The sequence below is a fragment of the Cydia amplana genome, chromosome Z, assembly GCF_948474715.1.
Source record: "Cydia amplana chromosome Z, ilCydAmpl1.1, whole genome shotgun sequence".
NCBI lineage: Eukaryota > Metazoa > Arthropoda > Insecta > Lepidoptera > Tortricidae > Cydia > Cydia amplana.
In genome coordinates, this window is record NC_086096.1 from 7,940,180 (window position 1) to 8,012,268 (window position 72,089).

The following is a 72,089-nucleotide window of genomic DNA, read 5'->3' on the forward strand; positions in this document are numbered from 1 at the left end:
TAAGATTTGTCCATGAATAACAGGACAACTAACATCATCATCTAGATGATGTTAGCTAATGTTATCTGCGGAAAAATACAGGCGTAGAGTCTGTGCGGAAAGAGAAGAGTCGTGGCAGAAATGGGAACTAACATTTTCAATTTTATATGGCAATCAAACCTTTGACACCTGTCTTGTAAAAAGTAAACAAACTTCTGTCATTGTATATTTGTATTAACAAAAACCGCAAGCTTTGTGTATAAAATATTTTCAAAACACGATAAAACCGTACATAAAACCACAAGGAAAATTATATTTAACATTGTTCGGTTTTGTCAGCGGGAAGAAAACGGTCAAAAGCCGACTATCGACTTACAAAAAGTCGCGGATATTGATGTTGTATTTATATTTAATATTAAATAATTACCTATTTAATAAGCCCCCTAAGTAACTTTTCTCCGGTACATAATCGGTAAGTATATTCATTCAAAATATATTCATTTTCATAAATGTGCAGGTCATGGTATATCTTTAAAATAACTGACGAATAGTCTTGATACTTGCCATTTTATGCATTTTTATATGTATTTTTTTTAGGATTGAGTAAAAGTACCTACGGTAGTATCTCGTTAAAAGACCGCTATGTAGGTGATATGCAAGAATTTGTAATATACGTGCCGGATTCAAGCACAGCACAACCAATTCAGATGAAGATAGTTCTATGAGTGTCCCACATGTGACACTGAATATTTTAATTCAGACTTCGATTACAAAGAATAAAACTTTTTCTAATAAAATATTTTTTTATTTGTAAGTTCGTTTACTAGGTTCTGTTAGTTACGAAATTATATTTCATATTTAGCAGTGACTTTTCGGCGAAGTAAAATATCGTGAGATGAGAGAACCGGACATATCCCAATAAGGCATTGGTTCCTAACCTGGGGGTAATTACCCCCGTGGGGGTAAAACTGGTATTTTACGGGGGTAATAAGCTAACCTATTTTAACAATACAACAAACGTACACGTTTTATTTTTTATTACCATTGGGAGGAGGGGTAAAATCAGGTTCCCTAGTTAGTCATAGGGGTAACCGGACTGAAAAGGTTAGGAACAACTGCAATAAGGCCTACCTACTCATGCACTATTTTATATCCCAGATAGTAAAATTAAAGTTATATTGCCCAATTTCTACCCGATCTACCCGGTTTTGTATTAAAAGAACTGTTGGACTGCACAGATTAGGCAGTAAATAAATGAGACTATCTTGTTTGGTACTAAAATGACAGTTGTATTGGGCAGATTCTTAACTAGTTTTAGCAGTTTTGTCAATCGCACTGTCACTTTTTAGTATCCGAGACATAAAAACAAGTGTGTTTTAGAAAGAAAACTAGTGCCTGCGCTAAATTAGAGGATTGAGTTGACGAGTCGACACCACCACCATGCTCCGTTTAGTATAAGCCGTGGCAAAAAACCAGAACAAAAGGGATTCAAATATCATGACCTTTAGTGTCGTACTATAATCACGTGACCAGTGTTGTCAGCCTATCAAAAACTAGAAAATAGCACTGGCGCGCCCTCAAATCCCACGACTCTTCTCTTTCCGCACAGACTCTAACAATCGTTATTTGTACAACAAGAGATCAAAGTTTGATATTTCTTCGAGTGCTTATTTTGAGTCCCGTGCAAGCGAAAGATTCTATACTCGCTACGCTCGTGAATCTAATTTAGAATCTTGAGGTAAGGGACTCAAAAGCGCACGAGATGTAAATAACTTTAATCTCGTGTAGTTCACAAAACTTTTCACCTCAGCAGTGAGAACATATTAGAGAACCCGAAAAATGTATTCTTTCTTCATCACTTACCTCTATTCACTCATGTTTTCATAAGATACGAGGGGTGTTCAAAATATTCTCGGTATGAGAATGAAAACAAACAAGTACGAAAAGTATGATATTTTTATTTTTCAATATACTCCCCCCCTATGTTCATACACTTAAAAGATCGATCAACTATTTTTTTTAATCCCTCGTAAAAATATTTTTTATCTTTCGTGTAAAAATGCTCCTCCACTGCCGCCTTCAATGCTTCATCGTCAGAAAATTTATTTCCACGCAGATCCTTTTTAAGATTGGGGAGCAAAAAGAAGTCGCTGGGGGCTAAGTCCGGACTATACGGTGGGTGAGTAACAGTTTTAAACCCACATTCAACAATGGCTGCCTTGGCAATATGAGCAGTATGGACGGGGGCGTTGTCATGCAGAAGCAGAATACCTTTGGTTAACTTTCCTCGCCTCTTTTCTTTAATTACATCCTTTAATTGACGTAGAATGTTAGCGTAGTACTGTCCTGTGATATTTACACCTTTTTCTTTATAATCGATTAGTAATACTCCTTCACAATCCCAAAATATCGTGGCCATGACCTTGCCAGCTGAAGGGATGACCTTGAACTTCTTGGGATGAGCTGAACCCTTAATGTGCCACTGCATGGACTCTTGTTTACTCTCTGGGTCATAATGATGAACCCAGGTTTCATCTCCAGTAACTATTCTTTGCAGCACCTCATCAGGATTTTCACCGCACAGGTCAATAAAATCGGAACAACAAGCTACACGCATGTCTTTTTGAAGCCGAGTCAGCATTCGCGGAACCCATCTTGCACTTACTTTTGACATATTAAGATGGTCATGTATAATATCATGTACGGTACCAATAGAGAGATTGGTTACTTGTGCTATAGATTTTACCTTCACTCGACCATCTTCCAATATAAGTTTTTCCACTTTATCAATATTTTCTTGTGAAGTAGCTACTACAGGCCGGCCAGGTCTAGGGTCATCTTCAATACTCTCCCTTCCGCGTTTAAACTCGCTTGACCACTTTTGAATGGTAGATAAAGAAGGAGCAGACTCACGGTAAACACAATCCATTTCCTCTTTTATGGTTTTTTGATTTTTACCCTGTTTTGTCAAGAATTTTATCACGCATCGATGTTCTAATTTAGTTAACATTGTCAATTCGCACATGATGTTCATGTTTGTTCAGCAATTGCAGAAAAACAAAAGACTATCTCGGTTCGAATTATACTTTTTTTTAATGTCAATGAATAAACCTTAGCGGCCAGTAACGAAAGAAATTTTAGAAGAGGTCGTAAGATATCAATACCGAGAATATTTTGAACGCCCCTCGTATACTTAAGTTTTCACCTCAGCAGCTCGAACAAGGGTACTTTGCTGCTTAAAAACAGTGAGCAAAATCGCGTTTTGCTCACTGAGTGAGCAAAATCGCATTTTGCTCATTTTGTCTCACTCAGTGAGCAAAATGCGATTTTGGTCACTGTTTTTAAGTAGCAAAGTATCCTTGTTCGAGCTGCTGAGGTGAAAAAAAAATTATTCACGCAAAGTTACTGAAGGCATTTCTCATGATTATGAGTTTCGTTTGTGAATTTTGGCGAGTGATCGCCAACATTTTGTATGAACTATCATCATTATTATACCATCCATTGAACATTTACGGCGTGTAGGTAAATATGGCGCTTGTTTTTGGCGGCAGTTTCTGCCGCTGAGCCTGCCGATTTAGCGGTGTGTCCTACATGGGACGCAGCAAATGTACTCACACAAGTTGCGTCCCATATAAGACACCGCCCTCTCTGCCAGGGAAGCAACGTCAGCCCGTCGGGTCGGTTGCCGTCTGTTTGAGACAGCCCTGGTGGTTCAAGGAGGCACGGAACACCCACCTACAGCATGGCTCGAGTACGATTTCGTTTAGAGAATGGTGCCTGGGGAAACGACCGGCGCATCTCTGACAGCTGAGCCCATGGTGGCCGTTCTCCTCCACCATCACTCCGCAGATGCAGCGGTGCGGGTTGCACACCTTGCACCCCAACCTTAAGGCCACTGCCATAAATTACAATATATTTTATTATTATCAATACTAAATTTTTTATCTTTAGTGACCAGTTTCTCAAGAGTAGTATATATATCTTCGTGATTTGTGTGTTTTTGACGATAAATGCCGATTAACATTATATTTCTTGGGTGTTATAATAACTTTACATATTGAGCAATATATATGACCTTTCCGTGACGTAAGTTCGGACTGCTGTCATAGTATTCTATCCATTTCAATACGTAGGTGTGCAAAGTAACAAATAAAGCAAATCTTTTTTATTAAATAGACGCCACTGCACCAACAAATACAAGTATTAACGACAGTCATAATGACGCATGTCAGCTATGTATTTATTTGTTTTTTAGATGGCCACTTAAATGGGCTTATCAGATCAGTTGTCACTTCAAAGAGTATTACACAAACCTTTTAACCGCCAGCAATTTTTGATCGAGCGTGCTGTGTCGCCACCGACAGTAATTGTACCACGCAGAGTAAGGTTGGCATAGTTACGGGAGTTATAAATGTGCTGTAAAAACCAAATCAGATCTTTGTCTTATTTATCAGACTGTGGCGAAATGAGCTGGATATGTAATGTCTTATATATCAGACTCTGGCGGTTAAAGGGTTAAAGATTAATACATGAGAACAGGTAACTATGTTACAAATACTAAGTACTCAAATACTCGTAAGTTACGATGTTTATTGTAAACCTTACCAAATGCTTTGCCCGTAAAATGCCCGCTGTAGTGCGACGTATGGTTATAAATCAACCTTACTTAATAAATATGTCTTGTTCCAGGAAGCAATACAAAAACATAAAAATAATGCAGCTAAAAGTGGTGACGATTTTATTTATTCGTTCTTAAATGAAATGAAGGCGAAGAAAGGCACATTTACGGGTAATAGGATGTTTTTGAGCTTTATATAGTTGAATATTTTAAATAAGTAATAGTACATTATTACAGAGGCCGGGAAATGGCAATTCGTGGAAGAGTATCGATTTTGTCGGACGATGTGATGCAGACCCGACAAAGAAGACGAATCCACGAATTGCTATTCCTGCCGAGGCATATATAGTCCTTTTCTCCAAACATGCGAGGAAATAAGGTAAATTATTATTATTTATGCATCAAGCATTACAAATGGAACCTTCACATCAAAAACATTTTCCCTCTTTAATTATTAAAAAAAGTTAAAGGCACAACTCATACTGCCATTCAGTAACATTCAATATTCGTTCATTCAGTTGAATTGTGCATTATAAGCTGTATGTGCACGCCTGAGATCCTATTTCAATTCAATTTGTTTTTTTTTTCAGAACTACAGTTAAAAGTGGTATGCCTAGATATGCTCATCGCTGGGTCACAAACTACAAGTAACTTGATGGAATTCACTTTTCTGACGGTTCTAAGGAACCAGCATATACAGGACAAAATTTATGATGAAATACAACGTGTCATAGGAAATAATGTGCCTAGTTGGACTGATAGTCACAAGTAAATCAATAACCTTTGTTTTTAACATCCTTCTACCAGTCTTTCTATATTTCTACCAGTGATTCAGAACGGTTATAATGGCGGTCACATTTATTACTTAAACTTGACAATTTGACAACTATTAGAAGCTTGAAAAAACTAGATATATTTTGTATGTATTTAATTTGGCAGCAAAATTAATTTATTCAGGCTTCATTTTCATTTAAATTAAATATGATCAGTGTAATCAAATGTTTAAATGTTTTCAGGCTTGTTTACACATCGGCTTTCCTGCTGGAAGTTCAAAGGTGTTATGCAATAGTGCCTCTGATGGGTCCTAGAAGGGTCTTAAGTGACAGCATTGTAGATGGCTATATGATTCCAAAGGACACCACTGTATTGATATCAGTCGGCGACCTTTATTTGGACCCGAACATTTTCGAAGACCCTCATGAATTTAAGCCTGAGAGATTTATCGATCAGCACGGCGCGTTGAAAAATGCCGAGCACGTGTACACCTTCGGCTTAGGTAGGTCACGTAATGCCACCAATTCATGGTTCCTTTCGTTAAAACTGAAATGTTATCTCTTAGAAGGTATCCGCCATTTTTTTTATTATATACTAAAATCGCAATCCGTAACAGTTACTATCACCTTTTTATCAGGAGTTTCATGGTATAAATATATGCACTAAATGTCATACCTACCGGTTAAAGTTTCGCCTTATGGTTGGAAAGTCAAAGTCAAACTGGTTTTATCAAAGCGATTCTTTGATAAAACCAGTAGATTCGACAATTAGTGTACTACATTTTAATACGATTTCTATGCTGACGTAAGTAAATTTTTCGTTTCAATGTGACAGTAGATAATAACACAATCGTCATTCATTTGACGAGGAGCATTTTCTATGGCCATTATATTCCATGTACTCGGTTCTCTATGATGAAATAAAATATATTTGTTATTGATGAACAACGGGAGCCAATCGCCTGTGATTTTTTGCTAGCAATATCTATTAAGTAGGTATTTTTCGGTCAAATAAATGTGTTAAGTGGTACCTGCTAAAAGTGGTAAACTAATATAGTTATATAAATATATTGAGAGAGTAAATTAGTAACTACTTATTTGAATGTGCCATGACTGTCATTAACTGACTTCCCAGTTACAAGATTTGGTAGTTACTAGTTTTTATAAAAAAACAACTAACAACTGGCTTTCCAACCCGTTAAGAAGTGTTCGCTTTGTCAATTTCTACTTAGTACTTTTTAATAACATTAATACCTCATTAACCTCTTTGATTCGCTTACCTCCGCCTGCGAACGCAGGCCGGTAAGCCAATTTTGATCACGTCGGGGTCACCAGTTGTGGAACACTATTATTGAGAAATATAAATAATAAATCTTCGATAGTTAAAACGAAATACATTTTATTTGACAACACAAGAATAATATATAAGTCAGTCAGTTGACACCTAAAGTCTATTTTTTTATTCCGTAGACTGAAATGACAGTTAATAGTATGAACGTGAAATGTCATTTCATACTATTAACTGTCATTTCAGTCTACCGAATAAAAAAATAGACTTTAGTAATCAAAATAGGCTTACCGGCCTGCGTTCGCAGGCGAAGGTAAGCGAATCAAAGAGGTTCGTTACACCACTATCCAAATATCAATGGTATTAAAAAGTACTATAGTGCGTCAAGCAAATCTTGTCAGTAGCAATGTACTGCAAATTAAAGTAGGGTAACACCATGTAACACTCAAAGAGCAGAATTGCGCTAAGAAAAGCAGCAATGTACATCGAACCAAAACGTGTTTATTTTCCGCCCTTCATACGTCAGTTCGAGTGAATTATCATAACCTCAAATTTTAGTAATGTTTACCGTCAACGAGCATGATTGTACATTGTAGGCACCTTAGCTTTGCTTGAGGTCATGCATAATCTTGGTATTTAATGGTGACAGCAGAAATTTCTCTTGAAATAGAAACGATTCAGAATGTAAACAATAAGATGATGGCTGTCATTCACGATCCACATTCCACAGATAACACACAGATGACGCGCGATTTTGGAATTATTCGAACACAGTGTTGCTAACCCGCGATTTTTCAAATTTGCCGCCTTTTACTACTGACAAGATTTGGTTGATCCAGTATAGGTAAGTACATACTTTGAAAATACTGCTTTTCTCAAAATAGGTCGACGCAGCGAGTAAAATAATACTTTAATGTACAGGTCGAAGGAGGTGCCCCGGCGACGCTTTAGCTCGATCGTTCGTCTTCTTAACATTCGTGGGGATTATGCAGAAGTTTAAGATCCAGTGCCTCAACGGTGTCTATCCCAGCGACGAGCCAGTTATAGGCCTAATAGCTGCCCCTAGACCGTACTCCGCGATGTTTGTGCCACGGCAATGAGATGTTAAAGTTAAACAATAAAATTAATGACATAAGTGATCTTAATGACCTCAATATGATCAAATGATAAATATAACTACAACGCCTTATTAAACACGGCTATTCGGTCTTATGGCCACAGGCAGAAGGGTAGGATTCGAATTTAGGTACCTATATTATTATATAGGTATTAGTAGGTACATTTATTTGTGTTATGAGCATTTTTTTCTCAATATAAGTATGACATATTCTGCAAAGTGGTATCAGATCTCACTCTTGTCCTGCAGGATGTATTTGATTTAAAATTTAAATTGGATCTGAATTTGTTCCACCGTGTTTTATTGTATTTTTGTGCTACTTAGCTCGTAAAGGTTCTCTATACCAATTACTATTTTTGACAGTAAGGTCGCAATTAGACTATCATACAAATGATCATATATATGGGCATGGACCTAGAATATTACGGACGGACTGTCACCTAAGACAAACTGTGACACTGCAATGGCGGACGGTTTGAATGTGTGCGTGTAGACGAGTGTTCCCATGTAACACAAATTCTCCCCTAATGGTGAAACAATTATTTTTAATATCGTCCTTGTTTTCAAATAAAAAAATTAGGACAGTTTTACGTTAGACAATAAAAAAGGTGTGTACGTATCTGATTTTATAGGTCTTGAAAATGCGCAATATTTTTTTTTTTTTTTTTTTTTTTTCACTGTCAGTCATTTAATTAATACATGAAGGTACAAATGAAACAATATTTACATAAAACCTAAAAATAACAACTAAAACTAAATATAAAATATCTCTCCAAAGCTGCCCGCTTCTGGAATGGAACCTAGAATGCTGGCGGCGTTGCCCCTTTGAACCGCCAGACTTAAACTTTGAGCCAAGAAGGAGCCCGCCCTGTGGTCGCCCGAGACACCTATTAGTCTGACCGACACTTCCTTTATTAACTGTTTGGTGTCGGTCGACCATGGGCCCAGTGTTTCAATGGCGAGCGCCGCAAAATCGTATCGGTCCGTTATGAACGCATATTTGCGGCGCTTTAGTGTCTGGGCCTGGTCCGCGGCAGTCCCGGGCTTCCGAGCCGATCCCTCAACGTGGGACGGTGCTAGCGTATCGACGCAGGTAGCGTCCCACGCTAAAGGGCGGCCAAGGCTCCAGGGCACAAGAGTGCAGCCGTCAGGTCTCTTGCCGTCTGTGGCAGAGAGGCCTGACGGCTCCAGAGTTGCGGGTAGAGAGGCGGTGCAAAGGGCGCGGCGGATGAGGTCGTTTAATGTGGCGTGTCTATATAGTCGGCCTGCGCTCATTTGGCAATGTAAGCCGTGCCGTCCTAGAGCATCAACAGGTTGAGCGCATCGACTACAGGCGTGGGGCTCACATATTTTTAGGCCCAGGCGGAGGCAGACAGCGATGCGAAGGGCTGAAGGATCTAGAGTGGAGCCAAGGTTTCGCGATGGAAGCGCGTGCAGCCAATGTCCTGACTCCTTTTCGGAAACGGCTAATAGCCTCGCCCGTTCGTGGTTGTTATGGCAGTTTTGTAGTAGGAGTTGGTGTTGCGTTTTTATATTTATGACGTCCCATGTTGCTTGGCTAGATTTTTCCTCTGGTACCTGTTCGACGGGATGGTCTGCACTCCAAGCCGATTCAGCGTCCGCCAGGCACGACACCGACACATTAGTGGTTGAAGGGGTACGTAATATACCACCAATGAGGGTGAGCGTGCTATAGGCAGACGACAAAAAGGCCGGGAGAGCTAAACTGCCCGTCAAACGGATACCAAGACCGCCGTATTTGATCGGGAGGGTAGCTTGGATCCAACTGGGGGATGTGAAAGTTACGTTCAGAATTTTACTAACGGTGTCCTTTAAAATTTGGTCAATGTTTGCAGTAATTATGGGGAATTTCCAAAGTGGGGCGCAGCGAAGGATGTACAAAAATTTGGGCGAGAAAAGGCATAGTCGTAAGATGTAGAGGGCCATGTGTGGGTTGATTTCATAAAAAAGGTTCGAACACTTAAAGAATTTTTCTATTTTTGAATTTATGCATAACGGGATGGATTCGTCTAAAATGGGGGCTCCTAAAAGTGTGAGGGTTTCGCGGGATAATATGGAAATATTTGGTGTGAGCTGGTTAATCTCGTCGATAATAGAGGATCGGGCATTGGGCGGAATGGCTTCTGAAATGAACATTTCACACTTGTTAAAATTGATCGAAAGACCGATTTCTGAGAAGCGGTCAATTAAAGTTTTAAGGTCAGCCAACACAGAAGACTTACTGCCACCGATGGTGCCGTCGTCTAAATACCAGAAATTTAGGTCCGATGTGAGCTGAGTGATGACGGGGTGGATGGCTAGGCTGAAAATTGCGGGCCCTAGTGGGTCTCCTTGCTGGCATCCTACACAAGAAAGTATTTCATTATTTTTATACATGAGCTTTGAAGTGGTCCCATAACATTGCCAAAGGTAGCTATAAATTTCTGGTAAATCATTTTCAATTTGGGTCAATAAGATGCCTCGGTCTATGGAATTAAAGGCGTTTTTAACATCAACTTTCACAAGAATTTCGAAATTTTGGCTGTCTAAAAAAGAGCGAGTCGCATGTACTGCCGCTTCACATCCTCCTTTAAGTCCAAAGCCCAGCTGGGAAGGTTTAAATTTGCTTGTTAGACGGGAATGAAATTCACGGCAACAAATTTTTGATGTGAGGCGCCGAAATGTGTTTCCGACTGCAATTGGTCGTATTCCGCCATCTTTTTTCATGAGCGCAACAAGATTAGCCCCATATAGTACGGGGACGATGTCTTGGCAAACTTTACCAGTAAGCATAAGATTTGTGAGTGCGGTTAGCTCATCCAGTAAAGTCTCACCGGCATCTCCTGCAAGCGGGCTAGTTAAATCTTTTAGGTGTTGCGGAGAGATTCCGTCTAGTCCGCCTGCTGACCCAGTTGGAAAGGAGAGTATCGCATGTAAGATTGCAGTTTTCGATACTTGTAGCGGTTGGGAAGAGGTGACCGGTGGGTTAGGTTGCAATGAAGATGTTGAAACGGAGGGGTGTTTCTCTTGCAGATCATTGAGCACGGCAGGAGAGCAAGTCGCCAAGGTATCGCTGGAAAAAAGTAATCTAGTTGCTCCTTTTAAGTTACCATCGGATAATTTATTTTCTACCGATTTGCATTTGTACTTTGGGTTGGTTGATAATAAGCGAGGAGTTTGGTCTGTCGGGTTGTTAACGGAATGAGGTATGGGAAAGGAGGGGTGAGTTACGTTACTTTTGATAATTGATGTTAAACTTCGGTTTGATTTGATGTGTGGAATATGTAAATTTTGATAGGCGAATGTTAAAAGACGTTCCCAAGAAGCATTGCTGTTATCTGCTACCACTCTGGCTATGCACTCCGCCAGACTTCGTGCTACAGAAGAACGAGCACCTTTAGGTATACGTTTAGTCAATTTTGTTTCGTTCTTAAGGGTGGCTAGTAATTGAGCTAGGGATATAATTGGGCTAGTAGCAGTAGAGTCAGTATTAGCATTGCTGTTGGTTGCCACGTTGTTAGTCGTTGCTGTGGGCAGTTGCGGGTCGATTCGGGGGCTATGAGCGCGAACGCAGTGAATATTGAGGCCGCGTTGGCCTTTGTACCGTTTATGGTCGCAGCAGATGGGACATTCCAGGAGCGGGATCTCAGGTGGGGCATTTTGATTAAACATTGAAAATTTACATAAAAATACAAAGAAGTATGGATACAAAGATAAACACTAAATAGCAAATGAAAGGGAATTATTTACAACACATTTAAAAGTCTTAATTCGTTGGACCGTTTCCCAAAAGCGCAGTAGATTCCTCCAAAGGATCAGCCGTGACCCTTCGAAACTGGTATACACTTGAAGCACAACGTTCAAGGCTGACGCACTCACAAGACTCAGTGCCACGGGGGTCGGTAGTAATAAGTAACACGATAGAAATCACTTGTAAACAAGAAATTAAGTATTGCGCTGTTGTTGTTGATGTTTTTACACTGACATACTTGTCATGTCAACCGGGTCGGCGACGCTCCTTTTGGTTTAGGCCTGCGGACTCCGGCCTTCGCGGATAAATACTTTCCGCTGCACAGTGACTATAACTTTGTTTACATATTGTATCGAGAGATTGGAATAGCAGATTGAAAATATTGAAATATTTTATTTTCCAGAAAATTTATTTTAGGAAGTACGTGTTATTCCTTTGTTATTACTTTGTGCAAATATTATTTTCAATACCTAATGAAATTTAGCATCGTAATGAAATCAGTTCGTCATGTTTTTTTAATTTATACATTTAACTTGAAACATATCTGGTTTTCAACAAAAAAATTATAATATACATAACAAACAAACGTTAAGTATAGCTCCTTAGTATCGGGAAATTACCATACCGACCTAGTTTGAAATGCATAATCAATAATTTAACCATTTACCTAAATGATCTCTTAATACATAATGATTTAATAAGAAGGGTATCAATTACCCTACTTTCGGGAAATTACCCTATTCATGTTACTGGTCACACTCCTGTTTTGCAGTTTGATAATTTATAAACAATAAATTATCGTGATTTTACGTACTAATTGATAAACTTAAGTATGAAAAGTTATTCCGTGACTTTTTTTCTTTCGATCGGTACAATTCTAGCAGGATTTAGCTACGCATGCCGGCATATTTTATATTTTTCTTCGACATGTTTACTTCAATGACGTTTCGATTCGTCTGACGGCAAACTGGTGGATGTGGGCTGTCAATGTGTGTGTGTCACGCGTAAATACTTAGAAACTGGTGGATGTTGGAATCACAGTTGTGTTGTAAGCGAAACTCTGTCCGTAATATTATAGGTTCATGTATATGGGATCCTATTTGAAAGCAATCCTACAATTATGATCATATACTTACGCCAAATTTGTTAAATTTGTTGTTATTACACCATCATAGATTTGTAAGTTTCAATGACTCCTATATCTATGATCACATTTTCTGTGATAATGCAATTGCGACCTAACATCATACGTACGGCTCGGCCACAACATTGAGCGACTTGCGACGGCGGCAGCGACAACCATAGGTGGGAACGAAAAGTCCCATTGCTGTGTCTCACTCCAACCTAGGGTTATCGCTGCCGCCGTCGCAAGTCAGTCAATGTCGTGGCCGAGCCGGTAGAGTACCTAGAGCCGGGCCTCGCTAAGTTATTCAGCCAAGTGCTTAGACAAGTTTGGATCTTACGAGTATAGGGATATGTATGCGTTCTTACTGCCAGGTTTGTGCAAAGTTAGCGCGAACAGGGTTTAGGAGGCATATAATATTTAATAGGTATATGAAGAAAAACCCCGAATACCAAGTTTACAGACACATTTTTAAACTTACTACGTGTCGTTGATATATTTACAGCAAAACAAAGAAATCAAAGAATAGATTGTTATTCTATAAAATATTAGAAAATTCAGCTCGAATAACTGAGGTCTTTGCAACTATAATGCTAATAAAAAGTTGATGCCAATAATTTTCGCCTAATATTACCTACCCCCTTTAATCTTTTCGACGCCGTGTCAAACACAAAAGCTGTCACGCTGACGCCACGTCACCGAAGTGTCAAAACTGAAATTGAACTTTATGCGTGTGCACGTAGGTCTATGTTGCTCTGTGGTATGTGACCGATTAATCGGTCTTTGGCGTTGAACCTACGGTGCGGATATATCGGTCATTGGCGTCCAAAAGGTTAAGACCATAACTGAGAAATGATTGAGTATTATGACTTATGACAAACGTGAATATACATATTTAGCCAACTTAAGTAACCTATTATTGTTATAGTCATATTAGGTATACGAGTTATTAACTACGAGTTTGGTGAGGCGTGCAATAAAGAGTGTTGTATTATATAGTATTGTATTATAATAATATCATTAGTAAAAACTATGCAATTGATGTAATTGTTTCTTTTACCCTTTTAATATTTAAGTTAGTACCTAAACCTAAGTAAATAGGTACTAATTTATTGTGTAGGTATGTTTCAATTTGTGAAAATTTGAATCCAAAATGTATGTAGGTGTAAATCTCTGAAATCTGACAATTCATTGTCTTCTCGCGGCTTTAATTAAAGTCTGACTACATAATTATAATAATAGTACATTACAAAAATTTAAAAAATCGCAAGGAGTTGCGAATTACCCATACGCACGTGTATCGTACAACATTTTACAGGTGGGCGTTTTTTTTGTTGTCACAAACACTTTTTTTTCAAATTTGGGATTTTTTATATTTGTTCTACTCAGAATCACGAGCTCTTTCTATCCTAATAGGAGAAAAAAAGTGTCCCAAAATTTCCATTTTCGATCTTTCCATTACGCGACCACCATACAAAGTCTATGAAAGATGGTGACGGAATGGAAATAAAAACCTTAGGATACTTTGTTTCTCCTATTAGGATAGAAAGAGCTCGTGATTCTGAGTAGAAATAACATAAAAAAAACCCAAATTTGAAAAAAAAGTGTTTGGGACAACAAAAAAAAAACGCCCAGGTACTACACATGACAAAAGACATTCATTACCTACTAGAGTCTGTGCGGAAAGAGAAGAGTCGTGGAATGTATTGGATTATTACTCCGAGGACTCTACCAAACTCTATCTATGGATAGAGTACAAGAGTTACGCAGTTTATGTTTGGTATGTTTTCAGGAATCTTAAAACGTGTTGTTAATTTCGTATACTTTATCTATGACTTAAACTTAACATACTATACTTTGTCAAAGGACAGTCTCATTTCAAACATAGACAGATAATCATACTACCTTTGTCTTACACTAGTACTAGCACTCCAAAGAAAAGGATGAGTATAGTTTTTTGGTTCTTATTTACTGACAAATTGGTTTGACCTACTATACTATTTTTTTAATTAGTGACGTTACAAGTGATTGACAGATCTTATGAAAAATACAATCAAACGTCAATCACTTTCAAGTCATTATCAAATCAAAATAAATCATGAATCTAAAAATATTTTTGTTATGAGTTAATAATTTAAAACATTGTAAAATGCGCAGGTCAAGTAGTTGTCGGTCTGGGAGCAAGGTCTTCAGCGATGAAGTAAGTTAAAATATAGCAACTATTCCCTATTTATTAGTAACTAATGTAACTATTCCCTAATAAACATAGGTAAATATCGCAACGTGGCTGGTGTCCTAACGTGCCCTCAATGTGCGCGGAGGTTCACATCGAAATCGGAGGGAAGGATTATCATCATCATCAAATGTCGCAAATATCTTCAGCTACAAATTTATTTACGTGTGGTTATGTGGTATAAAAGTTAGTATAAATTGATAAAACAGCAAACCATGGTCACCCTCAGACTACCATCACGTTTACGTTGTCAGTGTTGACACTATTGAGCGCACTAACATATTTTCTTTTGACAATTTGCATAACGTTTCACGTTTGTAAAATAACGATGCCGTTTGTAAAATGACGAATCATACAATTTGACTGCAACAGTACTATTATTTATTCTGTGCTGCAACATAATATATTAGGTAGGTAACTTTACAAAAAAGTAGTTTATAAACATAGCTTAATTCTTAAATAACACTATAATTTATAATGTACTTTGTTTCAGGCATTAGATCGGACTTACCATTTCAAATGGAGAAGTATACGAAATCTGTTGTACTTAACTTTTACGTATTCCTCCCATCCGTCGTTTTATTACGTGTTTAGTATTCTAGACCCATATCAAGGTGAAATATAATATATTCAATGATTTACACTAATTACAGTAATTACCTATAAGAATTAAGAATATTTTTACGGTTTAAGTTATGAGTTTATATAGGTCTAAATAAGTTTTGCAATACTTGCACAAATATAAAACAAGAGGTCGCCTATCACATATACTTTTAAAAACTATATTTACATAGACAATGATTGGCGGGAAAACATTTACTTTCTTTTTCAATTTACTTATCTAAAAAACACGAATTAAAATTTGAAATTAATTTAATGTTAGTGTGTCTCACGACAATTTAAATTAAATTACCGACCTATAATTCGTAAAATATATTAGGTACCTATCTAATGAATATTTGATAAGTTGTTCATGTTGCAGTTAAAGGTTTTTGTTACGATGCAGCATAATTATAATTTTTGTTGTGTTTTTTTTTTCAGTGACGATATTCTATTTTACAGCCTTCGCACTAGTACTTGGCATGACATATATGTGTGCGGAGCTGTTTATAAAACAGTACACGCAACGTTTAGACTGGGATCAAAACTTATGTCCAGTTTTAAAAGGCATTACAGTATCCTTAATTTTGCAATATACCTTATTTTGTTTGCTGGTAAGCTTTTTTAAATGTTTCTTAATCATGTAAATTGCTTGACGCGTCTGTCATTTTTGGCGGACTTTTGCGCCGCGGTTTTTTGCGGACTACCCGTCCCTTTTTAACTAATACGGTTAGCAAAATTCTGGTACTCAGCGCCCCGGGGTGGCCCCAGGTGGCAAAAACAAGACGGAAACGGAGAAAATGTTTTTAGCCCATCATCATCATCAACCGTGGTAAATGAGTGTATTGCTCTATTTTTTGTTGATGGTGCGGAACCCTCCGTGCGCGAGTCCGACTCGCACTTGGCCGGTTTTTTTTAATATTATTACAGCCGTCTGCATTAAAAGTTCAGTGACCACATGCACTTCGTACAGGGAGGGTTGCAAAAATTCTAAAATGTTCCGTTTAGAAGAAATCTTTAAGAGACGCATTTACCCCGGTTGACCTTATTTATAATCGATGATTTGGTCCCCCTTTTAGTCATTTTTTCATTTAAAACCGCTGCTTAGTCAAATTTAATATCTGAGCTAATTTAAAATATATGAAAATAAATTATATACAAATAGGCCTTAAGATACGCAGGTGATGGTGCGCGATATTTGAGCAGCAGCTTCGCGAGCACACCAATATGGTCGGTCTGCAGTCACTTCGTCAATAACTCTCACTGCATGGGCTCCAGAAACATCCTGCAATATTGTGAAAAGCCACGCCCCAGAGAACTCCTTACATTAAACGTGACATCTGTGCACATATATTACACGTGAGTCTTTGCTAAACGGAGGGCCTACCGCGAACCACGTTCGACGTGTTGCCTCTCTGTCGCACGTGTAAATTCGTACGTAAGTGTGACAGGGAGGCAACACGTCGAACGTGGTTCGCGGTAGACCCTCAGATTACATACTTAGCAGCCACGGACCGAAAACCCCCTTAATTAGATTAATCTTTTCGATAGGGTTACCCAGATGATACGAGTATGGTTACCCTATTATTGTGTTAGCCTTTCAATATGAAAACACTTTTAATGTGTTTTTCGTACCCATAACACACTTACACTTTACCAGTCTCTTTCACGCAGGCAGGCGTTTCTACCTGTCTCACTCGAATCTGATTAGAAGCGAATAGGGTTTGTTTTAGGTTTGCTGTTGTTTATTTATAATCAAGGTGACGGCCATTTCTTGCAAGTAACGTAAAAACAATTCTATGAAATACCCGATCCAATCCCTCTTTATTTGTAACCAGTTCCGGTCCTTGGCTTAGCAGCGAAGTAAGAGAATAATTAGAAATCTGAGCCCGTACCATGAGTCACTGACAGTGTCAAAACTGATATATAGGTACGCTATCGAGAACGTAATTTACTTTCTATACAACTCGTTCGCACTAATATGCAAGTACGAGCGAGATGCATAGAAAGTAAATTACGTTCTCGATGGCGTTTATGTCAGTGCCAAACTGATGGTAGCCGTACTGAAATAGAACTCACGTCTAAATTAAATCAATCGACACACAAAACTTTTGAAAAACTAATCCGAATACAGTTTCTGTGTATAACATCCATCAAAGTAAGTTACCTTTATCACCTCAAAAAACCGAGTAGGTAGCCATATTAATCTAGAAATTTTCATTTCACAGGGAATACATGAAAAGTAACTTAAGAGGCGCATGGACGTGGAGATTTTTTGTCGTTGCTGTAATGTGGGTACTTAATTTTTGCCTCACGACAGTACCTGACAGCGTGATATTGAAGGTAGGGTATGGAGCGTAGAAATGCCACCATAAACGTCCATTTGACAGTTTTCTGTACTACATAGATACATAAATAGTAGCTACTAGACAGTACTTCATTAAAAAGCATGTATTAACTCATAATCCAGTAACTTTGTCGCGTTTTCTTCTATCGAGCGAAAGGCCTCAAAGTTAGTAATGATTGTAATGAAATTTTTGATAACCGTATTGTGATGATCTAAATATGGTTTTGACAAAATAATATTCTTGGTACCTACAAGCTTTTATCGCTGACTGTACTTTCCTTTCCAATTCATCGAGACAATTCTAAAAACTCCAAACACAATTAGGTTGCGTTGTTTTATCACAGAGTTCCTATGGCCACCTCGTGTCTCCATTATTAGATCAGCTCGATAGTACCATAATATTGCATTGTCACCCGACTTACATATGTACCTATGCAAATTTTCAACTTCATTGGAAGTTAAGAAGTGGATCAAAGGCCATGGCAGGATAAGCTAAGTGAATCTGCCCCCAGCGAGTTTCAGCTTGTAATTTTTTTCGATGATCGAAAAAAACTAGAAGCCAAAACTCGCTGGGGGCAGATTTACTTAGCTTATCCTGCCATGGCCTTTAACTTGCAGGATTTGACCCGTGCCTACTTACCTACATAGTTATATTTCCAGTTAATAAAAAGTTTGTAATAAAGGCTACGACTCTTCAAAAACTCCGTACTCTGAACCTACTGCACCTTAACATAACATCCTAGGAACATGCCTACTTTTGAGCTGACATTTGCAATGTATGTAGGTACTTACTCGTGCATGTATCACGTGATAGTTAAACTTGAATAATTATGTCATTTCAGTTTTACAAATATTTAGTGCTGCTGAAACATGTCTGCAGTATTTTAACCTATGCGTATCTAGCAATTTCTACCGGACGAGCAGAGCAGGCTTTTCTTCAATTGATGAATATAAATGTAAACATTACAATTGTGAGTCCACCATCCCCTTATTCATTAAACTTTACGGGCCTGATATAATTAAATTATGTTTGATCGTTTTCTTACAAATACATAAGTCAAATGACAGACAGACAAACGATTCATAGCTAAATCAGGCCAGTAACGCGTTTATGAATAACGCTGTTAGTCTTCGTTATAGTTACATTCAAGTAAAAGCAATGAAAACGGGTCGCTTTACGTAGAAATATCCTTTCACACTATTACAGTTATCCGCTTTCTTTGCTCGTAATTGTACCTGCACCTGCAATAGGGTATTTGACTATTAGTCAAATCAGTTTCTTTTTGCGAACTGTCAAAACGTTTTTGCTACTATATAATTTATATGAAACACTAGCATGTGACGTCACAATAAAATTACCTACTCTTTATAGAAATTGTGATTGAAACTGCTATCTTCGTTTGCCTATTAATATTATGGTGCTTTATTTCATGCATGGAGTAAAATAATATATTTTAAATACAGTTAAATACCCTATTTCGAATAGTCGCGTGACTTATTTAATTTAATTTCTTAGATCATCCGTGCAACACGTGCCTTGGACTTAATGATGTCAAATATTTTCAGGTTGACACAGTAACCAGGGTCGCACTGGTTTATGGTGTAGGCATGATCGGCGTCCATGATTTTGGTAGTACCTCGCCTTTTACAATGACTGACAACGCTGTTATTATATTTACATTATTGTTTATTCTACTTGCCTCACTAAGATCTATGTCTGTGAATATACTATTATTTCAACTAAGCGACTGCGTAAACATTCACAGTGACGAAGTTATATCTTGGCATTATATATTTTTTGTTTTATTGCCGTTATCGACAGAGTTCTTATTTGGCCAGAAACTAATTAATATATCAATATTCTTGCACGTGCTTCTGTCGTTACTTCCATGTCTAGTAAGTGTGTTATTTAATTTTCTTAAAAATTTATATTTAATTCAATCTGCATTAGTAGTATATTTTGTAAAATAAATAAATCATAAAAGTGAATGTCCCACTTTGTCGATAAGGAGTTATTAGTATTTCCTACAACATCATAATCAATTTCAACAACACGGATATCAATTGGTGAAAGAATGGAGTCTCTCTATGTTATAGTTTTTTTAAATATTTAATGTTTGGTATCTATGCTTAGCATCTAACACCGATTAGTGCATCCCTACTTTGTGACAAAACGTGAATGGAGAAAACGATAATTAAAGTTTGGGACGGCAAAAACTTACTTTCATTTAATTTGTACACTCGTAGGTACTTTGAAGTTATGGATTGCTCGTTATGAAACTACTATGTATACTTTCAGGATTCTAAATTGAGCAAACCCCTATCTCAAACCTTAATAGTTGGAGTGTCACGATGGCCATAATATAAAAAGTGAGGAAAGCATTCAATGTGAATATCGCCGTTTTTCTATAATTATTGCATGACACTCTGATTTTTCATTAGTTATATTTATAAATGTATTCTTAAGCAAAAATAGTAGAAATAAGCTAGATGTTCATAAAAAAATGGGTATAAAAATACAAGCTTCACGTGAAAGTATTATAAAAGAAAATCATACGATTTCTTAAAAGCCATATTTATCACGTATTTAAATTATGCAAATACCAAATATTAGTCGATTTTTTATAGTGATAAATATTAGTGATTTTCTTTATTAAACTTACTTTTTTTTGAGGATCCCACTTTTTGGATTTACGGACTGTGGCTCATTAGTAAAATTATCGTGTTTGGTGCGTTATACATTATTCTCTATTTACGCATGTTATAAATCTTTGGTAAAAACTAGGTTTTTTCTTTTTAAAGGACAGGGTCCCACTTTGTTACACGGTTCATACATTTAAAATTGGATACAGATATAGAAATCAGGTTTCAAAATGTAGCTGTACTATTTTCTGAGTTAGTGATGATACTGATGATACAAATGTATGTAAATATATATCCAACGGAAATAAACAGTAGGTAAACCCCGTTATCTTCTCGCCTATCTAAATCACTAAGACTCGACTATCTAAGTGACCAGCCCCACACAGTTTAAAAAAAAACCGGCCAAGTGCGAGTCGGACTCGCGCACGAAGGGTTCCGCACCATCAACAAAAAATAGAGCAAAACAAGCAAAAAAACGGTCACCCATCCAAGTACTGACCCCGCCCGACGTTGCTTAACTTTGGTCAAAAATCACGTTTGTTGTATGGGAGCCCCACTTAAATCTTTATTTTATTCTGTTTTTAGTATTTGTTGTTATAGCGGCAACAGAAATACATCATCTGTGAAAATTTCAACTGTCTAGCTATCACGGTTCGTGAGATACAGACGGACGGACGGACGGACGGACAGCGGAGTCTTAGTAATAGGGTCCCGTTTTTACCCTTTGGGTACGGAACCCTAAAAACAAATGCTTTTTAAAGGCTACTCTACTAAGACTACCTCCTTGGATTCCGCGAACTCTGACTACAAGCATTTAGGCCCAAATTAAGGTATTAAAACGATGTCCAGCTTGCTGGGAATAATTTCTCGAAACGCTTGTTTAGATCAAAAAGGGTCTGGCCGCAATCCTATAGTGAAACTGCTCCTGGCTGAAATGTATAACTTTCTTAGGTGCGTTTATTTGTCTTATTATAAGATATCGTTTTACCAAATTTCAAGGCTAGAATCCCCTTGGTTTGGTTATTTTTTTTTTAATCGTTTTAATTTTTTTGTAGCTAAACTAGTAGTTCGATTATTTTGAAATTTGGATGTTACATGCATCTAATATTAGTTCATTTAAAAAAAAAATCGAGCTTGTAACTTGTTTATAAAGGCTTAAAAAATATTTTTAATTTTTTAAACTTTTTTTTAATACTTGTGAGATAGCGACAACCTAAATATTTTGTTATTTCATGCAGAATATACTATTGCATAAAATATATTTTTTGTAAAAAAATCCTTTTGGAGCAACAAGGTAAAAATGTCTTACTAATGCATACAGGCCGTCCTTCTTACGTACTTTAGGGTGGTTCAAGTTTGTATGGGAAAATTCAAACTCTAGCTAGAAGAAGCGGCACCCCCTTATTTGGTTACACTTATTATGCTGATAATGTACACCAAGTTTTGTAACTTTATCTCAACTACAAGGGGGTGCTCAACCACTTTGAAAATTTTCAACGTTGTATGAAATCCAAAAATAAATAAATTATATTTTTTATTAACTTATAAATCACATTTACAAATAATGTGAAAACAACTATGTACAGATTGGTCTCGCAGCTTGAGTTCAACTACCAAGCGAGCATCGCCGAGCGAGTACCGCTGAGCTAGTTTTATCTCATCGCTCTTATCTCGGCGACAAACTAGTAGAGCGAGTGTTCTCGCCGGCAGTGTGAACTGTAGCATACTCTATAAACGCACCTATCATAACATCCTTTGTAAATACAACGTGCTGTCAAACCTTACCAAGTGTCACTGTGACAGCTCTCTTGCCATATTTCCTTGATACGCTACACAACTCGCTCTATTATAATCAGGCATCGGAGTTTTTATCGCATGGTAAGACTAATAGCAAGCTATGGAGTCGACATTTGCCATAAATGTAAACTCTTATTCATACTCATACTCATGATTAATTTTATTTAATATGAGAACAGATTACTAAATAGTTACTACGTATATAAGTTTAATTTATTAAACCTCATTTGTTGCAATAAATGTATGTTTCAATTGGGCGAGTTGTACTTCACAACTCAAGCACACTTTAGCAGATTTTTCATAGTCATATTGTAAATCGTTGTATGGCTCTATCCATGCCAAAATTGCAGCTATTTCTGGGTTAGGCATAATAATTAATTATGGAATATTCCTCAACGTATTTACCACATACAGATATAAATAACTACTACGTTTGCAATCACCAGTGTTTGACACATGACAAATACTAATCAATTTTATCAGCGGTCAGTACCTACATGACATTAGGTCTTTCGCAGCGATGTAGTTTGTATAGTTGTATGTTAAAATAGTTGAAGTTATGAATTCATAATGTAATAGAAAAATATTTTTTTATATAATTCGACTAAGATAATATACACGACCGACCGCTCTAAAGGCATTTTAAGATAAATTAAATAAATGAGTATGAGTATGAATAAGAGTTTACATTTATGGCAAATGTCGACTCCATAACTTGCTATTAGTCTTACCATGCGACAAAAACTCCGATGCCTAATTATAATATTAATAATATTGTGCATATCTCTAAGTAGATGTTAATAATAAATACCCGAAGACTTTCTACTTTCGTTTTATTGAAGATCATACATGGCGCAGCCGAAAAGGAGTCAAATTCAGGAAGATTAAACTGGATTAGATAAGGTAACCTACAAATCGCTACTGAGCACATTTTCTTCGAACAAAGAAATGGATACTTAACAGCTAAATGGCTGAAGACTTCTAATATTAATTATGAAATCTGAAAAAACCATTGAAGAAACAAGTGAAGATTTTAACAAAATGTCTGCCGTCGAATATAAAATGCCCGTGGGGCTCAATTTAGAAGATATTGAAAACTGCTGGCCGCAGTGGCAACGTTTCAAGCTATCTTTTCGCAACTTCGTGCTGGCGGCGGGGTTAGAAAGAATATCAGAAACACGAAAAGCAGCAATACTTATTAACTGCGTTGGCCACGAAGCGCAAGAATTATATTTTAATGTCCTTAAAGTGGAAGGTAAGGACAAGCTGGAGGAGGTGATTGAAGTTTTCGACGACTACTTCAAGCCGAAACAAAATGAAATTATAAACAGATACAATCTTAACAAGCGGAACCAAGAAGAGGGAGAAACATTCGATGCATTTTACACAGCAATAAGAAAAGTAGCGGAGAACTGCAACTTCGGGGACCAGAAAGAGAAGATGCTTCGGGACAAGATTGTTATTGGTGTTCGGGAGCAACGTATCCAACAGAAGCTACTGGAAATCAAGGATCTCACTTTGGAGAAGGCCATCGACATCTGCAGGTCTGCGGAGCTGTCCAGAGAATTTGTGAAGACCCTCAACAACCCGGAGGTGCATGCAGTTCACACTGGCCGGGCAACACAGCAGCAGCAGCAGTCCAATAAAGCTAAGTATTTCAGTAATCATAAAAAGACTATGTCTCAAAATGTTAATATGGAGGGTCGTTATAATAGATGGTTTTATAACTGCAGAAAGTGTAACACCGAGCATGGTCCTAAACAGTGTCCTGCTTATGGTAAGACTTGCTCGAGCTGTAACAAGTTAAATCATTTCAGTGTGGGTTGCACTTTCAATAAGAAACGGGTTGATAACATTAATAACAATGACAGCGAAGAGGCCTGTAACAATGTTCATGACTTATGACTGGCAAATAATATCACTTATGAGGTTTATTCCATAGATTTGGGTAAAAATGATTGGACTGAGACACTCAGAGTAGAAAATAAAAAAGTAAGTTTCAAATGTGACACCGGAGCCCAAATTAATGTGATTAGTATGAGGGATTTTAAGAAAATTGTCAATGATGATAACAATTTTAAAATATCTGAGACAAGAGTAATAATTAAAGTCTTCGGGGGGGGAAAATTGTTCCCTGTAGGTAAAGTCACACTGAAAGTTTTTTCTAATGCAGTTAAAATTGATGAAGTCATGACTGACTTTTTAATTGTTAAAGAAAGTGTCAGACCAATCTTAGGATTAGCCTCATTAGTAAAACTGAAGTTATTGAATAATACTAATATTGATACCATTGAGACTGATCACGCTGCCACTAATACTTCAAAGACTGATTTGGTAACTAATAATAATAGTAAAAACTGTATAATTAATAAAAACATCGAACTATTTCAGGGTGTTGGCGAGTTCAAAACGCCACTGCAACTGCGCATTCGACCGGACGCTGAGCCTGTGGTGAGACCTTCACGGCGGGTACCCAACTCCCTGAAGCCGCGCCTCGCGGACAAACTGGCGGCTCTGGTGAAGCATAAAGTCATAGCCAAGGTAGACCACCCTAAAAGTTTTGTTAGCAATTTAGTCATAGTTGAAAAGAAGAATGGTTCACTTAGAATTTGTTTAGACCCAAAGGACTTGAATCAAGTGCTAATAAGAGAGCACCATTTAATACCAACCTTAGACGAGATTGTGGCAAAATTAAATAATAAGAAGATATTTTCTGTGCTGGATCTATCAGATGGGTTTTATAATATTAAATTAACAGACAGTTCAAGTGACTTATGTACTTTTAATAGCCCGTTTGGCTGTTACAAATTTCTAAGGTGTCCCTTCGGGATCTCTGTAGCTCCTGAGGTATTCCAAAAATATAGCGAAACTGCCTTTGGAGACATCCCCGGAGTTATTGTTTATTGTGATGACCTCTTAATATGTGCTGACACCGAGCAGGAACATGATGCAATATTAGACAAGGTATTTAGTAGAGCCAGAGAAAACAATGTTCGCTTCAATAAAGAGAAATTTCAATATAAATTAAAGCAAGTAAAGTATTTTGGCCATATTTTTTCAGAACAAGGCATGCAAATTGATCCAGATAGAGTCAGTGCTATAGTTAATATGAAAAGTCCTAATAATAAAAAAGAACTTCAAATTTTTCTCGGAATGGTCAATTATTTAAGAAAATTTATTCCACACCTGGCTAATATTGCAGCACCATTACAATTGTTATTGAAAAAAGATGTTGAATGGCTTTGGACGGAAATTCATGAAGATGTATATACTAATATTAAAAATAAAATCAGTACAGCTCCGGTCCTTCAAAATTTTGATGATAATTTGCCCATAACTATACAGTGCGACGCATCCAAAGATGGCCTTGGATGTTGTATGCTTCAAAATGGCAAACCGGTTTGTTTCGCTTCACGAAGTTTAACATCGGCTGAGCGTAACTTTTCACAGATTGAAAAAGAACTCTTAAGTGTAACCTGGTCTACACGTAAGTTTCATTACTTCATATATGGACGTAAAGTGACAATACTTAATGATCACAAACCCCTAGAAAGTTTACTTAAGGTGACGGTAGAGGTGGGTAAATTTTCAGATTCTGTCAATTTACCCCATTTCACACACAAGCGCACTTCACGCACACTACCTCACTTTACTGGGACAGGTCACTGACCCATCAAGTTTTTTTTTAAGATAGCGTTTTGAGTTTAGTGGCCTCCTTTTAGGAAAAGCGTTCCATTGAAAGAAGAAAGAGAAACAATACATTTAATCTTGCTTTCCTTGTCTGTTCATGTCACACGTGACGTATTTAAATTCTAATAATTCATTTGGTTGTTGACAATTTTCTACATTATGGCTTTGTCGAGATACGCGTTTTCTAAAGTTAAACCGAATAAAACCAGATGTCATTAAGTCAGATGTAAAATTTTATTTACTACTCTATACGACTTTTCATAAGGCTCAAAATCAATTAAATGAGAATTTAAATAAATAAAGTTCCGGCAGGGTGCAAAATTTAATTAAGGCGGACAAAATAAAATTTGAAAATATATGGAAACAGTGTTGGCTAATGTACCCCTAATATCTTACACTACTTACTATTAAATTAATACAATTAAAATAAAAAATATTATACCGGTATTCCACCGGTATTATTTCAGTGCTGAAGCGATTATCTTCGATCGTAGCCTTGATAATGTAGGTGTTGATAGTTACTTACGGCGGTAGGAGCGGCAATGAACCCCGTGCAGAGTAGAACGTGAGGTGCGTTGGGATAAGTGCATATATCTACTTATAATTCTTTGGCTGGTTGGTAACCCTCTATATTTTATTTTTTGTTTTACTGTTATTAGGTTAAGGGAGTTTTAGGGAGTGAAAAAAAAATAATTTTCGTTTTATGCGCTCGCGTGATTGCCGATGGATTATAATTAGACAAAAGAACTTGTTTTCCACGCATCGAATGTAGATCCCTATGACACTTTCTCCAAGTCTTCTCCAATAATGTTTATACCGTATTTTAATTACCTACCTTAAATGTTACATTTCTAAATATTTTTTTTGTGCTATACATACTTCAAAAAAATCGCTGGAGGCCTAGCGGTAAGAGCGTGCGAATTGCAATTCCGGCTCGTACCAATGAGTTTTTCGGAACTTATGTACGAAATATCATTTGATATTTACCAGTTGCTTTTCGGTGAAGGAAAACATGGTGAGAAAACCGGACTAATCCCAATAAGAGCCTAGTTTACCCCCTATGGGTTGGAAGGTCAGATGGCAGTCGCTTTCATAAAAATTAGTGCCCACGCCAATTTATGGGATTAATTGCCAAGCGGACCTCAGGCTCCCATGAGCCGTGTCAAAATGCCGGGACAACGCGAGGAAGATGATGATGATGTGACACATACTTCCAAAAAAATCTACAAATATTTTACGTGACAACTGCTTATAAGTAAATATTATGTAGGTACACTTATAAAGTATAAAGTAGAAAATATCTTATAGGTACATAATATAAAAACCGATCATGTACGAGTAGGATTCACTATGGGTTCCACAGTTACACATTTTTATTGCATATTTTTTGTTTAAGACCAACTCACCTATTATAGGACATAGGTCTTCCATTAATCTTTTGGCTTTGAACTATTTTTTTGTATATGTATTTATGTAATACAATTCTGAGTTAGGTTATGGTACATTTTTGCTCACCTACTTATAGTTATGTATTATATCTGATATGTGAGATACCAAACCTGATACCAAAAATCGCCGCAAAGTTAAAAGTTCATTTATTTACGTTACTCATCTTCAGATCACCGACTTACTACTTCCTTACTTGACATATGTGTACTAAATTTCAATTGAACTAGTCCAGTAGTTACGGTGAAAATTGGCTTTAACAAAATGGCAGACACACGAGTGATCTTATAAGGGAGATTATTTTCCTTGAGTGAATGGTATGCATTTACCCCAATGCACCTCACGTTCCACGCGGCGCGGCGTAATCTGGCCCCTATTTCACCACGGTGACAGGTACGACAAAAACATCACTGTTATTGACGCCATAGGCATCCATGGACTACAGTTACCGCTAACACTGATTTAAACTTTCACGATTTTTACACATTATTAAATTGTACAACGGAACCGCAAAACGTTCAAGCGGATAAACAAGACCAAGTGCGGGTAGTTCGAAAAACTCGCGCGGTTAGAAGATGCTGATATCAACTTAAGCCAGTCTTCTCCGAGACCACGGGGACAACGCCGTCCTCGAAACGTCGGAGGTAAATCTTAAAACTTAGATACGCGATTAAGTCCCGTTGTACAATTTAATAATACAGTTACCGCTTACCATCGGGCGGGCCGTATTCGTGTTTGCCACCGTCATTGTACCTATTATTAAAAAAAAACTTTATTATATCGGATAAAACAGACATTTCTCTCGCGAAAAAATCTTGTGACAATTGTCACAAGATTTTTCAAAGAATTTTCGGTAAGTCTTGACAGGAAATGAGTTCTGTGTCGCAATTTCGATACAGTTGCCGTGTTTCTTGTGACAATTGTCATTAGCTTCGCAAAATAAGAATTTTTAGTGGCAATATAATGGAGTTTATTTATTTATTAAAATGTTGGTGGCAAACAAGCACATCGCCCGTCCGATGGTAAGCGGTTACCGTTGCCTATGGAGGCCTGTGACGTCAGCAACAGTGATGTCGACAACTGTCGCACCTGTCACCGTGGTCGTAGTGAAATAGGGGCCAGTAAGTACCTAATAATCGCAGTGGTCTTAAGTGTCACAGACCCTACTGGCGCTTAAGTCCTTTATGACAATTTCTGCCTATTTTAAATTGTTCAAAAAAAAAACCGAATAATTATATCGGACTACCGAATTTTCACGAGAATCAGTTGAGAAATGTGATATGCAAAGGAGAAGAATTCGGACATACGAAAGCATTTTTGCCCAAGTTGAAACGGAGACCTTCGCCAACGCTCGGTCAATGATGGTTTAGGTACAGCTAGCTGCAGAGAAAAGGTACCACCCCTGCATACAATTATCTATCTGGTCGTACCTTTTCTCTGCAGCTGACTGTACACCTATAAAAATGGTTGTCCCTGCTGTAATTTTATACCGGTACCGTACTTTGTATTTCAACCGGTATAGTTTTACCTTCAAAACGAACCGGTATTGATTAATAATAACGGTACCATACCGCTTCTACCGTAAAGAAAGCATGATGCAGTCTCTGCTTTGCACAATTATTGTGTGGACAAAATTCTTATAATCACCGAAACATACATACCTACGCACATAATGTCATTGAAATAAAACATTGTTATTTTATAGTAAATTTATATAATACTCGATATATACACATAACAATAACCAGACCGCAGCGGTATTAGCCTGTAAGCTTCATCTCTTGTCTCCAAATCCGCAAAAACTAGTTAGTACTAAATGCTGGTCTTGCTGTTATTTTATTCTTGAAGATTATGGCTTGTTTCTTGATTATTGAGAACAGCACGTAATCGCACACATATAGACGGAACGAACGGCAACAAAGTAGGTGTAGACACTAAGACTTTCAGGTATTAAACGAATTACGCTTCGTATTAATAGGTAAGTAATATTTAAATGAATATAAAGTCCGTCAACCAAATCTTGTCAGTAGTAAAAGGCGGCAAATTTGAAAAATCGCGGGTTAGCAACACTGTGTTCAAATAATTCCAAAACGCGTGTCATCTGTGTTTTATCTGTGGAATGTGGATCGTGAATGACAGCCGTCACCTTATTTGTTTTCATTTGGTTTTCATTATGAATCGTTTCTGTTTCAAGAGATATTTCTGCAGTCACCATTAAATACCAATACATTAAATAAGAATAAGCAAAGCTAAGGGGCCTACAATGTACAATCATGTTCGTTGATGGTAAACATTACTAAAAATTGAGGTTATGATAAGTATTGGAAGAACTCTTTCGAACTTTTAAGATTATGTTCAGTTTTTTTGTTTTAGGGTTAAAAGGCATAAATAAAATTATAACGTATGCCTAAATCTATCCAACAAGACCATAAATTGTGTCCTGGAAACCGTCCATAGGCCCACATGTTCTAATATTTTCAGCAATCAGTTGTGACTATTTACAAAGGTAAACCTTTTAAACAGTATTAAGAGCCTTGATTATATCGCCGTTCTTTCGCAATATCTACCTAATCCATACATGTTTGTTGCAGGATTAAATCTTGCCCAATATAAGGCGTTCGTAGTAGGTAGTATCTTTTCAGACAATACTTACCTATGGCGGTTTATGTACGTGTACAACGCAACCAAGTCGAAAAGTGACCCTTATCTTATTTACCTTTTTCTACTCCAGCACTTAAATGTGTCAATTAAATGACTGACAGTGATATCTAAAGCAATGTCATTTGAATGCTTTGTCTATAGGCTCATAAGATGACTGCTAGCAGTCATCTTATGAGTATAATACAACTGCTTTATTTTTTTTAAAGATACAAGTTCCGATCATCTTGATTGAAAGAGGTATGTTTTCATTTACAATAATAACTCTTTTTTTTTTTAAATAATAACTCAATTTTTTTTTAAATAATAACTCTTGTTTTTTAATAATAACTCTTTTTTTTTTAATATAACTCTTTTTTTTTTTTTTTTTTGCTGCAGCTGTCATAGAAAAAGTAATGTATGCAACAGCTCATAATTGGTTCTTAAAATTCTCGGGTCTTTTTTTACAAAACTCGACTACGTCTCGTTTTGTAACTTCGACCCTTGAATTTTAAGAACCCTTATTATATCACTGTTGCATAAACTACTATTAAATTAAATAAACACCCAAATATCAGTTGTTTTATTTTTAATATGTATATTGTACAATATATACCAATCAAAAAAATTACACAGGTATGTCATATTCATCCAGAACAGTACACTAATTTACATTAACAAGTGGCATATTATATTGTAAATAACAAATATATGCACTATCTAATTATCTGCATTTTGATATGATTTTATTTTAGTAAACTTAGAAGACATAGATAGGGAACAAAGAGAATATAAGCAGTTGTTTTTGATATCTTCAAATTTGTTCATCATTTTGATTAACATTGTTTTAACATCGCTTTTAAATTGTCCGTCCATGTTTCAATTTTTTTCAATAAACCGCGAGAGACAATTTGAATTGACGTACGCAGGGCGCGCTCAGCGGAAAAAGAAACTGGTGGTTCGATGTACATTGCTGCTTTTCTTAGCGCAATACTGCTCTTTGAGTGTTGCCCTACTTTAGTTTGCTTTACATTGCTACTGACAAGATTTGGTTGACGGACTATATATTCTCTAACGTCATAAGTCAGTGTCTAACGTAAATACAAGATTACAATTGACATCAAATGTCATTGACGTACAGAAGTCATATACTTTTTTTTAATGACGCAAAATTGATACCAGCATAATGAAAATCAATCCCAATCAGTAAAACGAGTCTTTAAACTTTTTTCATTTTAAGCGGGTTTTGAAGGAACAAGTTACTTAAATTCAATTGTAATCGTATTGTTTTAGGATAGTTTACTGCTGTTTTCGATCGTTACGACCTGTAAATAACAACAAATCAAATTTTAAATAAATTTATTTACCCTGTTTTTTGAAATACAATTTATCTACTGGTATACATTTTCGTATGCGTATATGATGAAATGTCTAAATAATGTCAAAAACGAGCTACGACGACGTACACGTCTGCTTCGATCCAAGGCCAGTGGCCATCTGACTCGAAGAAGAATTTTGAGTGATGTCGTCAATGTATGGAAATTGTACGAAAGTTTACATTTGGGATTGAATTTCTGTGTTGTATTTGTGAGTAAAAATATAAGTAGATAATAATTTGCTAGTTTAGTTATCTAGCTTTCAAAATCACACAACAACTCAATTACTGTTAAAGGCAAAACTGTAATGCGTGTTGCTCAAACGGAACTCCATATTTTGATTTTTGGATACTTTTAGTGTCGATTTGTAGAGAATTACAGCAAATAAAAAATATTATTCCGTGAAGAGCCGGTACACGGCTTCTTCGTGAACAAATTTACGTATAATTTAATGCAGTTATTAAACATTTCTTGAACAAATTGATTGCACAAAGTGAGCTCTAAATCGAAAACGTCATATACCGTCCCCTTAAGAAACATCTTCATGAAATACCGTCGCCAAGGTTACAAAGATTGAAACTCTATTAAGATATGACATAGAATTTAAATATTTACAAGGTAAATTTATGTACATTGCGGACTTACTATCACGCTCTTATCAATTGTCACCAGACACCGATGAGTCTTACATGTATGAGGTGATACATTGCATGGGCTTAGCGCACAATTTAGAATGCTCTGAGGAACAAAAAACAGTGTTAATAAATGAAAGTTCCAACGATAACGAATTACAGATATTAAGAAATTTCATAAATAATGGCTGGCCCACTCATAACAAGGATATTCCTGATGGTCTACATAGTTACCATAAATTAAGAGGTGAACTGACTATAGATAAGAATTTAATATTCTTTAATAATCGATTAATTGTTCCTAAAACTTTGAGACAGTCATTCATTAAAACCTTACATGAAGGACACATCGGTGTGACAAAAATGAAGCAACTGGCGAGGAATTTATATTTTTGGCCACATATTGACTCGCATATTGAAGAATATGTTAAGCGTTGCTTTCCTTGTCAAACTTTTCAAAACAACAATGTTAAAGAGCCACTACTGTCGCACAACATACCTTGCTTACCATTTAATAAAATAGCTATTGATATTATGGATTTTAAAACAAAGAATTATTTACTAATTTACGACTACTATTCAAAATGGTTAGACATCAAAAACTTCAACTTCAACTTCAACATTTATTCAGCAAATAGGCCACAAGGGCACTTTTACACGTCAACATTGAATTTACATACAAGCAAAATAATAATAATAATACATCAACAATTATTAAATACAACTACAACTACCAAATCAAACTAACGTAATACAATTACTTAGAGATGTATAAGGTCTCTTAATGTCGAATTACATAAAAAAACTATAATAATAATTTTAAAATAAAAACAAAACAGATACATGGAAAAAAAAATTTAAACTTATTTAGAGGTGTAAATGTCTCTAAGTGTCAGAACTAAAAAATAACATAGTTTATCATATTATCCTTAGAGATGTATAGGGTCTCCAAGATTCAGAATCCTGTATGATTAACACATTACGAGAAAAGAAAAAAAAAACATACGAGAACCGAATGAGGCGTCTCACTGCAATTAAATTAAAAAATAAAGTTACTAAATATATTCGTGTTAGCTTAAACAGACCCGTCTCCACAAACAGCACCCGTTCACGAGTACGACGCGTATCTCAGCCATCGCCTCCCTCAACCTTCATTCGGGAAAGTGGCACCCTTCGGAAAAGATAACAAATAAAAGCTCCAAGTCCATAATTGATGCGCTGATGGATATTTTTTCTAATTTTGGAATTCCAGCTGAAGTAGTATCTGACCATGTTCCATTTGACTCGAAGGAGTGTAGGGACTTTGCACAGGAGTGGGGATTTAAGTTCACATATACAAGTCCCAGGTATCCCCAATCGAACGGTATGGCGGAAAAGGGTGTTCAGATTGCGAAAAAATGCTTTACAAATGTTTAGAAGATAAAAGTGATTACAGATTAGCTTTACTAAAATATAGGGCTTCACCCACATCTGGCACCAATGTCACTCCTAGTGAACTATTAATGAATAGAAATTTAAAAACAAAGTTACTAGTTACTTCACAGTATTTACAACCAAAGACTATCACAAATGTAGAAAATATATTTAGTAAAACTAGAAATAGTAATGTAATAAATTATAATAAGAGATCTAGAAATAAGCAACCATTTGTTGTGGGTCAAGATGTTTGGTGGAAGAAAGATATTAATAAAAATGTATGGTTACAGGGTAACATAACCAATTGTAATGGCATGAGGTCGTATGATCTCATAGATAAAAATAATGTTAAATATACGAGAACATCGTATCATATAAGGCCGGCATGATTACTTGATGTTTCACCAGATCAGCCAAACAGTCACAGGGTTGGTCGAATGCGCAGTTCTAAGTTGCGGTTAATTAGTATAGTCTGTAAGGATAATCTTAAGTCTCACTAGCTTAATAGATAGCAAATGTCTTCGTTTTAAGGGGAGGAGAAAAACCAATGTATAATATTCTAAAACTTAAGTAATTGGAAATTGTAAACTTATTTTCGTTGAAAAGGGAAAGATGTAGCATACTCTATAAACGCACCTATCATAACATCCTTTGTAAATACAACGTGCTGTCAAACCTTACCAAGTGTCACTGTGACAGCTCTCTTGCCATATTTCCTTGATACGCTACACAACTCGCTCTATTATAATATTAATAATATTGTGCATATCTCTAAGTAGATGTTAATAATAAATACCCGAAGACTTTCTACTTTCGTTTTATTGAAGATCATACCCCATAGCCATAGCCAGCGATGAACTATAAATATATGTATCTCTTTTACTAACACAGGATCCCTATCTTTTGTTCGTTTCTTGGGCGAGAAAATCGCCGATAGCTAATCGCTTAATCGCTCTTGGTGGGACAACTGCCTGAATCACCCTAAAGTACGTAAGAAGGACGGCATGTATGCATTAGTAAGACATTTTTACCTTGTTGCTCCAAATGGATTTTTTTACAAAAAATATAATTTATGCAATAGTATATTCTGCATTAAATAACAAAAGCGGCCAAGTGCGAGTCGGACTCGCCCATGAAGGGTTCCGTATTTAGGCGATTTATGACGTATAAAAAAAAAACTACTTACTACATCTCGTTCAAACCAATTTTCGGTGGAAGTTTACATGGTAATGTACATCATATATTTTTTTTAGTTTTATCATTCTCTTATTTTAGAAGTTACAGGGGGGGGGGACACACATTTTACCACTTTGGAAGTGTCTCTCGCGCAAACTATTCAGTTTAGAAAAAAATTATATTAGAAACCTCAATATCATTTTTGAAGACCTATCCATAGATACCCCACACGTATGGGTTTGATGAAAAAAATTTTTTTGAGTTTCAGTTCGAAGTATGGGGAACCCCAAAAATTTATTGTTTTTTTTCTATTTTTGTGTGAAAATCTTAATGCGGTTCACAGAATACATCTACTTACCAAGTTTCAACAGTATAGTTCTTATAGTTTCGGAGAAAAGTGGCTGTGACATACGGACGGACAGACAGACGGACAGACAGATAGACAGACAGACAGACAGACAGACATGACGAATCTATAAGGGTTCCGTTTTTTGCCATTTGGCTACGGAACCCTAAAAAATTGAGATTGTCGCTATCTCACAAGTATTAAAAAAAAAGTTTAAAAAATTAAAAATATTTTTTTAAGCCTTTATAAACAAGTTACAAGCTCGATATTTTTTTTAATGAACTAATATTAGGTGCATGTAACATCCAAATTTCAAAATAATCGAACTACTATAGATGGTCAACCAAATATTGTCAATAAAAAAAGGCGCGAAATTCAAATTTTCTATGGGACGACATCCCTTCGTGCCTACATTTTTCAAATTTGCCGCCTTTTTCTACTGGCAAGATTTGGTTGACCCAGTATAGTTTAGCTACAAAAAAATAAAAACAATTAAAAAAAAATATTAACCAAACCAAGGGGATTCTAGGCTTGAAATTTGGTAAAACGATATCTTATAATAAGACAAATAAACGCACCTAAGAAAGGTATACATTTCAGCCAGGGGTAATTTCACTATAGGATTGCGGCCAGACCCTTTGGCCTAATATGACAATTCACAACAGACAGACTAGAATTGCTTTGGGATCTATACTCTATAGTTAAAATTAGGGCTCCTGATATCCGTGATACACGCCGATCCGTAGCTACGGGTTCTTAAGCCCGGCGGTACTAAGATCACGAATTTCACGAACACGGCAAGGTACGTACCTCGTACCTGCGTTCGCGTCCGGATTCACGTGACACGCCGTGACACGCCATGATACGTAGCACGTACCTGCGTTCGTGTGCGGAGCTTCGGGCTCGGTTCCGTTGGATACTTACTTATCGCACGTCTAGTAGGTTCGACACGCCCGGGAGAAAAATAAATAAGGACTAAGTATTATTGAATTGAGTTACCACTTAGTATATTGAATACGGGACGTTCGTCGGACAAACATTTACGTGTGAATTAAACTTAAATTGTATTTTTTGCATCGATTTGAATATAATGGTTATATCTAAATAATTTATGGGGTTGTTCTGTTTTCTGTATAATCAGCTATTGATTTTAGTCAAAACTAGCGACCTGCCCCCTGCCCGTTGCATTGCACTAATATAAATATAAGGTGTAAAACTCCCTAGTAAGTATCATTATAATTATGAACTTAAGCAACGCTATGCTACTGGTTGTTATTATTAAATCAAGAGAAGACATTTTTTCTGTTAAGTATTAATTAAATGAATGAATCATACTTGTAAAAGCTTGCTACTATCAAAAAATATAATGTAGCCTAAATATAAACAAGGCAATCCTAATTCAAAGAAACAAAAGGGTAAATTTCTGCAAATCTTCGGTAGGTATGATAAAGGTAATACAGGTAAACAAATTCAACAAAAACACGTGTACGGGGCCACGGAAAAAAAAGTACGCAGCTGCAGTTCTTATCAGTTTCGAACTTTCGGCACATTAAAGAGTACTGTTTATTTCTAGATTGAAGGTAATAATGACATATTATTGTTAGAGTGTTTTATTGTATGACTAACAAGCTAAGCCAACCTACCGGGTTTTTTAATTTTAGTTAATTTATTACTGATTAATATTTAAAAGGCCGTACTATTGGAAATACATTTTAATTCAAAAGTAAAGAAACGGAATTAGAGCTATGAATAAAAAACTCACGATACATTTTTATTCGTAGCTCTTAGAGACCGCATCGTATCATCACTCAACGTCACGGGACTCGCGGGCGGACCGAACCGGCGTGTTCTTAAGATACGTGAAGCCGTGATCACGCCTACACGGATCTACACGGATTCACGTACCCTAATTTCACGTAACCGAATGTCACGTGCGGAACGGACCAGAAAACCGTTGCCGTGATTCACGAAACCGGGCGCACGGCTACGGGTTCACGAATCACGGACACGACCGCGAGCCCTAGTTAAAATATGATATCGCCGTTTTTTTAGGTACCTACTTATCGACAAAGTGGGTCCCTACACAGAGTTTAGAGTAGAATCGACAAAGTGGGACCGTTTGCAATTTATTTACCAAATTTAATATTGACTACTCAACTTTTTATTTCAGGTGTTGTATTCGTTAACGGTAACCAGATTACTACATAGTGAATTTCCTTCAATAAAGTTTATTTACATACAAGGACTAATTTGCCTTTTTGGGTTTTCCATGTCTGTTCCAATTTTATTGGTAAGTTGTGATTACACTTATGTTACTTACTTTATTTAATTCTTATCTTCACCCCCGTTTTAATGATCGAGTTTTAAATACTTAATGACCATTGTCAGTATCTATTTACGTAGGGTTCCTCAAACAGAACCTAATGTAAAAAAATCGAAACAAAATGTTTTTTGCGATTGGGGAGTGATAGGGTTGGGTTTGAAAACACAATAAAGATGTATTCATATATTTATTCATATGAGTTTATCTTTCTAATAAAAAATGGACATTACATATAAACAAAGTGAATAATTGATTTATCATAATCGCCAACTCGTTAGATTTTTATGTTAATAAAACATATGCCACGGTTTTGCCAGCTCCGTTGCGGGGCCTACCCTGCATATAATCAAAGATAATAGATAGTATAGAGGGGTCCTGTTATAGTAAATTTTGTAGTCACAGTAAATTTACTGCCATCTATCGACACACGACTAAAACTCACAATGAAAATGTATAAAATTATCAAAGAAATGTAATATGGATTTATGTATATATGGATTTTATTCTTTTTATAACATTTCGACCCATGTTCTTTCACTGATACATGTTTACATGTGTTAAAATGGTTAAATATGAATAATGAAACGATTAGCGATGTGACGAGTCCACTTTTTTTTTCAATTCGAATCATTCGAATTGATTCGGCCGCTGATTCGAATTCAAAATCGAGTTGACTCGACTCGACGATTCGCGCGGTTCGCGACAAGGTCGCAGGCACAGGCGCGGAGCGAGTTGAGACGGCGAGTTACGCGGCAGTTATTGTAAAAAGAACCTTCAGGGCACGGAATTAAGGTTTATTTTTGAATGGTCATAGTACCAACTCGAGTTGAGACGGCGAATCGAGCGGCAGTTGTTGTAAAAAGAGCCTTCGGGCTACGGTATTAAGGTTTATTTTTGAATGGCCTTAGTAGCAGTGTGATAGCGTTGACTCGGCTCGGCGAGTTGGCGAATTGGCGATTCATTCGCCGAGTTAGGTAGTGGTCGAGTTGATTCGAAATGCCAATAGTCTTGATTCGAATTAACTCATCTGTAGGCTGATTCGAATTATTCGAATCAGATAACTCGACTCGCCCATCGCTAGAAACGATGTCGTCAACGCCATCTAGCCGAGCATAGGCCAAATGTGTGTGCGCCATCTATCCGAGAGTGACTTTATCGATTTCCGAGACACGTTTTTATGTTAGTCTTTATCTAATTTAATCTTTAAACGAGGAATCCTTGTTTATTTATATATAAAGCTTAGAATAAATTTAAAAGTGGAAAATTACTGTCTTGGTTGAGACTTGAACTCACTGCCTCTGGATCGATACTCCAGCGCTTTGCCATCTGAGTTACCAAGACCTCATCCATAGCCAACAAATCTTTCCACCATATGGGTCAAGGGGACCCGAGCGACATCTACCGTAAGAGCGTTACACTTCTTGAACGGCTACCGGGGTTCCAAGTCATATTGGAAATTCACCAGTTAGGATTCGCTACCCATTACCCATACTATTTTTAATTTTTAACAAGCAGAAACGTCTGCGATCGATGCTATTAAGCTTAGAATAAATTTAAAAGTGGAAATATTACTGTCTTGGGTGAGACTTGAACTCACGGCCTCTGGATCGATACTCCAGCGCTCTGCCATCTGAGCCACCAAGACCTCATCCATAGCCAACAAATCTTTCCACCATATGGGTCAAGGGAACCCGAGCGACATCTACCGTAAGAGCGTTATACTTACTTCTTGAACGGCTACCGGAGTTCCAGGTTATATTGGAAATTCACCAGTTACGATAACAAAACAGTAATTTTTCCACTTTTAAATTTATTCTAAGCTTAATAGCATACGAGGGCTGTTTGATAAGTACCCGTTTTCCAAATGTATTAATATCACGGGCCGAAAATATGTATACAATCGTTTTAAGCCATTTTTCAGAGGTGGGAAAATTAAAAAAAAAAACAGCATTCTTTTGTTTTTTTCTCATTTGACAGCGATTCAGTGAAAGCGTGAACTTAAAATTGTGAAAATGGAGAAAGAGCAGTATCGGTCTGTAATTAGATTCTTGTTTTTGGAAGGAAAAACATGTGATGAAATAAAAGTAAGAATGCAAGCGGTTTACCATGAATGTGCTCCTTCTATGACAACCGTCAGATACTGGTTTAACGAGTTTAAGCGGGGGAGAACAACCGTCTTTGATGAGGATCGCCCAGGCCGCCCAATTGAGGTGACTACAGACGATATGGTTAAGAAAATTGAAAATATCGTTTTAGCCGACCGCCGAATTGAACTTCGAGAAATCGTTGATGCTGTAAATGTTCCAATCGAGCGGGTACAAAACATATTAGAAGAAAAATTGGGTATGAAGACAGTATCGGCGAGGTGGGTGCCGCGTTTACTCACGGAGGAGCAAAAACGGAACCGACTGACTACTTCGGAGCAGTGTTTGGCCGTGTTCAAACGTAACCCGAAGGAGTTTCTGCGTCGTTTCGTGAACGTAGACGAAACGTGGGTCACCACTACCCCCCGGAAATGAAAGGGCAGTCGAACCAGTGGATTTTACCGGGTGAACCTGCGCGAAAGATAGCAAAAATCGTTCCATCGGCTGGAAAGGTCATGGCGACCGTTTTTTGGGATTCGCAGGGTATTATACATATTGAGTTCTTAGAAAAGGGGAAAACGATAACAGGGCAGTACTATGCCAATTTATTGGATGAATTTGACGCTGGGTTGAAGGACAAACGACCCCATTTAAAAAATAAAAAAGTACTGTCTCATCACGACAACGCACCAGCTCATTCGTCTAGAGTTGTGATGGCTAAATTAACACAATTACGCTACGCCCTATTGCCTTACCCCCCGTATTCTCCAGATTTGACCCCATGCGATTTATTTTTGTTTCCCAACCTGAAAAAATGGCTCGGTGGTAAGCGATTTGGATCAAATGACGAAGTCATTGCCGCCACAGAGGCCTATTTTAATGACTTTCCGAAATCATACTTTTTGGATGGTTTATTGAAGCTTGAATATAGGTGGAACAAGTGTATAGAGTTAAAAGGAGACTATGAAGAAAAATAAATGCATATAAACAAAAACAACTGATTATTTTTTTCATAAACGGGTACTTATCAAACAGCCCTCGTAAATGCTTGTTAAAAATTAAAAATATTTATATATATCGGCGAAAAATCGGATCTAGCTAGGTCTTATCTCTGGGAAAACGCGCATTTTTGAGTTTTTATGTTTTTCGACATAAAACCGACCGCCATGTCTCCCAGATATTTAGGGCTGCCACCTCTAAATTCGCCGAACACGGACATATACTTAAAAATCCGGACATTTGGCGTAAATCGCATTTTTCCCCCGGATGGATCCGAAGATAATATTATTAAAAAAACAATCGCTTTTTTCATTCTAAAAAATGTCCGCGTTTTCCCCGGACACTTTTTGAAAACCTCCCCGGACGGCTCTCGGACGACCTCCAAACTAGGACTAATCCGGGGAAACCCGGACGGATGGCAGCCCTACAGATATTTCATCTTATACGGAGTTAGATATGTCATTGATATAATATTACTGGTTTACATGGAAGGTTAGGGGTCCCGTTGTTTCCCATAAAGTTTTAAGTCATAATGTGTTGTTTATCATATTATCATTAGTCATAAAACTGAAACCGTTAACATTTCAGGATTTTTGTTAGGTTATCCTATAGATAGGTTAGGTTAGGTTTGTTTTATGGCAATCCTAAAAAGTGACGCTGAACCAAATGAATTATGACTAACGAAAATGCGGGCATACAATACATTATGACTTAAAACTATGTATTTGGGAAACAATAGGGACCCGGAAGGTTACGATATTATTTGATTTTTTTTTACAGGTCGATCAGTATATTAATGAAATACGAACCGGATTAATTCTTGGAATGAACCTAACCATATTGTACTTAGGAGGGTTAAGAATGGCTATTATCATGTGGATATACGGAGTTAAAGAATTCTCAAAAGATATTAACTTTTGGCTCGGATTTAGCCCTACGAAGTTCTGGACTGTATGCTGGTCTGTTCTTCCAGCGATTCTATGGGTGAGTGCTGGGTGGTCTGAGTCAGGCGTGGCTCACTCCGCGATTTCGTCGCTTTGCTACAGGTAGCTAAAAGTATATCCATTCCACACCAATTTTGGTGGCTAGCCATAAGCCGCGCGTGGCGCTGTCGCCACCTAGCGGCCATATCTGTCCTGATCGTAACAGACACGTTTTGTTAGAGTGAGTTTTCTGTACCTAGTACTATTATTTATTCTGTGTCTTTGTGTTGTTTTTAAATTTATAGGCGTAATGTAATGTGCCCTTTGTGGATCTGTACTCGTCTCTAATAGGGTATTTGACTGGCCACCTGTTAAGTAACTGGCCATCCTAAACAAGGTGGCTAGTTATTGACGGCTGCTTAAACTAAAATGAATGTTTATAGGTGAATGGAGTCTGGCTAATGAAAGTTGAGACTGAGATTTATTTAAAACTTTTTATATGACAACTATTTTTCGTATCAAATAAGCTGTCAGTTTCAAGTTGTCATTTAATTTCATAGTAATTTTATTGCCAGGTGCGGTTTTTATTGAAATTCCCGTGTTATCTCAGTCTCAACTTTCATTAGCCAGACATTACTTTCATTAGAAACATTTTTAGTTTAGGGTGGCCAGTTATTGGCCGGTGGCCAGTTACCGGCGAATATGTCGATATGGAGATTAGGTAGGTATTTTGTGGAGTGAGGTAGTTTGTGAAAAAAAGGCATTCCGTTTTGAGATTAAGGGCTCATTTAGACGGCGCGCGAATATGTATACGATTTTAGTTACATTGCGAACCATTGAAGTGACATCAATTCAGCCGACCGATCAAACGACGCAATGTAATCAAACTCGCATGCGAGTTCTCGCCCCGTCTAAATCAGCAGCAAATGTGCGTTTTTTTTTAAAGTTGTCCCCTACACTTTTTTTTTCAAATTTGAGATTTTTTATGTTATTTCTACTCAGAATCACGAGCTCTTTCTATCCTAATAGGAGAAAAAAAGTGTCCCAAAATGTCCATACATTTTTCGATCTTTCTATTCTGCGACCGCCATACAAAGATTACAAAGTCTATGAAAAATGGTGACGGAATGGAAATAAAAACCTTAGGACAGTTTTTTTCTCGTGATTCTGAGTAGAAATAACATAAAAAATCCCAAATTTGAAAAAAAAGTGTAGGGGACAACTTAAAAAAAACGCCCAAATGAGCCCTTAGGAAATTCATTAAGTAACGATGTGGTTTTGCCCGGGAGCACTCACTATACATCTACACATACCTAAATCAATTATTTTGCAGATGGCGTTTGGTAGTGGAATTTACGAATATTCACTGCAGTTAGAGGATGTCGAAACAAGATGCGCATTGATATGGTACTTGGTATCAGCTGTGATCACGTTTGGGTTTCAGATCAGGATAATAGTGCGTTACGTCATGAAAAATGTGAGGATTTCTTTTCTCTAGAAAAGTGCCAAAAATATGTTTACACTATAACTATAACACTATTAATACAGGGTGGATTTTCTTTTTGGGTCAGTGAGGGCAGCTACCAGATCCCGTGCTGCTACGAGAAAATGGTCTTAGAAGACCTTCCCTCGATTTCAAATTAATGAAGATTGGCTTTTACAGATTTTGGAAAAAACATACAGGATGCGAGAAAAAGGTCATTTTTGACAAACTTTTTTTTTGATGTCAATCGATCCCATTCCTATTGAGGATCAAAAGCTTGTATGGAAGCAAAAAAAAATTTCCGGCTAGAAAAGCCACAAATTGAGGAAAACTTTTCCCATACAATTTGTATGAAAATGAAAACTTTTATTTTTCACATGCTATTTTTGTATGCCAATCGATTCTATTCCTATCCAGTATCAATAGTTTCTTTGGGGTCAACTTACGGTAATGTACTAAAAAGCCACAAATTAAAGAAAAAAAAATCCTTACATTTACTATGGAGAAAACGTGAAATTTAATTCACAGTTTTCTATCCGGCCAATCCTGTTACAATTTAAGAACCATAATACTGTATGAAGACATTGCTGTAGGACTGATGGGCGAGGTAGAAAATTGTGAATCAAATTTCACATTTTCTCCATAGTAAATGTATGGAGAAAGTTTTTATAAATTTGTGGCTTTTTAGTACATTACCGTAACTTGACCCCTAGGAAACTATTGATACTGGATAGGAATGGGATCGATTGGCATACAAAAATATCATGTGAAAAATACAAGTTTTCATTTTCATACAAATTGTATGGGAAAAGTTTTCCTCGATTTGTGGCTTTTCTAGCCGGAAATTTTTTTTTGCTTCCATACAAGCTTTTGATCCTCAATAGAAATGGGATCCATTGGCATCAAAAAAAAAGTTTGTCAAAAATTACCTTTTTCTCGCACCCTGTATGTTTTTTCCAAAGTCTGTAAAAGCCAATCTTCATTGATTTGAAATCGAGGGAAGGTCTTCTAAGACCATTTTCTCGTAGCAGCACGGGATCTAGTAGCTGCCCTCACTGACCCAAAAAGAAAATCCACCCTGTATATTGGCAATAAGGTCGTGTATAAATAAATATTTTTGGCACTTTGTCCGTATCCATGTTTTTAGACGTTCTTTTATTCTTTTTTTTTTAAATACCACATCGGTGACAAACAAGCATACGGGCCGCCTGATGGTAAGCAGTCACTGTAGCCTATGGACGCCTGCTACTCCAGAGGTGTTACATGCGCGTTGCCGACCTTTTTACCCTCACCCATGCACCTTCGTTGAGCTCTGGCAACCTTACTCACCAGCAGGAACACAACACAAGAGTAGGGTCTAGTGTTATTTGGCTGCGGTTTGCCATTATGAAAACGTGTAATAAATAGATAATTCTTAGCGATTTGAAGTTTATTTTCATAAAATCATAAAAGCTTGATTTTTTCTAGTTTTCATAGTTAAGTAAACCCTTTTGAAAATGCACTCCTCAGTTGAATTATGATCAATAGTTACACATTATAATACTAACTACTTAATATCGTAGTTTTCTAAATTTTTATAATTTACGCAGAATTTAATGGGAGCCTTTCGAAATAATAAGAAGTACGGGCCGTTTGATAAGCGAGATCGTACACGTCGGCGGCTGTACGACGTGGCTATAGATGAAAGGCAATGTTTCCATGACTGTATAACCATAGATGTAAGTATCTGCAGACTGGTATCACACTTTGTTGTTACTAGGGTTTGCAATCCGGATCCGGAATGTATGAAATTATCCGGATCTGGATCCAGATCCGCGGATTTTCCATACATTTCGGATCCGTCGTGCAAACCCTAGTTGTTACTAAAACGGATAAGAAAAGTACGAAAAAGAAGGTACGAACTTGTCGAACGAAGTCACGTGCGCAGGCTAGTAGGTATAAGACAAATACATACAAAGTCCTTAACTAGATAAAGCTCCCAACTATGATCCATAATTAACTGTAATTTTTTCGTTCAGGTGTGTCTTTTACTGTATTTTCTGTAATTCTAAGGCAAGGTATGTTTATATTTATATGGAAGAAAATACTCGGAGTAAACCAAGAGGAACATTGGACCATAATAGTTGGACTATAGTTGGGAGGTTTTACGGTTCTATTATAAGTGTATTATTTTAGGAAGAAATTGATTGTAATCATTTGCCGCTTATGAATACGGGAGAAGGACCTTCAGACTCGCAAAGCACACTTACGCAAATGTACGCGTCCACGGAAAGTATTATTACTATTATGGGAATGAAACCTGACACAAAGGAGAAGCAGGCTTAAATAATAATTATAACATAGTATCATGCTCTAACCGATCTGTTGCTGTTATTATGCGTAAACCGACCCCAGTCATTAATTGCAGATTAATTGAACCCTTTACCAGGTCGCGAAGACCAAACATGTATATTAAGAACTAAAGATTTGCAACCTTGTACTTAATGATATTGACAAAAGTCAGATATGTTCCTATAGACCATTTAAATATTGCGCATGTCTGGCTAACTAAGCGTCATATTCAAATTCGTGTTATTATATTTTTGATTAGGCCGAGCACAGACAAGACATCCTCTAGACTGAGCATAGTAATGCTACCCCCTCTGCCACAAATATACGGTAGTTTTACTCCATCTTCGAGTCAAGTGTCAGAATCCCGTGCCGTGATTGGTCCGTGTCTTTGAACGGACCAATCACGGCACGGGGATTCGCTCACCTCGTCCCCCGCACCCCAGTATTTTTGGCAGCATCGGTTTCATGAAAGAATTGCTCTAAACTCCGTCTAGAGGATTCCTAGTCTATGAGGCTGAGGGGGTATATCTCCTACATAATGTTTCGCATACCACTTACTGGCCTTAGAACCAGAAATATCTTGCAAAACATTAAAACACCCTTAATATGTTAATTTGTTGGACATCCGTCATACGGATGTTGACAACAAAAATATTAGCTGTAATTAAGTAAAGTGTAAAGATTTCACCATAAAACACTAAATAGACTGGTAAAGTGAGTTCAACTGGATGCCACTTACAAACGGAGATAAATTATTGGTTTTAGAAGCGTGTTGTAAGTTGTAATCGATTAGTATGATGTATATTATAACATTTGGGCTTAAAACATGATTTTGATCAACGAAATACTATGTGGGAGACATATCTATCGTTAAGCCTGGTTAAGGGTTAAAAGGAAACACCTACTTAAATGTAAACATTAGGCTATACAACTAATATGTACTAGATACACAACAAACACAGAAAATGCCAAACGTAGGGCTTGTATATTTCTGGTAGCTGCTCTTTAACACATTATTGCATATGTGCTAAGTAAATAATACCTGTTTCTGCTTCAAAGGCTCAAAATGTATTAGGAACTTATTCTAACAAGGTAGAGTCATTTGATTACAGCCAGTAAAGTGTCATTCAATAGAACTTGCTAACTATGTAAACAAAAGTTACTAGTTAATTAACATTCAGTGTCAAATTTAGTATGGCGGTTTGTTTACATAGTTAGCAAGTTCTATTGAAATAAATTGAATGACACATTACAGGTTATTAAACAATAGAACTTGATTAGTGTTAGTGATGTAAGCATCATCGCAACTAGAGTATTTATTGTATGCTGGGTACAGTCATCTGCATTAATATGTTACACAACGAAGGCCGCAAAAATATCTGATACGATCTTATTTGTAGAGCCATAAGAGCGTGTCACATATTTTTGCGGCCTTCGAAGAGCAACATATTATTGCAGGTGACTGTACCTACTATGAAAGCACCCTAAACTGTAATTTAGTGTCACACAATGGTTGTCTGTATGTGTGTTGTAAGCATGATTTCTTGTAATAAAATATATTTATAATTCTGCTTCGTTCTATCATTTATCACAATTTAAAATAAAAGTAAAAGAAAGGTATATTACCTACTAAAACAAAACGACATTTTCAAAACAATGTATTTCGCTGAGTCGTAGATAGATTGCATACAAAATGAATTAATTTCAATTTTAGACGTTGAGGTATCAATGAACGCGTCGAAACAAAATGTTAATTACTTACCTCATAACACAATGGCAACGAAATCAATTATTATTTTAATATAAGAGGAACGAAACACTTAAGAAGGTAATTTACTTATGATTGTTACCTAATGAAGTAATGACATTTATGAAAAAAATATCATTATAAAGTGTCATTCAATAGAACTTGCTAACTATGTAAACAAACCGTCATACTAAAATTGACACTGAATGTCAAATTACTAGTAACTTTTGTTTACATAGTTAGCAAGTTCTATTGAATGACACTTTAGCTTAAAATATTGAGTCACAGCTCTATTCAGATTTGTTACTCTCAAAGATATTTCTATGAAACTGGGTGTTGACATTTTTGTTACCATTTATCGTATTCTTGTTTTGTCGGATTTCCAATAAGTAGTTATTTAAATTATGCAGCTGCTACGGTACTCGTAAGCTTTAGCGAGAGATATATTTATTGTTATCCTTTTTCGCTAAATAATCTTACTATACTTGGTCAAACAGATCTTGTCAGTAGAAAAAGGCGACAAATTTGAAAAATGTAGGCGCGAAGGGATATCGTCCCATAGAAAATTTTACGGACAAGATTTGCTTGACCATCTATATTTTGTTTCGACTACCTACTACCTACTCTGCGTGCGTTCATAAGGGTTATGTGAGAATTTTACACATTACATATACATATCATGTTTAAAGTATTTATGAGTGACAGTTAAAACACACTTAAAACTGAAAAAATCTACAGTGTGGTCATACGTTATAAAACTTATAGATACATTACAGATTAGTAGGTACAAAATTTATTTCAACCTTAAGCGGAAATCGTGATAAACTGATAATAAAAAGATAATTATACCAATAGATACTGTTTTTATTCCTTTTGCTGAAACGGAAGTTATTCTAACCATCAATTATAATATAGAAATGCAGGTACATTTTTACAAAACAGTTATTCATTGTTATGGAGTTGTAAAGTAAGAACAAATCTTGCCGCATAATGTACGAAGCTGTACAGCGCCATCTACATTAGCTCTCAAATTCGATACATGAATTTGTTTTACATATTACAGACAATGTTCACATTGCCTCAATATTTGCTTTGGTTTTATTGCACCTTATTTTCGTTTTACCCGTTTAGTTCCAACAGACAGTTAAAAAATAGTGTTAATATGACAAAGGTTATAAAATTGAACTAAATTGCACTTAATACATTTAAAATAGAAGACCCATCAGACATTCAGCATATCATGAAACATATTTTTTACATTTGAGTATTTTGGGACTTGGACGATATGAATAAAAGTCACTCGACCATTTTAAGAAGGAAAGTTTTTTTTTGATATTTAGGCATTTGATTTAAAATTGAGAAAGAATTAATACAATGGCATTATGATAGGTGCAATGAAACCAAAGACAATATTTAATTAACGTTAATCAATACATATGAGGAGTGCATACCTACATGGAGCGGTAATATTCCAATATTGTTAGGTGGGCTAAGCAATATCATACAGGTACGCATAAAAGACCTACCGTATTTTATGGGCGCCAGTATAATATTAGGTAGGTACTTTATTACTATGCGAAAACTGTAAAAAAATACTACTTGTAAAGAGTACTTTCAAGCTGTTTACATTCTTTTTCATACTTTACCCCTTACTGCATGTAATAAAAAAAAATTGTTTAAATTTAAACTTTCATAGCTATCAATAGAGTTGAATATCATATCCGCCATTAGGATATGGATTCGTATGCGGTAAAGGGTTAAGTTTAGGGTCTTCAGATTGCCCCGAGGACCAAACTTCTCAACTTAGCATTAGTATTATTCGACGAAATAAAAAATAAATACCACTTTTTTCTTCAAAATATTTATTTTTTACAGGACAACCTTAACATCAGCCAATATACAGTAAATGTTAAATATAGGAATACATATAAGTACAATAAACAGCTACATCCGTGGTAATGGTACATATTTGTTATAATCATGAATCATGATTGTCGGCTACGAAAAAGGTAGATAGTTTGTGTAAAATCAGTCAATAAAATAAACAGAAAATTAAGTATATTATACTTAATATGTACTATTCAATTGCCAAGTAAAAAATAATAGTGATAAGTACTTTATTTACATCCGATTTCAGCTGTTACATATCACAGTATTTGAGATTCTCATGTAAATTTTATTTTGTTTGCCTTATGTTAAATATAGTTTCCTGGGGTATAGAGAAATGCCTATTTTCTGTTAAATCGATTAATCTATATTTTCAGTGTCGGAAAACGGAACTTATGATAGACGGCAGCGAAGTGGTCATTTAGTAAGCCGTTCGCCGCACGGTGAGAGTTCGATTTATGTGGCACTTCGTTCTTTGTCATATTGATAATAATATAAGACCCCTAGCAGCATTCATGTCGATTGTCACTGTGTCAAGGTACGAAGTGACACAAATCACATTATTTTATTGTCCTTTGTGGAAAACTCAGCAAACAAATTTTATTCCGAAAAGCGCGTCCGCTCATTTTTGTTACAATCGGAGTAGGTACTATATATGATCTGTGATTGGAGACGCGGTGTTTTTCTAAGAGTCTTCGTTTAGGACTAAATTTAGTTTAACTAGTTAATTTATGCTTTTAGCTAAAATAATAAGTATTAGCTGCTCGTGGCTAAAATCATTAAATCACGCACTATGATAAGTAATGTCGTCTAAAACTTTCCGTCGGTCGCGCGACTCGCGCGTGGCGCGGTAATATGGCCAACTCGTTCTGCTATCTATCACTGTCTTGTTTATAATTTTCAAAGGTACTGAAGAAATACATATGCTAGATAAATATACTATTTATTCATAGGAATCTATGATACAAGTTACACTCTCATTTACGTTAATGAGTAGTCATAAACTAATAACAGGATATGAGAAAGCTTAAGCAAAATGCGGTTGGTATTAAAATATATATGTCGATATAAAAATAGTAACTATTTACTCTCGGATTACCTATCTTTATACTATAACTAGTTAACTACTAACTAAGAGAATTGTAATATTAATATGAATGAATATACTGTAAAAAGTAAGTTTTAGAAGTGGTTACCCAAACAACTCTTTTTCAGAGAAAGAGAAAAAGTAAGCAACGGAACGGTCACAATGAAGAATAGTACTTACACTACATATCTAGGGGGTAAATTCATGCATGCTCCAGATCGCAGGTGCGATATGCGATCTGGGGCTTTACGAATTACCGCCCGTGGTTTGTCTAAAGTTTTACGTCTTGCCCTGGCCAGGAAGTGAGATTTTCTCCTATATATAATGTCTGACGAAAAATCTGTGGGAAGGTTTATACATTTACAATTATCCACATTTTTTTGGTTTCATTTGACTCATTCTTTTACTGTAGGTAGGATTGAAGAATTTGGGTTAGCAAAACCGTCGGTGCTTCAAGATCGTGATAAAGTTGATTCGACGTGATATACGGCACGCACGACGGGTCATCTGGAAGTCGTTAATCCCGTCCCGTCAGTTACTTGAGGAGCGTTTAAAATAGCTCGCAGCAAGACGAGCCGTGGGGTCACGCGGGCTGTCACAAGTCGACGAAATATCTCTAGACTTTTTAGGATTATGTTACACCTGTATGATTTTATTCTCTGTTAAACCGGAACAAATGACTTAGGACAACTGTTTTTGTTACATTATTGAAAAAATATTTAGTATAGGTAATCACCGCTTGAGCACTGATTTGTACTCTTAATACAAAACTAAGGTTGCCGTAGTAACACATAGCAATGGATAAAGAAGCACCTAGATAGCTACTTATTAGAAATTTTGAATGCTACAATATCCAGACCACCGACCAATAAATATTTATAGTTACGGTGACGTCATGGCATGCTTCTGAAGCTTCCTATCACCGTTTGAGCTACGTCTCGCCTCCGTCCTTTTTAAAAACAGTAAAAATACGAGTTTGTAGGCAAGGCGGCTAAGGTACTGAAATATATTCTAATCTAACTGATTCGTAAAAATAATTAAATTTAAACAGATTAGAACTAGAAGAGATTAGATTTCATGGTAGTCGTAGATACCTATATTTACTCGTAATTGAGACGATAACCATACTATCGTACATATATATTCTATGTACATATACATATTATAAATATATCTTAGCATTAAAAACATTCACATCTTAAGCCCTGCAGATCTTTTAATTAATTTTTATCTTTACTTTTACGTGATTGTGATATATTCATAATACTGTTAAAAAGTAATTTCATCTACTTATACATAAGTATAATTTTGATTCTAATGACCTTATGCTAATTTAGTAATTTAGTACTTTTCTTTTTGATTCCTGACTTCTATAAATATCTATAATTAATGACTATGTCTATGGTTGGACAATGTAATGAAATGTTATGAAACCTGTAAAAAGGTATGAACATAATTATCTTACTATTATAAACGTAACTAAAGAAAAACACAAGTGACTAGTATTACATGTTTTGACTGTATGTTATTTTATTGCTCTTGCGATAAGAATGACGTGTTTACCATTAATGATGAAATTAGTTAGTTCACAAAATAATACACAATTGATAATAATCTACCATAGTAACTACCGCTAAACATTGTTTTCTAACTATCGCATTGACAACTATTACAATTAGTATTGTATAGGTATTTTAGCTGTGCAAGAAATAAATAATAATAATCTATGCACAAGAAAAGGTTATTTTTAAAGCTAAACCGAGGACGTAACTAATCGGGCAATTGCTACTAAAAATCTTAACACAAACCTATCATGAGAGCATTTTAGCCACACGTGATTTTCAGCACGATGATGATGATGCACCCGCATTTTTTTATGTTACTGAATATTTACATCGTTTGTGAAGAACTGCCGTGAAACATTTGGATGCCTTTTCATTGGAATGAATATAATTATTATATTATATCTGAAAATACATATACGTGCAGTAGGGTGTTGCTTATTTCGTCGAAATTGAAATTTTCTGTGTCTCACCCCCTTAAATTGTTCTCTTTCACTAAAAAACAAATGAGGATTTATTTCAGAATTTTTAATTTCGTTTTAGGGGTCGCTACGGAATTTAGAAAATTTGGATCCTTCATACATGATGATTTTTTTTTTATTTTTTGTCTATTTTTTTAGTGAGACTGAGTCAAAGTATATGGAAGCTATTTATATGAAATTCCATATTAGGTATAGTTAATATATATTTTTAAACAATTGTTATTCCTGTTTTAGGCGTTTTAAATATTGATTCAGCAGTGCGCACTCCTTAAACAGGAATAAAAATTGTTTAAAAATATATTATATATTAACTATACCTAGTATGGAATTACATATAAATAGGTTCCATATACTTTGACTCACTGTCTCACAAAAAAAAAGAAAAATAAAAAAAAACATGTATGAAGGATCCAAAATTTCTAAATTCGGTAGCGACCCCTAAAACGAAATTAAAAATTCTGAAATAAATCCACATTTGTTTTTTAGTGAAAGAGAACAATTTAAGGGGGTGAGACATAGAAAATTTCAATTTATGAAGTTACCATCTTTGAAGAAGTCCAATCAAGACCTACTAAATGACTACGTCTCCGCTAAGACGATATCTACTACTGATGTTTAACATTCTGTTAGGTATGTGTCAAGAGTTTAACTGACACTTAAACTATGGCACTGTTCGGCAAGTGTTCTGACTGTGTATATTATGTATAATAATATATACAATATATGAGGCATTTATTTCTACATTCGTTATAAAAACGATTTGAAAGGCACGCTGCTTTTTTATGATCTGTCATTATTTTTTATGGAATATTTAAATATACAGGGTGCTTCCTGTAACAGGAGCAATAAATTAAACTAAAGGCTGTACTCCTCAAACTGACCTACATTTGCTCAGCAACTTTTAAAAATTATGAATCCTTTAGACTTCCTCTTTTTCATACAAAATAAATATTGCCTTCAATGTACGCTGAAATCAGTGTGTTTGACGTTGCTTGTTATGCTTTAAACATAACAAAATTTGCAATACATTGCGTCTTAGAATAAACTTAAAAGTGTAATAAAAATCAAAACACGAGTTATTTTCAAAAGTTGCTGAACAAATGTTGGTCAGTTTGAAGAGTACAGCCTACAGTTTAATTTATTGCTCCTGTTACAGGAAGCACCCTGTATATATAGGTATTTAAAGACTCCCATCATACAATTAAGACAAACTATTGTTCTTCATCAATTAGTAATGTTTCTAAGATATAATATAATAATTTTGTATTTGCTGCACATACTAAATCTAGTCGTTTAATTCACAAATAAGGATAGGTAGGTACTTTGTACCTATAAACGCAACTTAAAATTTTACCTAATTATACAATTTTAAGTCCTTATTTTGTAAGTGATTAGGGGAGCGACAAGAACAGCGTAAGCGTATCAGAGTGTATTCATAGTGCACTCGTAACTTGCACCTCAGAACGAAAAAAAATTATAGACTTTTTTATTACGTTACTTACCTGCCTATCTATGCCTGCTATTAAAAATATGGTATTAATCTTGCATCAAAGTCTTATATGTACATTGACTTTGGTCTATGTAGATTTATCTACTAAGTACTAACGCTCGTCGGATTTCCCGGCGACCTAGTCCTAATGATACTCCATCTTGCATTAGATATGAAAGTAATCGCACTTTATTCTACTTACTTCTATTATTACTTTTGATGCGCGTTACAAATTCTTATATGTACATTGACTTTGTTTTACAAAATGAAATGATAAACCGGCTGATAGCTGGATGCTTACAAACGAGAAACATCAAGTAACAAAACATTTATTGTACTCATTCAGATTCAATGTTGATTAATAATACTTGTCGTTTTATAAAATACTATGGAATACGCATTTTGGTAGACTCTTGTGATGTTTGTTGTCTAGCTAGGCGGTTTTTCGAAAAACAGTGTCCTTGGAGTAAGTGTACTTACCTATACGTATTTTACTACAAACTAAGTAACTAATTGCATGGGCTCATTTTACAAGCAATATTACTGACGTATACCTACACCTGTGACGACCATAAACAAGACAGTTGTTGCAAATTATTATAATTATACAAAGTGTAACAAAACTAAACAAACGACGTTATTCGGCGCGTAAATTAAAACTTTTGTGTTGTAGTGGTTGGTAATGATGTTTGTCAACATCATCCGTCGCTAGTTTGTAAGTATATAAAAAAAATACATCCATATTTTTGAGGTAAGTTACATAGTTGTTACTTAAAAAAAACTGATATTTTTTCACTAATTAGGACTAGTTAACTCAAAATCGGACGGGCAACGCTGTCACTCGCCGTCAACCAAAGTAAACTATAATTTTAAAAAATAAGAGAGGCTAAGATCTAAGTATAAGAAAATACCCAACGATCTTCGGTTCCACCAGTTCCTGTATTCTTACTAAACCAATATGTGCTGCCCTAACCAGTCCTATTTATGTACCAGAGTTGCATCACACTTAAAAAAAATGTACCTACATAATTTCACTGACCCAAATATGTTTCCCTATTGTTTTATAAGTAGCTATTACGTCTTCTGATACTTTAGAAAGGCATTTCTCTAACCACATGTTTTTATTTTGTTGTTAAATTTTTGTTGCAATAGATACGTAAGGATTCACTTTAATGAATGAATTACATTATTAAGATGATATTTATTTATTTATTTACATGGCTGTTATTGTTTGACCGTCATCATTTGAATATATAGTGGAGGCCGATTCGAATTTGCAAAGTGATATTTATTTCATCTTATTTTGATATCACTCACCGAGGCATCTTAAGAGCAAGGGCTCGTACTTATTTATTGTATTGGTGCGAACGAGATGCGTTGCGAGTAATTACATAATACATTATTATCGTTTTTAAAGTTTGAACGTCGCTTAAAACAGTGAGTAAAGGTATGATAGAATTGGAAGATCTTTTCTAATTATGCAATCTTATGTGGTATAAGTATGTTTTGTTTAATTTTACACTCAACTGAATGACATCTAAAATACTTGAAACATGTTTGGTAGGCGACACAGCGTTCGACAACGAGTTTAAAGATTACGTTGCTTTGTCACAATCGACTCGTTTATAGTGCTTACAAATTTTCTCTCTGTTTCATTAAAATAGCATTAATATCACGATATCCAGCAGAAATTTCTGACTAGGTCTAAATCTTGCATACCTACCTTTGCTCAGTTTTTCCATAGACACATTCGAAGCAGGTCACATCACAGCACTTAAAATCACACATAGGCAGCTTTAAATATAACTTGGGAATATACAGGAGAAAAAATGTTAGCACCATAATATATAACCACCATCCATCCTGTTCACAATTCTGTAACGTGTTTTGTAACACGGATTCTCTAATCTAGTAACTTACAGCTTGGCTCCAGTCCATCTTGGGTAAACGTGACAAATGCAACGGGTAAGCTTAAAATTACTGCAATGATGATTGCTAACTATAGCTTCACTCTATGTAAATATCCTCGATTGGATATGCCGTTTCTATAAACTTTTGATAAAACCTCTGGAACGCTCGCCTGAAATCAGAAATAAAATTCATTCTACTTTTGTTATTATTAAATATGGCAACCGCGAGATTGCAAAATAATTGTTGACTGTCCCATAGAAAACATCTGATCCGATCCGTCGCAATGTATAAATAATAAAACACATTTTTTTTGCAACTACGGGTTTTCCCCAAATTAAATCTGTCTAGTAAAATAGATCACTATTTTTTATATAGAACATACGGAACAGCTTTAATTAAGAGTTAAAAAAACAAAACTGTGTTAATGTCGATAATAAAAGGTTCATTTTATTCCCCGAAAGAGGGGCGTTATAAGTTGGACCGTTATGTTATGCGTCAAAACTTTTTTACCAAATACATGACACAAATAAAACCAGCTCATTGGAAATAATAAGTAGTGTACTCGGGCGTTTTTTTTTGTTGTCCCCTACACTTTTTTTTCAAATTTGGGATTTTTTATGTTATTTCTACTCATAATCACGAGCTCTTTCTGTCCTAATAGGAGAAAAAAAGTGTCCTAAGGTTTTTATTTCCATTACGTCACCATTTTTCATAGACTTTGTATGGCGGTCGCGGAATGGAAAGATCGAAAAATGTATGGAAATTTTGGGACACTTTTTTTCTCCTATTAGGATAGAAAGAGCTCGTGATTCTGAGTAGAAATAACATAAAAAATTCCAAATTTGAAAAAAAAGTGTAGGGGACAACAAAAAAAAAACGCCCACTCACCCTACGGCCTCAGCGACTGGCCTGGTGGACTCTTGGCCCCTGAACACGTGGCAGGCGAAGCGCTGCAGCGTGGGGTGCTTGGTGATGAAGCCGAGGTACCGGTGGTCGCGTGGGTGGAAGGCGCAGAACGACACGTTCTTCAATGAGTAGAAGTAGTCGATGCATGGGGCGTTTCGACCTCTCTGTACACAGAAATCAAAAAAATCAGAGGGTACACGATTTAATTTATTTGGTATTAAATAGCAGACTGTATAGGTACTGGTAAGTACTTATGGACATTTGTGCTTTCCATGACCCTTAACTACTATTTTTGACAGTCATCATTATCACTTAAAGGGACCCGGGGCTGTAGCCGTAATCATCTCAGAACTTTCAATGATTATAGTTTTACTCAACTCTATTTTATATACCATTATTTTTCGTTTTTCATAGTATTTAACGAACGTACGTAACATAGTATTAACGAAAAAATTATATTTAAAACAATAAAAATTAACCACTTATTGTTCATTTTGTTGGCTTGTAATGAAAGTGCTCTATACATTAGCTCCAACATGCAAGATGAAAAACCAAAACCCCAAGTGTATATTCAGGGCCGTACGCAGCAAGGAAATTTTAAACCATTTACATATATAACAATAAAAACCATTTCATATACCGAACCTCTTAAAACGACGATAACTTGTCCCAAGCTTACCTCTGGTTTTGATCGGTCAACCATTCGTAGGCCTTGGTCAGAAACTTCTAGAATGCATGGCTGCGCTCTCGGTTCGCCGCTGCTTTCTCCCACAATTTTTTTAACAGCTTGACAGACGACCCCTGTCCCTTTATGAGCTAGCGTCTCCACAGATCCCATATACCTGGAAAATATTGAAATGTAATTAAAACAAAAGTTTAAGTAAAGTATAATTTATTTTATATATAAAAAACATACCCTAATAAATATCGCTCTCTTTTTACTTTGGCATTTGCTGGATCAAAGTCATTGTAGTCCATATCTACTGCGTAGGCTGATGGGAATATTCCTTGCTGCCCTGTTCTCAAATTTACTCCTGTATGAATAAATAGTGCAGAATCATATTAGGATTACAATCGGGCAATTTCATGAAGGGTAAAACGAGATATTTTATCGTATTTTTAGGATAGGTATTGGCATAGAGAAATGTAGTAAGACAAGAGTGCTCACTCCATACATCAGTTCAGACTATTAATTTCAGTGTCTACATCTAGCATCGAGTAGCGCAACTATCAGTACTGCTACTTGACAATAGATGTATCACCGACCGGAAAATCTTATCTCAACAGCTTAAGACTTTCCGGTCGGTGCTACATCTATTGTCAAGTAGCAATACTGATAGTTCCGCTACTCGATGCTAGATGCTAATAGTCTTTTTGGTACTAAAACGGATGTATGGAGTGAGCACTCTATGTATTTTTTTCTCTATGGTATTGGTACCGTTGCGGGCTGACGAATAGACGGGGCAATCAGGGGGCAATATCCAAATACCTGAATACATTGTTAATCAATGTTTACCTTCACACCATAAATCCTCAGCTTCTTTCTGTACATAAATGGGGTCACCTATCTCCACTTCTATTTCATCGTGATGTCGCGGATTGAACTTATGTAGGCCTCTATGTGTCGCTTCTAGCATTTCCAGTTGACTGTGGGGCACCGTGGTCATGTTACCAGCGAAATTGATGCCGCTGATGCTACAGCTGGATGATGGTGAAACCGAAATGTTCGTTTCTGTATACATAAAAACAACATTGTTAATACACATCGAAACAGTAGGAACAGGCAGCATCAACAGTATCAGTTCTCTGATAGCTTAACGAAAAGAGATAATTATGTCTCTATACGAGTATATACAACAATTAAACTGTTTCATAAATGTACTTTTTAACGCGAACTGTCGATATATAAAAACATATTATTAGAAATTGATAAATCTAAATGAAATGTATTACTAACCATTCTGTTGTAGGGGTGTCGGAGATAAACTTTTGGGGCCAGTGTCTATAGGTGAGTGTGCAGTGCTGTGGCCGCTGTCGACATCGCCCAGGCTCTGCAGCCGCTCTGAGTCCGGGCTCGAGTCCTCGTCGAGCAAGTATCCGCATTTGAGCACCAGCAGCGGGCGGCCCTGGCAACCTGGTCGGATAAGGGGACCAGCCAGGGCTCCGAGCTCGTCGGCAAGCGACGCCGGTTGGCCACATGTCAATATGGTTGCTGCAAAATTATTGATAGTCAGTTACGAGTCAATCGGGTGGCTATAAATACGGAATCTGGGTTCAAAAGCAAGCACCTTACAAACGTAAAAGGAATAATACTTAATTGTTAGGATTAGATCTCTCGAGTCCTACGAGTACTTATACTGTATGTAGATATGTATTAATAAAGTCGGACTTCGATTCAGAAACCGGAACCTAAATCTTAGACACAAAGTATGCAGACGGATTTCTCATGTGCCAGTATTGAGGATTTGAATACCTACATTGTCTAATTTAAAAGTAATATAATTTTGATGACCCTAATTATTATTTTTATAGATCATCACTGTAATTATATGATTTAATTTCGATGTGAATAAGGAACATTTTCACTTATTAAATTTAACATCTACTTTATACTATCAGCTACGATGTGGATCGGCTATGTCGGTGTCAAAAGTGACGTTTCTCCAAACAAAAACCTCAATTTACATATTCCACACTTACATATTCGATCCATGTCGTATATCTAGATCGAAAATTTAACGTACATTCAAGTTCGAATCAGGCCGTCACTCATTGGCGTCTATTTCATTTGTCATAGAAATCGAAACTAACTGTAAGAACGTTTGCAAATAAACGTGCAGAAATTATAGTAATAATAATAATAATTTGTATTGTTTTTGTAAGTGTTTTTGTATTTTATTTTTATATCCATATTATAAATAACCTAATCTAAGAAATTAAATGAATAAAGGAATAATAATAATATAATAATATATATATATATATATAGTAATAATATAATTATAGTATAATTATAATTATAGTATTTTATGCAACCGTTGTTTAAGAGAGGTCAAAAAAGGCGAGTGGCGTGAGTAACAATTTGAGGCGAAGCCGAAAATTGTTAATAAAGACGCCACGAGTATTTTTTGACTCAGTTAAACAACGTTGCATACAATACTTTTTCTACGACCAAGCGCTTACTTTGAAATAAAATTGTAAATTTAACAAATATTTTTAATTCAAGAAGTAGCAAAAATGGAGGGTACGGGCGGGAAAAGAATGAATTAATGTAATTAAAAAAAAACATGCCTATGGTTCACTTATTTATGATAAGATGACATTTAAAATAAGGTTGGCAACACTGTATTTTATTCAATATATTTTAAGTGGTCATTACACGAAGTATCGTAAAATCGCCAAAAAGATACTGCGTGTATGCACAAATTCTTTTTTGGGGAATATACTAAAGACTTCTCTTGACAACTATAAGGTAGGGTTTTAAACATGTGTTTAAATGACAAATAAAAGAACGGGAGTAGAAAAAATAATTTAAACTCTCTTTGGCACATTGTTATCGAGATAGGTACAGACAGCAGCAGAAGTTGCTAAGGGGGCGAGGTGTTCAAAATTACCTTGTATTCCTATACCTGTTTCTGTGAAAAGCGTGTGTACGAAATAAGACGTGTTAAACTGAATACCATATTACCAGTGCAATAAGTATGGAAACGAAAATTAAAATAAAACTCAAAGTTAGAGGTAGAGAAACTTTACTGGCCAAGGAGATTCGATTCCTCGATTTTCTTAAGCGATTGGGCGCCATCAGCAGATTGAATGTATACATGTAATATGTATAGGAGCTAGATTATGATGATGAAAACCGAATGCTGAGTGGCGGCTGTTGTTACTAACCACGGGTGTCCATTGCATTTATTGGGTTGCGTTTCGAATCTCTGAGTCCAGATTTTGGGCAGTCGCAATAGCACTAAAGGTTGAGGATGGGTCGACTCAATTGCATTCGCCAAAGCGCAGGTGCAGAATCTATTAATAGGGAACGATGCAAGCGCCAGCGTAAAATTATCGAACTGGCTATCAACTTTGGACTTGAACCAACGAAAACAATAACAGGAAACTCGTGCATGGAGTACTAAAATTACAACTTACATTTTCTGTTTTTTGGTATTTCGGGGAGTTTTCGCCTGCGCCGTTCGCCGTTGACGAAGGTCTGATGACGTGGGCTGCGCTGCGCCTCGGGGGGCTCCGGTGGAGGTCCCGGGGACGCTGTCCCGGGAGGGAGCGCCGATATGGAGTCATTGTCGGCTACGCAGCCTCGGTCGTCCTCCGGCGTGCCATCACTTTTCGATGACGGGGAATCGTCTTCCAAACCCACATTTGGCACTAAACTGTAACACCACATTCCAACTTTAGATCTCGTTAGGGTGACTCACTCTGCGTCGCGCATCACGTCTTCATCTCCACTCTCGCGAATATTAGTTGCGGTTACCACAGAACTCGGTACACTCGGGCTTAAAATAGAGATAAAAAAGAGCGCTTACGAATAAAACGGCGTTGGAGCCTTTGTATGTTGTGGTATTCTGTCGAAAACTCTCCGAAATTCTTCAAACTCGCTGTCGGCCATGTCGCTTTTGCACCTGATAATTGGGTATAGAGTGCGGGGTTGCGCGCGTCGAGCGCTCGGGGTGGTATCGACCGGCGCAGGGTGCGCACCGCGCGGCGCGCGCACGTGGCCTGCAGGCGCCTACAGCACTTCGCAGTAATGCGTTGGGGATGAAATGCACCAGCGCCGCTGATTCAGCGGTAATTTCCGCAGTCTCTACATTTATTTTACACTTGCATAAAATCAACATTTTTTTTCAGATAATTGAAACTTATTTAATTAGGTAGTACATGCACACATTGCACATATGACCTAGGAAGTCATATTGTAAAAAGTATCAGGCTCACAGCTGACTACATAAGTATGCTGTATTCATCAAACCTGTCAGCTTTATACGGAAAAGCCAACCTATTTTTAAAAAGTTTAAATAAATATCGCAATTTAAATTGGAATAAAATGGAAAAGATCAATTTATAATTAAGTAGGTACCTATATTATGATAGTTTCATAACAGGTCAAATGAGTCCTTTGCAATAAACTAAGTCAGTAAGTACAAGTACGTCAACATCTTTTATTTTTCCCGAAACCGTACTAAAAAAAAGTAATGCCTTAATAAGTAATGCGACCATGACCGAGTCCACGCATCAGGAATGTGCAATAAAAACAACAGTTTTTCCATTTCAAATTTTATCAACCCTTAACTAAGTTTCATCCTGAGACGCTTTACCTATATTTGTCTCTTAGGGACACTTGCACCATCCCACTAACCCGGGGTTAACCGGTTAAACCTGGAGTTACCATGGTTACCAGTACAATTTTACACTGGGTTAGCGGGCTAGTGAGATGGTGCAAGTGGCGCTTAGTGCATTATGCTACAAAAGTAGTACGTTGTTTGCAGAGCTGGGAGCCCTCATCCTCGACGCGATGCGCACCGCACGCACAAGAGCAAAACACACAGCGCCCGATGGGGATTAATAAAACATCAGGAGAGGAGAATAGCCGCAGATGGCGCTGCCTTCACCTGCTTATATTTACTAGGTCAAGTGCAAAAGCTCTTTGTTTGACCGAAACATTATTATTTTGAATCATAAGTCAACCACGAATTACTAATAGAGACTTTATCATTAGTTTCCTTTTTTATTTACCGAAACATTATTAAAATATTGAATCATAAATCAATCACGAATTACTAAAAGATACTGTATCATTCGTTTCCTTTTTTAAGCTTATAAGTATTATTAAAAATATCGTGTTGTTGATTAATAATAATCATAATTTTTAGTCGGTTTGCATCGAACAGACAATCATAATCATCAAGCTTGTTTGGCGGAAATGAAATAATGTATTAAGGATTATACTATAATAATGTTACGAGTTAAAAAAAATATTATTTTTAAATTTCCTTGGTTTTCTGACCGGGAGTGCTGAAAAATTAGGCTACGATGACGGAATGATGGACGCTAAAGGCTGGATTGACCCGAAAGCATCTTTGGACACCGACGAGATCGAGGTCAAGGCCGTGTGCCTAATGGGTCAATTTCTGAACACGATTTTTTTTCTGTCCGTGATGAAAATCGCGGGTTAGCATCAGACAATACTTACCAATTTTTTTTTACATAAAGAAGTCACACTTTCACACCGAGTTCCATATGAATTCACTGATTAGTTGGTTTTTAGAGTACACATAAAAATACCTAAAGGCTCAAATTACTACTCCCGTGCCCTGTCCGGAATCTACTTTTGAGCATAATGAAAAATCCTACGAAAAATTCTACATTAGTATCACTAATTTAGTGTCAAATACTTAAACTAGATGATATTTACTATCACTGAGCACATATACTATTAACTTCATTGTGGTAAATAACTCGTGATCGATGTTTAAATTTTGTCCGAGCGCGCGAGTAAAATTTCGTCGGCAAAACTCAAAGGGCTCTGACAGCCGACGTTTGTATTTGAACCGCCTCGTGTCCCGCCTCACCTGTACTGGCAGTATTCGGCTGTCTCTCAAAGCAAGCGGATGTAGGTCAAGCCGCGGCGTGTTCGAGCAAATCGCGTAAGTATTTCGGAATCCGGGTGGGCGACAATTTTTTTCTAATTTCGATGCCCCTTATAAATTTTATTTTCCACATAGCTTTTCAATAGCAATTGTCATATTTAGGAGCCCTTTATGTATCTTTATGTAAGCGATAACATAACAGTTTGGTCAAACACGATTTAAATTTTTGGCGAATTTTTTTATTACGAATTCTAATTTCCGTGCCCTAATTCCCATAACAAATTTACCTAAAACAGCTGATTAAGTGGCACGGGAATTAGGAAGTATTACATATATTGTCAACAAATCTTTTATTGGGGGCACTGTAAGTTAATTGGCAATGTTTACATCATATTATTATTACTTATATATATTGGCATTGAATATATATTATATGTAATAATAATACGACGTATATCTTTCTATTTTACATTTAAGGAAATCTTAAAGAATGCACAAAAATCTGTGAATAGTTTTTTAGTATAAGTACTATAGTACTTACATACAGGATCGACCCGAATAACCCGAGCAATTTTAATACTTAAGGTAAGGTGGGGTAAGTCGACACCGGGGTAAGACTATCACTTGTATGGAATCCTTGTACTGTTAGTCTTGCCCCACCTTACCTTATTCATTGATCATATTATAACATTAAAATATTCTATAAACATAAAACTATTTCTGGAATTATTACATATTATAATACCTGTACCTAAGGTTACATGAAACAAAATGAATCACATTTGCAATGTTTTGTTTTTGTAAATTTGACAGCTGACAGCGTATGCCGTATAAAGTTTAAATATCTGGGAGACCGAGCTTTGCTTGGAAAACATATAGGTACCTAGGTAGGTAGGGTGTGTCTGGAAAAACGCGCATTTTTGAGTTTTTAGGTAGGTACCTAAAAACTCAAAAATGCGCGTTTTTCCAGAGATAACACCTACCTAGATAGATTTTTCACCCCAGAAAACCCTCATATATGATAAAATTTCATCGAAATCGTTAGAGCCGTTTCCGAGATCCCCGAAATATATACAAGAATTGCTCGTTTAATAGATTAGTTGTTATAAATTAGCTTTTCTAATACAAGAAAAATTAAATATATCCTATTCTTACTATATTATAAATGCGAAAGTATCTCTGTCTGTCTGTCTGTTATCTCGTCACGCTTAAACCGCTGAACCAATATCATGTTGATGATATTTTGCATGGAGATAGTTTGAGGCCCGGGGAAGGATAAAGGATCTGGGGACACGGCAGTGCCGCCGCCAAGTCGAGCAAAACAAAGTGGCACGGTCAAAATAACATTTAATTTGAACATGTAATCTAAGAATTAATGCACTTTAAAATCCCTTAGTTTTGTCACTGACACAATCACTCACGATCATCATTATTCTAAGGTACTTCTAGCATACCCACAAGTTCCAAATTTGAAACGTAATTAGGTTTAAGCTTTTTAAGCCAATAAAAATCTAATAATACTGCAATATTAGTCACGTTCTAAAGATCTAATAACTGCATAAATAAGTTTGTAATCCTATAGAAATATATGCGATAACAAATTTACCTTTTAGTTCTTACAATTAGTAGGGAAAGTAAAGGTACACTACGATGTACGATGTGAGTATGAATAAAGATGTATATAGTTATGATATGTGTATACATAGTATCAGTATGGTAAAAGAGATGGGATCCTATCAAAAACATTACATGTAAAAAGATGCAAGTCTCGCAACGCAGTTCTTCTACTACAAAAAAAGTTTTGAGATGTAATGTGAAACCAAGTCGGTTATTTTAGACAATGCCAGGGGGGTATTAAAACCGTAATACTATTAGATATCTTATTAGGGTTCCGTAGCCAAATGGCAAAAAACGGAACCCTTATGGATTCGTCATGTCTGTCTGTCTGTGATAGTCTTACCCCGGTGATAGTCTTACCCCACCTTACCTCATATGTGGTTAAACAATTGTTTGTGTTATGAATTTATGAAGGCAGCATATTCGATTTCTTCAGATTAACTTACACAATAACTTCTTCTCTCTGTGCCCCTATTTATTTCTTAGTATCATTTCCTATACGGCCATAAAGCAGATCATACACCTTGTACCTATCTACATGCAGATACATAATGACACTTTTTAATGAATAGTTTTGTATGTAAGGCGGACATGTTTACGCAACTACTCAAAGTATTGTTTTGAAATATATATATTTTACTAAGAAAGAGAGATTAGTTGCCATTAAAATCAAGGAAACTATTAGTCAAATACGTAGTTTTTAGTGTATCATACTTTCGTAGATTTGTCGTCCGAAACTAAAATTAAAGTAGATAAATATGTTCGATGCCGCTTCAGTATGGTTGAAGTATATTATTGTAGATTAAAATATACATAAATAATAGTTTTAACTACCAAAATAAGCTAAGAAAACAATTCCTGTGCCATGTTCTAATTTTCGTGCTAGTAAAATCTAATTCCCATGGACACACTAATTCCCGTGCCCTGACCAAAATTTTAAATTGAAATAACTTTTATAGTTTTATGAATATTTTTACCCCATAAGAAAATAATTGTTTATTATATTTTTTATCAAATTATGAGCATATTTTTTTTTGTGTAATGTTGGTATTTCAAAATTCCATGGGAATTAGACAAAAATGCTCGTTTGGTGAAATTGACCCTAATGAACAGACATTGCGGACGTGCTCTCCCAGACATCAGACGGTTCTCCAAATATTTGAGATTCGTGAGATCTGTAGCCTGCTTCTCAGGTACGTGAGAAACACCAGACAAAGTTGACTGGGCTCTCTGCAAGCCGGCGAACTGACTGCGCAGGAGGTCGAGAATGCTGAACGACTGTGTGCCGCCGACTCCCAAGGCAGAACCTTTGCCGAAGCTTTGTCTTTGCTTTTGTTGCTCCACGCTACCACGGTCTAACACGGTGAGCAACAAAAGCAGTCTTCGGCAGTTGACGCTACATATGCCTATAGTAAACATTAGTGGATCGTTACCATCGTAATTAAATTAAAACATGTAATGACAGAACTTAATAAAGAAAGTAAATTGTCACATTTTGCATTGTCAACATTTACGTTTATGATATTGTTGAATTCTACAAAAAATATCGTAAAATATCTTATTCCAATATTGAAAGATGCGAGATCGTAAGGCTTTACGGTTTTAAGGTTTATTGGTCTGGAAACCAATAACACAAACAGAGCAAAGGGCTTATTCCATGAGCGTTATCCAAATTTGCCAGTGCCAACACATGGATACTCCGGATGGTTCAAAATTTACGGGATTATGGGCAATTCACAGTGCCTACTCAAGCTCAAGCACGAGGTGGACTACATCGTGATTTAGAAAGATTGGACCCACGGATACGTTTGGCTGCTTTTAAATGCTACGGAGCTTCATCCGTATCACTATCGAAGGCAGTTTTGTCAGTGGCTTTTGGAGAATGAACAAATTGACATTCTTTGGACCGACGTTTAGTTTTATTATTTTATTGTACCTACAATAAAAATGTTTACCATGTGAATTGTAGAGTGACCATGGCCATCGTGCAAAATTAAAAACTATTTTTTTTAACACTTAAAACAATACCTTAATCGCACCAATATTCTGAGGGAGTAGCTTATAGTTAACTGAATCTGTAGGGTTCATCCTGCTTACGTCTCCTGAATCACCTTTATATAGGTTATTAATATTATTTTAGTTAGTGTACTGTGATACTCTTTTTATTAGTGTTTATATCCCGTGGAGAACGGTCCTAATCCCACATTGTAACCGTTCTTTTAAAAGCCAATCGGGCCTTAACATACAAGCCGTATTCACATCAGTCTCACTAGCCCAAATACACAGCCTGCATACGTTACCACACAAGCCCAGCCCTTCTCTAGACGCCATGTGCGTCGATACCCTTGAACCGTCCCACCTTCCAGGGACCTCGACCAAGGCTGGGACGGCTGCCGTAGCGGCCGAGCACCTCATATGGTGCAAATATGTAGCCATTGATTCTGGTTGCATGTTTGAGCCGTTTGGGGTGGAGACCCTCTGGCATTGGGGATCCGGAGCACACTGAATATTTAGGAAGCTAGCGAATCGTCTCACTGATGTTACGAGTGACCAGAGGGCTTGTTCCTTCCTTGGTCAGCGAATTGGCGTCGCGCACGGCAATGCCACCAGCTTTCTGGGCACCCTACCATTAGGTGCCGAGCTAGCTCCCATTTTTTACTTTTCATAAACCAAGGAAAATGTGGCCTCCAGTGCCTAGGGCTGGAATCGAACCAGCATCCTCTGCATTCTCGGCAATTTAATCTGTTATATCTAGGAGGCCGTCATTAAATGTCGTCAGAATGTTATCGAAACTATTTTTCTGTAGTGTTAAGATGTAACTTACCACAAATTTACTTGATTAAGGCAACAACCTCTAGATCAACTCCTAGACTAACTTGTAAGTCATTTCCTGTTTGCAAAAAAATAATTTAGAGGTCAACCCTCTTATACGTTTATTTAACTTGGATTTGACAAGGGCTTTTAAATTGGTCCCTGGTACTTAGACTAGAGTAAATATATACGTTGGCAAAACATGTTTACGTTGCTGGAATTAATGACGACCGCTGTTTCGCTTTTGATCTCACTTTAAGAATTCAAGGTTGGTAAAAACTGATAACGGATTCTTCACTTGATTAAGATGATGATGATGCTTTCATAGTTGGGGCGCTCCAAAGAGCCTATCTAGAAAATCGAAATTTCATTATCTGCCTCTCCATCACTTTTGTATTTTTACCGATACAGTGGGAAATAAACGAATGAACCAGCGACATAGCCCGGATTCAAGCGAGATGACAGCTGATGTATCCTAAAATGAAGCTAATATAGTATGGGCCTGATCTGAACAGTACGTCTCCTGTATGAGGATGAAAATAATGTATTTAAGTATAGATTGCATTGATTGCAAAAATCGAAATAGCATAAGTGTTTAATAAATAAATATTATCATATCTTAATGTACGTTAGTATTATATTAAACAATCATTACACACACCTTCTAACACGTAGATACGTGTATAAAACCTTTTTGTAATTTTTTTGTTTTTGCTCGTAATTAGTATATGTATCACGTAATTGTTTACTGATACTGAGAAAAATAGTTATTTAAACCTTTTTAGGGTTCCGTAGCCAAATGGCAAAAAACGGAACCCTTATAGATTCGTCATGTCTGTCTGTCTGTCCGTCTGTCCGTCTGTCTGTCCGTCCGTATGTCACAGCCACTTTTCTCCGAAACTATAAGAACTATACTGTTGAAACTTGGTAAGTAGATGTATTCTGTGAACCGCATTAAGATTTTCACACAAAAATAGAAAAAAAACAATAAATTTTTGGGGTTCCCCATACTTCGAACTGAAACTCAAATTTTTTTTTTTTCATCAAACCCATACGTGTGGGGTATCTATGGATAGGTCTTCAAAAATGATATTGAGGTTTCTAATATCATTTTTTTCTAAACTGAATAGTTTGCGCGAGAGACACTTCCAAAGTGGTAAAATGTGTCCCTGTAACTTCTAAAATAAGAGAATGATAAAACTAAAAAAAATATATGATGTACATTACCATGTAAACTTCCACCGAAAATTGGTTTGAACGAGATCTAGTAAGTAGTTTTTTTTTTATACGTCATAAATCGCCTAAATACGGAACCCTTCATGGGCGAGTCCGACTCGCACTTGGCCGCTTTTTAGTATTTGTTGTTATAGTGGCAACAGAAATACATCATCTGTGAAAATTTCAACTGTCTAGCTATCACGGTGCGTGAGATACAGCCTGGTGACAGACGGACGGACGGACGGACGGACGGACGGACGGACAGTGGAGTCTTAGTAATAGGGTCCCGTTTTTACCCTTTGGGTACGGAACCCTAAAAAACAAAATTTTATAAATTATTTCCACTGAATTTATCAATTTCTTGCACATATGTTCTGTGTAGGTGTACATCATTTCAATTTTTAGGGTTCCGTACCCAAAGGGTATAAACGGGACCCTATTACTAAGACTCCGCTGTCCGTCCGTCCGTCCGTCTGTCGCCAGGCTGTATCTCACGAACCGTGATAGCTAGACAGTTAAAATTTTCACAGATGATGTATTTCTGTTGCCGCTATAACAACAAATACTAAAAACAGAATAAAATAAAGATTTAAGTAGAACTCCCATAGAACAAACGTGATTTTTGACCGAAGTCATAGAGAAAAAAATACATAGAGTGCTCACTCCATACATCAGTTCAGACTATTAATTTCAGTGTCTACATCTAGCATCGAGTAGCGGAACTATCAGTACTGCTACTTGACAATAGATGTAGCACCGACCGGAAAGTCTTATCTCAACAGCATAAGACTTTCCGGTCGGTGGCTACATCTATTGTCAAGTAGCAGTACTGATAGTTCCGCTACTCGATGCTAGATGCTAATAGTCTTTTTGGTACTAAAACTGATGTATGGAGTGAGCACTCTATGTATTTTTTCTCTATGCCGAAGTTAAGCAACGTCGGGCGGGGTCAGTACTTGGATGGGTGACCGTTTTTTTGCTTGTTTTTTTTTGCTTGTTTTGCTCTATTTTTTGTTGATGGTGCGGAACCCTCCGTGCGCGAGTCCGACTCGCACTTGGCCGGTTTTTTAAATTATGATACCGTACAGTCAATGTTTAATAAAAAAAATCGGAAAATGTATTCGTTTTACTATCGAAATAATATATATTTAGGAACATACATTATGCTTGCTGATGTTTTTGTGACGCAGGCTTAAGAGTTAAAAAAATTGACACAAAATTCTTTTAAAATTACATTTGTATTACATTAAATTTTAGTGTCATGAAACTAACTGAACTAGGTTTCAAAATAATTTATTTAATATATTTACTACCACGATTGTACATAATCTTTTATAGTGGTACAATCCCCTAAAAAGTTTATCACGAATAAAATAAGTAATTAAGGGATGTTGATAATTGCTACAATTACGATCAAAAAGGTATCAAAATACGAGTAACGATCAACAAAAAGAAGCATTATGATATTAAACAGCGTGAACGGGTATCCCTCGGAAGCGCTGTTGCCTTTTATTAATTTAATTTCCTTGGAGACGTAGCGTAGCTTGATTCGCGATTCAGGGCTCATTTGTCAGCATCTTGGCAGTCATGATTTCGATGATCTTATTTAAAATGTTTATAACAAATCATTGAGGTTTTTCATTTGGTCAGAATTTAGTTATTCTCTGATAATATAATCTTTTTATTAAAAAGAAAACAACACGTATGAGTATTTTAAGAGTTCAAATCATTTAAATGCCTTTGTACATTTTGTCCCAAGTTCGCTCTCTAAATAGGTAACTAATCTTATAAAATAAAACAAATATATTTTGTAATGTATTTTAATATGCTATATTTTTATTGTAAGGTAATAATGTAGTTACATATATAGGTACGATTTAATAAATAACCTATTTGATGTAACTTGTAAGAATGTAGTTAGTGTGCGAAGTCGTATTTAATACGAAGCATGACCAGATAAAGATAAAGCCCACATGCTCTGTCACCAACGGTGACGTCACCTTATCCTATTCACGCCTCGTTAGCTCGGTCCTAGTCCTAGCGCATAAACTAATAATAATATGTAAGTATTAAGTATTGTGTCCAGAAAATGCGTCCGTCTATCTAGAGGCCTCTATCTCAAGAACCATTTTAACATGTGTATTTTTATTGCTGATACGACAAAAAGTAATATAATAAACAAGAAATTAAAAATGAAACAAGCAAAACCTACAAAGTCTACAGAGTTCAGAATTACGAAACGTATGTAATTTTCGTAACCCAACTGAAATGTACATACATTACTGTCTCTAATTGGGATTTCGTCACGAAATCCCAATTTTCGTGTTGTTGTGTTTACGGATTAAACAACAGAGTGAGGAGCTCTTCAAAGCAAATTTTATCAAATTTTGTCAAAACAAAATTTTAAAAATCATGATAAATAAGGAGATAAACATAATTTTGATATTGGTGCTAATTTGTAGTGTAATTTTTATCGTAAAATAAACAAATCTAAGTTTAGAAAGTAAAATATTAATAAAAATAAAAATACATACATACAAAAAAATAAGTACCTATTATGAATGAATGTAATGGTTACGAATACTGTCATAATACTTCCAAAAAAAAAGCTTAAAACTGGCTGATGGGGATCAGTTACATTACATTGTAATTTACATACTTGTTCCTAGGTTCTTCGCATTCTTTTATGGTTTAGTTTTATTTTATATCCAAAATCAAGAATATGAAATTATTATAAATTACTAAATTGGTAGCTCGCCTGAACGTTCGCCTCATTCGTAGTTCATGTTAATACCTGTATTATAATGACTATTTAATACCTACACGCATAACGCATATTGACCGTGCTGTTGTACTTTAAAATGGCTTAACAGCAATGAAACAAAATAATATGTGTAAAATTGTGACAAAATAAAACTATACAAATTAATAAAATCAGAACTGAGCTAGTCAAAACAGTTTAGTAAACAAAGGATGCTTGCCGATGGTATCAGAAAATATATCTGGTCTAATTTTATACCGTAGCCAGTAGCGAAGTGAATAAACGGGCGGGTTCCTCACTAGATAATGAATGATACGGTACGCTCTTTTCGCTAAACAATGGTAATAAATACAGTGACTGGACCGTTTAACTCCGTCAGCCGGAGTGCCTCCTCGCGGTCTACACTTACACGAGCCTTTATAGGTGTTAGTGCTGAGGCTTTGCACATACTGTTGCCTTATCTGTCTAGAATTCAAATTGAATCAAATTATTGAATTTATTTATTCATGTAATAAAATAAATAAACACGACGTGTCAAGGTGGCCTTCATAAAATTCAAGTGAAATTTTACAATAACCTACTACATATCTCAAAATGCCTAGGGGATAGTTAGTGCATGTGAGGTGATCTCGGAGTAGGATTTCAGTCACAACAGATAATCTTATTAAGCCCCCGTTTGAGACCGTTTAATTTTCCAGGTTAAAAGTTTTTTCCCTCAATATATCTGGGCTCTAAAAACCACTTTAAATAAAACAATGGCTATTTCCATTTTTGCAATAACTAAAACTACAAGTGCAACACATTGTTCTATTTTAATATCAAAAAGCGGCTAACGAGGCTGAGGTAACTACAACGCACCCAAAGTTTGAATGCCGATAAGTATT

General features: G+C 36.3%; 4 protein-coding genes and 1 long non-coding RNA gene across 5 annotated transcripts in view; 3 read left to right on the top strand and 2 right to left on the bottom strand.

Annotated features, from left to right (window-relative positions):
- LOC134661069 (probable cytochrome P450 305a1) overlaps positions 1 to 7,792 on the top strand; it is a 13,540-nt gene extending 5,748 nt beyond the window's left edge. The window contains exons 5-8 of the mRNA XM_063516971.1: positions 4,669 to 4,768; positions 5,188 to 5,365; positions 5,614 to 5,873; positions 7,580 to 7,792. Coding sequence (XP_063373041.1) covers positions 4,669 to 4,768; positions 5,188 to 5,365; positions 5,614 to 5,873; positions 7,580 to 7,758 — 717 coding nt within the window. The 3' untranslated portion in view covers positions 7,759 to 7,792. The remainder of the gene's footprint in view (positions 1 to 4,668; positions 4,769 to 5,187; positions 5,366 to 5,613; positions 5,874 to 7,579) is intronic.
- Positions 7,793 to 8,528: 736 nt separating this feature from the next.
- Positions 8,529 to 11,528, bottom strand: LOC134660753 (uncharacterized). Its single transcript, XM_063516537.1, has 2 exons — positions 10,019 to 11,528; positions 8,529 to 9,561 (listed from the first exon to the last, which is right to left on the bottom strand). The coding sequence occupies exons 1-2, from the start codon at positions 10,135 to 10,137 to the stop codon at positions 8,529 to 8,531; spliced, it is 1,152 nt and encodes a 383-aa protein (XP_063372607.1). The 5' UTR covers positions 10,138 to 11,528.
- A 4,049-nt stretch (positions 11,529 to 15,577) lies between these two features.
- On the top strand, positions 15,578 to 41,628 carry LOC134661763 (uncharacterized). The gene is made up of 11 exons (XM_063517946.1): positions 15,578 to 15,591; positions 15,871 to 16,096; positions 16,648 to 16,841; positions 17,711 to 17,825; positions 18,672 to 18,800; positions 19,342 to 19,779; positions 23,380 to 23,862; positions 24,661 to 24,810; positions 37,153 to 37,278; positions 41,175 to 41,378; positions 41,623 to 41,628. The coding sequence occupies exons 1-11, from the start codon at positions 15,578 to 15,580 to the stop codon at positions 41,626 to 41,628; spliced, it is 2,085 nt and encodes a 694-aa protein (XP_063374016.1).
- Positions 41,629 to 42,695: 1,067 nt separating this feature from the next.
- Positions 42,696 to 45,029, top strand: LOC134661691 (uncharacterized). Its single transcript, XR_010097985.1, has 3 exons — positions 42,696 to 42,794; positions 44,390 to 44,518; positions 44,976 to 45,029. It is a non-coding gene; the product is annotated as an uncharacterized LOC134661691 (long non-coding RNA).
- Positions 45,030 to 55,252: 10,223 nt separating this feature from the next.
- Positions 55,253 to 60,945, bottom strand: LOC134660627 (JNK-interacting protein 1). Its single transcript, XM_063516401.1, has 8 exons — positions 60,738 to 60,945; positions 60,346 to 60,584; positions 58,160 to 58,414; positions 57,719 to 57,934; positions 57,119 to 57,236; positions 56,882 to 57,044; positions 56,185 to 56,366; positions 55,253 to 55,465 (listed from the first exon to the last, which is right to left on the bottom strand). Exons 1-8 carry the CDS (start codon positions 60,818 to 60,820, stop codon positions 55,393 to 55,395), a joined length of 1,329 nt encoding a protein of 442 aa, XP_063372471.1. The 5' UTR covers positions 60,821 to 60,945; the 3' UTR covers positions 55,253 to 55,392.
- Between the last annotated feature and the right edge of the window lie 11,144 nt (positions 60,946 to 72,089).

Excerpts from the sequence above, each read along its gene's own strand:
- LOC134661763 (XM_063517946.1), top strand. Across the intron at positions 17,826-18,671 it reads CTGACAGCGTGATATTGAAG|TTTTACAAATATTTAGTGCT; the intron begins GTAGGGTATGGA and ends ATGTCATTTCAG. Across the intron at positions 24,811-37,152 it reads AGCATAAAGTCATAGCCAAG|TTTCAGGTGTTGTATTCGTT; the intron begins GTAGACCACCCT and ends CTCAACTTTTTA.
- LOC134660753 (XM_063516537.1), bottom strand. The coding sequence starts at position 10,137 with ATGCCAGCAAGGAGACCCACTAGGGCCCGCAATTTTCAGCCTAGCCAT. Across the intron at positions 9,562-10,018 it reads CGACGGCACCATCGGTGGCA|TTGGATCCAAGCTACCCTCC; the intron begins GTAAGTCTTCTG and ends CACATCCCCCAG.
- LOC134660627 (XM_063516401.1), bottom strand. The coding sequence starts at position 60,820 with ATGGCCGACAGCGAGTTTGAAGAATTTCGGAGAGTTTTCGACAGAATA. Across the intron at positions 58,415-60,345 it reads AATACCAAAAAACAGAAAAT|CAACCATATTGACATGTGGC; the intron begins GTAAGTTGTAAT and ends ATAATTTTGCAG. Across the intron at positions 57,045-57,118 it reads AGAGAGCGATATTTATTAGG|GTATATGGGATCTGTGGAGA; the intron begins GTATGTTTTTTA and ends AATATTTTCCAG.